The following is a 72089-nucleotide window of genomic DNA, read 5'->3' as shown; positions in this document are numbered from 1 at the left end:
AGTATCTTTTGAGTTCCTCAAAAGAGCCTTTACAACAGCTCCGAGCCTTCTCGAGCCTAACCCTAAGAAGCCATTTTTTGTGGAAGCTGACTCCTCCGACCAAGCAATTGGTGGTGTATTGTCTCAGAGGCACAAGGAAAGAGGTCAAATTCACCCAGTGGCATTTCGATTCAGGAAATGAACTCCTCCTGAAATAAATTATCCAATTACTGACAAAGAGCTATTGGTAGTGAAGGATGCCTTTCAGGAATGGTGGCATTATTTATTAGGGGCTCGTCCGGTAGTCACTGTGTTCACTGTTCATAAAAATCTTCAGTTTTTAAAGTCTGCTAAGACATTAACTCCAAGCCAATTGAGATGGTCCTTGTACTTTGCAGATTTTAATTTTACCATTACCTATCGACCTGGTTCTGCCAATGGTAAGGCAGATGCGTTATCAAGAACAAATAATATACCTGGAGCCGGATAAGCTGAAAAGATTCCAATTATTCCAGCAGAAAAGTTTGTTTGTACCTTACAATTTTCCGAAATACAAAGGAAGGTTTGAGAATCCATGTCTTACCAAGAAACTTCAGATTGGGCCAACAAAAAAGAAGGAAGAAGGGTTTTAGAGAATCTTCCTTTTGTTGAAAATGCTTTATATTTGCCAACTCATGAGTTGCAAGAACTAGCGCTACAAGCGTGTCATGATGACCCTTTAGCTGTCCATAAAGGAATTTTGAAGACTACCGAAATAATTAAGAGGTATTTCTGGTTGCCTGCCATGATCCCTCAAATAAGTCAATACTTTCAAACCTGTGATACATGCATTCTGTGAAAGACAACACGGTTAGCTCCTGAAGGTGAGCTTCAGTCTCTTCCCATTGCCCAATATCCCTGGCACACCATTACTATGGATTTGATTTTAGATTTACCTTCAAGTCAAGGTTTTGACAAAATCCTAGTTTTTGTAGATGCCTTTTCTAAAATTAGTCATTTCATTCATTTGAAGAAGGTTCCTCGAGCCTCTCGGTTAGCACAGTTATTTTCACAGCACATAGTGAGAGCTCATTGCATTCCGGTGGTTGTAATCTCAGATCGAGGTCCTCAATTTGTTTACCAATTCTGGAGGGCCTTTATGAAACAACTTGGAATAGACTCACGTTATTCTACCAGTTATCATCCGGAAACGGATGGACAGACAGAAAGAGTTAACCAGGAGATAGAGCAGTACATACGCTTATATCTCCTAGACCAAGATAATGGTTGGACAGATTTCATTTGGACAGAAGAATTTGCGTACAACAATGCTATTCACGCTTCCAATGGTTATTCTGTCTATTTGAACTCAGGTAGGCACCCAAACATCATCTTAGGAAGGTTGGGAGGCTCGGTCCCAGCTGCAAATGAATTCAGTAAGAAAATTCAAAAGACCTACCAATCCGCTAGAGAACACTTGACCAAGGCGAAGGTCTCTCACAAGAAACATGCTGGCAAAAAGAGGAGAGACAACTCTGGTTATTGCAAGGGTGAGAAGGTCTGGCAGGGACATTTACATTTAGGAGGGAACAACAAATTCTAGCCTAGATATGTAGGACCCTTTAAAATAAAGAAAACTGTAAATCCAGTAACAGTCAAACTCGCCTTGCCCCCTCAGATTAAGGTTCATCCAATATTCCATGTCTCGCTACTTAAAAGAAGGCCTCCTAATGTTAGGACAACCACCCCTCCAGATCCTATCCAAGTAGATTCACATTTAGAATATGAAGTGGATAGAATTTTAGATTCAAAGTTTAAAAAAGGAACATTATATTACCTCATTGATTGGAAAGGTCCTGGGAAGCCTTTCAAAATGTGCATGCTCCAAGGTTGATAAAGCAATTTTACGACACTTTCCCCAACAAACCTTCTGTGGGAGGGAGTTCTATGGAGGCCAGGAAAACTATTGCCAGCATTGTTAAGTTCTTCCCTCAGCAAAAACGATTCCCCTTTTCCTTGTACCCACTTTGGTTGCAGCGGCCTCCTCACTCCTAGTGGCTCTTGCGGAGGCTGTTCTTTGAACTAGCTTCTTCAGGTTTAACTGCCACTCAAGATCCTTGTGAGGTCAGTGCTCTAGTGGTCTAACTTAGTCTTGTGCTGAACTTCCCTCCAGCTGTTTTTCTCTGGGAGCTCTGCTCTGTCATCCTAAGGAAAATGAGCAGTGTTCATGAGGCGCTTTGTTTCATAGAGAATTCTTCGAGTTTTGAATAATTAATTCTTTTTTCTTGTTATGGTGTGCACACCAGCTACTTTTTCCCTTTTGAAGAAGCTGACATTTTTCCTTCTTCCAACAACTGACTATCGGCTTTCGGAGGAGAATTTATTTTGGCTTAACAGAACTTCACGCAACTGCAGTAAGGAATCCTTTTGTATGATTTCCAGACTTGCCAATATATATATGGACTATATATTTAAGAGCTCTTTGCCTTGCGGAGTTGTCAGTCTTAGAGACAAACCTCAGTCCTCAGACTAATTCCTAGAGACTGAGTTTTCGTTTCCTGTAAAATACAGTAGTTTGTATATTTGTATATTTGTGGACTTTTGAACTGTTCTCCAGAGAACCTTGGAAACCTGACTCCTGGAGAAAAGAAGATATTAAGTTAACATTGTTCTCTTGGAGAGAGGCTAGTCTCTCAAAAGATCCAGGTTAGATGAACGATGATAGAATTGGGTGAATGTGAATGGCTGAACAGTTGAATGCACAGTAGGAATGTACTTATCTATGCTCTTATCACCCAACTGCAGGTCCTTCCTTTAAAGAAATCCCAATAAGAGGAAAGTTGCAGGTTTTCAGAGACACACACTGAATATTCTATCTTCAAGTGGGAAACACAGGCTGGAACTGGATCTGGAGGCGGTCTCTCTTTTTCTATTCCCATTCCCCTTTCTCTCTAACAGATGCAGGGTTCAGATATTCAGATAAAGTCTGAGCACGCATCTGTTGGAGGGAGTTGGGTAAAAGGCATCTGCTCCTGTGGAGGTTTGATTTAATGGGTAATCTTCTGACAACCCCAGGGTGGTGTCCGGAGCTCCCCTGGGTTCTGCCATATCGAGTCCAAGGTTGGCAGGGAACTCTGGGAGCATCTGAATGGCAAGGCCAGGCAGGTAACGCAAGAAGCACCCTCTGATAGGTAGTTACCTGGTTAGGTGACCAAGCCCCATCTTTGGGCTATATAGGGTCTTCTTTGGGGTGGGTCCTCAGGTTCGGCTTGCAAGATTCCAGCAGGACTCCTCAGCAACCTCTGCTTCGACTTCTGGAACAGTGACTGGACCCTCCAGGAACCTACAAGCTGCAGATCCTCAAGGAAGACTCTTCTGCAACATTGTATCCAGAATTCCTGCCAGCTTGGCAACATTTCCCCGGCTGTGCATCCTCAGAAGACTGCAACTCTTCAGCCAGCACAAGAAGAAGAAGGAATCTCCCTTGGGGTGAAGACCTCACTCCCCTGTAACAACAGGTACCTGGCTGCAATGACGACCGGCTGCGTGGATATCCCCTCATCGTGAATGGAGTGGGTCCTGAATCACGGGTGGTGGTCTGGAGAGTCTCCCTTGGTCCTTTCTACCAGCTGTTGCCTTTTGCTGGTGGTAAGTCCTTTCCACTACATGCAAGACAGTACCCCCATGCACCGTGTCCTTTGCAGCTGCCAAGGCTTGTTTGCTTCTCCTCCAAGGGGAGCTTCAGGCAACGTGTCGCTCCAGCCCCTAGCACTCCCTCCTGCAACTCTTGGGCCTCTGCATGGTCAACTGGTGACGTGGGAGCAACTTCTGTGGTGCTGTGTAGTCTGCTTCAGCTACTTCTGTGTCCCTGTCCTGTGGGACACCTGTAGTTGCTGCTTCTTCTCCTGTGGGCCTTCTGTGACGCGGAGGGTCCCCTGTGACTCTCCCTCCTGGGTAGAGTCCTCCTGGACCTTGCTGGTCCCCAGAAGCACCTCTTTTCCTCCAACCGCAATTTATTGCCTTTGCCAAGGCTTGTTGGTGAGAATCCTTCACCGACACCCATCTGCAACCTAGCTTCCACCGTGGGACACCTTTGGCATGCATCAGGAACTCTTCTCCAGCTTCTTTACTACAGTCCTGACCTGTCTTCCTTCTTCGTCGACCAACTCCAAAAGGCACCTCTGGGTGGATAGTATCTCCTAGTCCCCATGGACTCCACAGACACTTCTGGACTTGACCCCTCCCTTCACAGGTCTCCAGCTTTGGTATTCCAATGTTGATTTCTTGCAGGCTGTTCTGGGTGTCTTGTTTTTCCTATTTTCAACCTTTAGGGTGGTTTTGGGGAAATCCACTGTTTTACTCTGGCATTCCTGGTCGCTGGGGGGGGGGGAGGGGGGGGGCGGGTACTACATTACTTACCTGTGTGGTTTCCTAGTACTCCCAGCTCCTCTCTACACAATTTACTTACTAAGTGGGGGCCCTGTGATCGCATTCCACTTTCTTAGTATATTGTTTGGGCACCCCCTAGGGTCACTATTGATTATTAGTATTTTACACTGTTTTGTAACCATTTTATGCCTCATACTGTTTATCGGTGTATAAATATAGTGTATTTACTTACCTTCAATTGGAGGGTTGCCTCTCTACTATTTCCTGATACTGTGTTCCAAAAATAAAGTACCTTTATTTTTGTACAACCAAGTGGTTTCTTTCTTGTAAGTACTGTGTGACTGTAGTGGTATTGCATGAGCTTTGCATGTCTTCTAGATTAGCCTTGGCTGCTCATCCACAGCTACCTCTAGAGAGCCTGGCTTCTGGACACTGCCTACACTTCACTGAGAGGGGATACCTGGTATAAGGTGTAAGTACCCACCACACACCAGGCAAGCTTCCTACACATGTTAACCACCTAAAACTCTACAATGATAGGGTAGGCATAACCATTCTGATAGTTACTGTAGTTACTGATGAGGATCAGGAAGCAGTGCGTGAACCTCTCCCTGACCTCCTCTCAACTTACCCTAAGGATGAGTCAGTGGATGGAGTTGTCTATTCAGACACCCCCTTTGCCCAACAGCAAGCTGACTGCAGGCAAGTCCTACAGCAGTATGTTGAGCTCTTCTCTTTGACCCCTGGTCAGACACACCTGTGTACCCATGATGTGAACACAGGAGACAGTTTACTTGTCAAAAATTTTTTTATAGACAATGTGACCAAGTCAAGGAGAGCATCAAAGTGGAAGACCACAAGATTCTGGAGTTAGGGGCAATAGAGATCTCCGACAGTTCCTCGGCTAGCCCAGAAGTCTTAGTCCCCAAACCTCATACCAAAGATGGCAAGAGGGACATGCGGCTCTGTGTGGACTATAGAGTGCTCAACGCTGGCAACAAGACAGATGCACACCTTATACCCAGAGCAGATGAATTAATTGACAAATTAAGTGCAGCCAAATGTCTAAGTACCTTCGACTTAACTGCAAGGTACTGGCAAATTAGGATGGCACTTGGAGCAAAAGAAAAGACAGCATTATCTACACCTGATGGGCATTATCAGTTTACTGTTATGCCCTTTGACTTAAAGAATGTCCCTGTCACCTTCCACCTTCCAAAGGTGAATCAAGTCCTTGCTGGCTTGGAGTCCTTTAGTGCAGCATATCTAGATGATATTGCTGTCTTTAGCTGCAGCTGGCAGGATCACCTGATCCATCTGGGGAAGGTATTCCAGGCCTTGCAAACAGCAGGCCTCTCTATTAAGGCATGCAAGTGCCAAATAGGGCAGGGCACAGTTGTATTCTTGGGCAACCTTATAGGTGTCAGACTGCCACTTTCAGACAAGTTTCTGACCACACGGGGTGAGAGCCTTTGTGCTCTCGGTGGTCAGAAACAAAGCCTGTCCTGGGTGGAGGTGCTTCACACCTCCCCCCAGCAGAAACTGTAACACCTGGGGTGAGCCTCAAAGGCTTAAGGCTCCGATTACAGTGCCCTAGGGCACTCCATCTATTGGAGTTGCCTGCCCCCAGACAAAGCCCCACTTTTGGCGGCAAGTCTGGTGCGAAAATTAGTGAATACAGGGAGGAGTGCCATCCCCCTCCCCCAGCTAGGACCACCCCTAAGGTGTCCAGAGCGGAGGTGATCCCCTCCATGCAGAATCCTCCATCTTGGTTTGGAGGACAGGGACCAATAGGGTGAGGTTTGTGCCCCCCTCCCCAAAGAGAGTGGGCACAGAAAGGGTGTAGCCACCCTCAGGGACAGAAGCCGTTGGCTACTGCCCTCTGACCCCTGCAACGCCGCTATATCTTGGATTTATGTGCTTCCCTAAACCCAGCTCACCAGATTCCTGGTGACCTGCCAAGAAGAAGGACTTTATAGCTGAAACTCCCAGCAGAGAAGAAGGAAAATGACAACTGAAATAGCCCCAGCCCTACCGACCTGTCTCCTGCTTCAAAGAACCTGCAAAAGAACAGCAACGCATCCAGCAGGACCAGCGACCTCTGCCGAGCTCCAGAGGACTACCCTGCACTCAAAAGGACCAAGAACTCCTGTGGACAGCAGCCCTGTCCAAGAGAAAACAACAACTAAGGATCCAACCTCACTCCGAATGCATGAGTCCTAACCACTCTGCACCTGATGTCCGAGTGGCCCAGCCAGCTAGAGAGGATCCCCAGGCGATTCAGAGCAAGTGCCCACCATGGGTTGACCTTTCCATCCCTCTAGGCCGACGCCTGCAGAGGGAATCCTGAGGAGCCCTCTGACCACAAAGCTCTGGACGAAGATATCTGACGCCTAAAGGCACAATGCACCCACAGCCCCCAGGCCTTTGAGAACCCAACCTCCGGTGCAGCATCGTTCAGCAGGAGGCCCTCCTCCCTGTCCAGCTTGTGGTTTGCCCGAGACGACCCCCTAGACTTCGCCTGCAGCTTCTGATTGACCCCTGGGGTCCCCTCATAAGGAGACCAGACACCTTATTTGCACCCTGAACCCGGCCGCCCCAGTGCCGCTGACGGTGTATGTTTGGTGCCTTTTTGTGCCCCCGTGCTCCTCTAAACCCATCAAGTCTGCCCTCCGGAGTCGCAGGTACTTACCTGCCTGCAGATCTGAATCAGAGTGCCCCCAGTCTCCATAGGAGCCCACGTTAATGTTGCCTACACTTGACCTCTGCATCCGGCTGGCCCCATGTTGCTGATGGTGGGTGTTTGGGGTTAACTTGAACCCCAACCTGTGGACTTCCTAACCCCCGGAGAATGGAACTGTAAGTGTTGTACTTTCCTGTAAAATGATCTAATTTTTCTTCCCCTAGGAACTGTTTCTGAAAATTGCACTGTCAAGTTTTAAAACAGATTATTGCCAATATTTCAAAAACTATATAACATATAAATTTCAAACAAAGTACTGTGGATACATGTGTGAAATACGAATCTATTGAAGTACTACCTGCAACTTGAATCTGGTGGTTCTAAAAATAAATTAAGAAAATATATTTTTGCTATTTAAAAAACATTGGTCTAGAGTTAAGTAATTTAGTGTGTGCTTCTTCTATTGTCTGTGTGTGTACAACAAATGCTTTGCACTACCCTCTGATAAGCCTAACTTCTCGGACACACTACCACAAAAGAGAGCATTAGTATTATCTACTTTAGCCTCTTTTAATGCTCTGGGGAACCCCTGGACTCTGTGGACACTATGGGGGTCATTCTGACTTTGACGGGCGGCGGGGGCCGCCCGCCAAAGTCCCGCCGGCAGAATACCGCTGCGCGGTCAAAAGACCGCCGCGGTAATTCTGAGTTTCCCGCTGGGCTGGCGGGCGACCGCCAGAAGGCCGCCCGCCAGCCCAGCGGGAAACCCCCTTCCATGAGGATGCCGGCTCCGAATGGAGCCGGCGGAGTGGAAGGGGTGCGACGGGTGCAGTTGCACCCGTCGCGATTTTCAGTGTCTGCTTGGCAGACACTGAAAATCTTGGTGGGGCCCTGTTAGGGGGCCCCTGCAGTGCCCATGCCATTGGCATGGGCACTGCAGGGGCCCCCAGGGGCTCCACGACACCCGTTACCGCCAGCCAGGTTCTGGCGGTCAAAACCGCCAGGACCAGGCTGGCGGTAAGGGGGTCGGAATCCCCATCAGCGCCGCCATGGAGGATTCCCTTGGGCAGCGGGAAACCAGCGTGACACCGCCGGTTTCCCATTTCTGACCGCGGCTGTACCACCGCGGTCAGAATGCCCATGGGAGCACCGCCAGCCTGTTGGCGGTGCTCCCGCGGTCGTTGCCCCTGGCGGTCCATGACCGCCAGGGTCAGAATGACCCCCTATATCTCACTTTGATATAGTATATACAGAGCCAGCTTCCTACAGGTGTTCAAAAGGTGGGGCTGGAGAGAGGACCCTGGGTTTTTGGGTTTAGAGGTATGTGAACTTTGGGTGCGTCCTGTAAGGAGATAGAGGATCCAATTGAGGGGGTTGCTCCGGATTCAGAGGTGGTGGAGTCTGGTGATGAGGATGTGGTGGGAAACGATGTTGAAAGCTGCTGAGAGGTCAAGGAGGATTTGGGTTACCTTTACTTCAGGGTCGAGGAGGACTCTGATGTCGTCTGTTGCAGCAATCAGGGCAGTCTCTGTGCCATGGTTGGCTTGGAAACCTGCTTGGGAAGCAGCCAGTAGACTATGTTGTGTAGGTGTTCAGAGATCTGTTAGTTGATGGATCTTTCTTGGACTTTGGTGGGGGAATGGTAGCAGTAAGATTGGTTAGTAATTTTTGAGTTTGCTGGGGTCGACAAACAGTTTTTCTTCAGGAGCGGTTTTATCTCTGTATATTTCCATACATCTGGAATGGTGGCCGTCGTGATGGGGTGAGAGGGCACTACTGATCTCTCTCTGTCCAAGATTGAAGATGTAATGGGGGCACAGCTCCTTGGGTGATCCGGAGTGGGTTGCGCTCATATAGGCTGATGTTTCCCGAGTTTTCTGCTTCTAGTCTGTGATCAGGTAGCTGTCAGTAGTGTCTGCTGGAGTTTGAAGGTGGTCGAGGTTGGGGGGGGGGGGTGGGCAGGGGAGCTGCTGTAGATGTGAGCTATTTTGTCAAGGAAGTAGTCTGCCAGGGAGTTGCAGAGGTCTTGATAGGGTTGAATTGTGTTCTCTGTGGTTGCCGGGCAAGAGAACTCTCACAATGATGAAAAGTTCTTTGGAGCGGTTGGTGCTCTTCTTGATGAGGGTGTCCCTTTTTGCTTCCCTGAGGTGGCAATGGTAGTTGCTGAGGGCCATTTTGAAGGTGGTGCAGTCTGATGGATTCTTGCTAGTATATCATTATCTTTCTAGTTGTTTGCATTCTCTCGTAAGTGGGTGGAGTGCTGGTGTGAACCAGCTGGTGGGGTTTCAGGTGATTCTTGTGTTGGAGTTTTTGGTGGGGACAGTTTCGTCGGTGCAGTTGTGGATTTAGTAATGGAAGTTGCTGGCGTCTTGTTCGGTGTGGTGTGTGGGTTGGGTCTATTGGTGTTGAGGGCAAATGTCCATTGGGTCTCTGATTCTTTACCTAGTTGCGGTGAGTGAGGGTGAGCATTGTGGAGGTGGGTTCAGGAGTACTCACTATCGTGAAGTGTACAATGTGGTGGTCGGCTCCGTAGTGTGAGAGAATTTAATCCTGTCACTGGAGATGAAGATGGGGTTCAGAGTTTGATTTGCGTGGGGCTGGTGACCAGTTACTGGAGTCTGATGTTATTGAGATTATCTAGGAGGTTGGTGGAATTTCTGTTGTCTGGGTTGTCGAGGTGGAAATTGAGGTCTCCCAGGAGGATGTAGTGCCTGAAGTCGATGGCCGGGGGGGGTGAAATTGATGATTGTCTTGCAGAAGGCGGGGCAGAGTGTTTGTAGGCGAGGGTTCCTATGATGGTGGTTTTGGCGTCGGTTCGGATTTGGAAATTAAGGTGTTCCATGATGGGGGACGGATCGTCCTCCATGGTGGTGCATCAGAGGTTTTCCTTCTAGATGATGGGGATAACTACTCTGTGTTTGTTGTGTCGGTCTCTGTGGATACGTTTGTAGCCTGTGTGGGGCTGTGCAGGTGATGTCCGGAACTGATGCAGAGATGAGCCAAGTTTCTGTGATGACCATCAGGTCAGGTTGGAGTGTGGTTAAGGTGTCCCAGACTTCCGTCATGTTTTCAAAGGGATCTTAAATTGAAAAGGCGGCAGTGAAACTGTTGTTTCGCAAGGGGTGGTCAGCGGTGTAGTCTCAGTGTTGCAGGCCAAGTGGCATTCGAGGCAGCTGCAGCAATTGTCTCAAATCTTAGAGGCCAGGTCCTGCAGTTTGGAGGCTGTGTAACTGTAGGTGGTGGGAGAGCCAGGGTTCCTGGCACTGGGTGCCGACGGGTGCAGACATCCATGTCATGAAAAGAAAACAAAATAATGACCTACACACCCTGGGATAAAGATGCTTCAGTGTGGGTGGCATTTGTTTTTCTGTGTCAGAAAAACGAAAACGTGCATTAGCTATTCGTAGTCTGTCTTAACTGAACTGATGGTAAGCATAAAGCTTTACCTTGGTACAACAATCCAACTATTCAGTCAGATGAGCTGTCCCACTTACACAGTTCACTGTTTCTCAGGTAAGAGGTGGAGCCAGTAGCACATTACTGCTTCTAGCACAGTGAGAAAGCATGCTGGTTCTTCCCTTCTGCACGAGAGGTACTCAGAGAAGGGACATAACCTCTAAGACACTCTACGGAGGAGCCCCCATTGACAGAGCCCCTCTCAACTACCTAGGGCTGCCCCACCTTTAATGCTGGCATGTCCCACTGCACTGGCCCTCCCCAGAGTTAACCCCGTGGGCGAGGAGATGAGAGCAACACTCTTGCTGGGCTTGTTTCCTTGGAGCACTAGCTCTCCCATGGGAACCCTTTCATAAACCACTTGGAGCAGTAATTGTTTTATTGTGCCTGACCTCTGGGCAGCTTCTGCACTCCCCAGGTCGCAGTGTCTTCCTCCCCCCTCAGCTATTTAGAAGGCAAATGTGGGTCAGCCAAGTATCTAGACTACCGCCTTTGCCAGGGTACTGTCAACCAGAACTGATCCACAGATGCCCAAAGGAGTTCTCTCCTTCAGGGTCCCCAGCACACCTACTTCTTATGTCCAGAGAGTGAGGAGACAAAGGCCACTGGTCCTGTAGAATCCCAGAACATTCAAGCCTCGAGTACTACCCAAGCAAGGGTTCATCCACAGTTTATTCTCTCTCCCGTTTAGTTCCTGCTTTCCTTTGCATCTCTGCCTAATACAAAGATGGCACATCACCCCTGCCAAAGGTTGGTTCACCCACTTGCACAGCATTCTGGGCATTTTCAAAATGGCAGAATCAAGCAGCTGTTTACCGAAGCACTTCTTGGGCTCCTTATCTCAACAGATAAAGCAAAGCTAGTTGTTTCACTACAAGAAACAGTTGGTATGACAAGTGCCAGCAGCGTGCCCTCTGTCCCTCTGAAAAGGGTATAACCAGGGTTCCTGCCACCAGCAGGAGGCCAGTTCCACTTCAATAGTTCCATTTGTCTTGGAGTGGCTTGGATTCACAAGCTGGCCAGTAGAGTAATCAACTTGGCTCAGTAGTGAATGAGTAACTATATTCCTCTCAACCACTGACCAAAACACTTCAGCGACAGACCCCGGAGGTGGGACTTCATCCCCCAAGGTAGAGCTCGCACTTGCCGCAGGCATACTGTGTTGGAGGCAGAGTGACCCGGAGGCGGAAGCAGCAGAACTCAAGCAGCAGCAGAGGTGGAAGCGGCAGAGCAGTGAGCGTAGAAGTGCTCGGCACTGTGTTCACTCGTGACCCCCTCCATCCCCTCCCGTCAGCTCCCACTCCCACTGTACCACTGAATGAAGATGTGGGGAAGCAGAGCGGCGAATCAGTGCAGCGAGCAAGCAGAAAGGAGGGGAGTGCACCACTCCAAGCTGTGTACCCCTCGCCACCCCCAGCTCCAACTCCAACCATACCACTGAGAAAAGAGGTGAGGAAGCAGAGCTGTAAAGCGGTGCAAAGAGCGAGCGGAAAGGAGAGGAGCACCCGCTCCCACCGTACCACCAGGAGAAGAGGTGGGAATTAAAAATCTGGCCAGCGGGCCCCCAACCGGAGTGCTGAGCGGGGTGTTGCCTTTGCCCTGACTTAGTTGTCAGGCCCCGAGGGAGGCCCCCAGAGGTCGGCCCCCTCAACGATCCAGGGCACAGCTAGGGGGAGCAGCTAGTGAAGTGGAGCAAGTAAAGCAGCTATGGAAGCCAGTAGAGCAGCTGCTCAGAGGGGCCAGGTCAGAAGCTGATCGGACACCTGGAACCTTGGAGCCCAGTGCAGAGATACAACACCTTAAGGCACCAAACAGGCATTGAATAACACTGAATAGCGCCAAATGCTGTCAGCTGGAGTAGAACTACAGACATAAGCATAAGATATACAACACATCACAGCATCACTATATAAGGACCTGAACCGGGTTTATAGTGATCACCTACACTCAACTTTCCACCTGAAACTGTTTATCTGGCTTGATCAGAACAGGAGAATGAGGTCAGGTACAGTAAGTAACAACATGCCCAACCTAATCAAGAGGAAGAGAGAGCAGACCCCAGATCGGGCCACCACAAAAGGAGGGCAAGCAGCACTTCGGAGCCCAGCCCCTCCCAACCCCAAGCCCCCCCACCCCACGCCCCCCACCCCTACCCCCCCAGTCTGGGGCACATTGAACACAAGCTGTAGGAGCCCAGTATCGCAAATAAATAGTTTGGAAGTGTTGAAAAGAGAGATAGACCAGCCAACAGTTGAGATCTTCCCAGAGGAGGAAGTAAAGCATCCAGTCCAGTCAGAAGCCACAAGATAACGGATCATTATTCTGCCTTAAGAAATGGATCCATGCATTGGCGAAAGTAAGAGGGACCCCCTGGACACAAATCAACAAATTACAGCTACAGCAATCAAGGGGGCCCAGAAAGAAGAAGGAGGCGAGAAATGAGCCGCGGCCACTTCCTTTACCTCCAACAATAGTGACTGCAGCAAAACAAATCATGAATGGCAGCGTTGTGGCTGTGGCCCATGTGGAAAAAAGTCTGAGAGTAGGAGCCAGTGAAATCTCCAACCAAGCAAAGACTGTGAGAAACAACTGCTTAGATTTAGACCCTGAAGATCCTTATTCCACTTCAAGCCTAGCTAACCTATCCATTCCTGATTCGTAGATGGTAGCAACCGTTGAGATCTTGGAGCAAGAGACACAGCAACACTATTCCCTGACCCAAAACCTGAATTTCTATTCATTCCCGGCTCAGTATCACTTGAGTAAAATGGATATCCAGGTAGATCTGTTAAATACACTGGCGGTGTTCGTTTCTGGAATAGATGGTAAATTGGAAGAACTAAACGCCCTGATAACTAGAGCCCAAATCAGTCAACAGAGCGACTTTACCATCTCTAAATGCAAGGTGTTAGATAGATTATCGCAATTGCTGACAATCTTGGAGGGAATACTAAAAGAAGTCCGACCTGCCCAGAAAGAGGGGCGTACATATGGCAACCTGCAAATTGACATGTTGGCATCTGCTCCCGCCACAGAGAAAGCAGAGGGCAGTCCCTCCATCCTTCAGACAGCATTACCACGGACCCCGGCGGACAGAAGGGACCCCACAGAAAATAACGCCATGGCTCATTCCAGCACAAGGCCTTGCAAGCCGAAGTGTACCCATTATTCATAGATAATACCGGAAAAATGGAGAACCCTATGAACTTAAAAAAGCAACAAGAGAGAAAAAGCGAGCAAGAGAGGACAGGAAGCTTGTACGATCCTGCCACCAAAAAATCTCAAAGGCCACAGTGTCCGTTGAATCAAGTAAGGGAGATAAGGTCACAAGGGGAATGCACAAATTGGACAGTACCCCAATCCAATTTCAATGCAGTAGCAGTAACAAAAGTTCCCAAATTAGGAGGCACGCCCATGACACCTGTAACACAGTTAGAGCATCAATCACCTGTACTGGCTAATCGTCCCCTGGAGGAAAGTGGAAGGGCCCGCCTGTTAACACTGAATAACACAAGTAGAGGGAAAATTGATCATGCCGCGCAGCAGTTACACCTGGCAAGTCAATTAAATACAGATAGCCAGGAACAGGTTCCATCACCTGCTTTGGATCCCGGAATTCGTCTCAAGGTCCCCTTCAAACATATTCAATCATTCTACTGTCCTAAGACTTATAAAAGCACTCCCAGACCTTAAACATGTAATCTCAGAAGACATTGCTGGTACTAAGTTTATTCAAGCAAGAGGTAATCAGCACATAGATCTAACGCTGCTTATCTCCTCAACTCCTGACCTCTATAAGCAAATTCTGGAAAGGAGGGAGGTCCTGAGAGCGTGGGGCATTGAGGTGGTCACGTATCTAGGGGACAGATATCGATCTCCATTATTGGAGGCCCACCGGGCCAACAAGACTATAGGCACGTGGTCAGTTTTACAGTGAGTGGAGGACCCACTCAATGCCAGTAGAGATGGGGAGGGAATGTCCAGTAAAAGACCCAAAGCGCAGTCCCCGTTAAAAGTTCAGATATGGAGGGACGATGGGCGAAATAAACTGGTAACGAGACAGGACCCCCTGCCTAATTGGAGTTGGCTGCCTCTAGCATTATCCTCAGGAAAGGTCTGTAATAGTTGAACACCAAGCAAACATCCCTCGCAAGGTGCAGTGACCATATGTACATGGAATATAGGAAGCCTGAAAGCAAAAGTGGAAGATCCAGCAATAATTCAATTTTTGGCCTCATATGACGTTATAACGATACAGGAATCATGGGCCCAAGTGTCCATACCTCTAATCAGCTACACAGAATTTATCAAACCAGCAGTGAAAACCCGCAGGTCTGGAAGGGGAAAGGGGAGCTTAGTAACATATGTCAGCACAAGGATCCTTGCTGAATTATCTGAACCCAATGGGGGCAACCGACAGTTTCAACTGGTTAGATTAGATGGTTGGGAAGCAACAACACATTTCCCATTGATAATAATCAACATATATATTAACCCAAAAAAGAAATCAGCCAAAGCCAACAACCACAGTGAATATAAGGAAAGATAAGATCGGAAGAAAGTAATAAAGATGAGTGAGTCTGTTGGTTTATTCACACTAAATGGACGGAGCTGGGCCACCTGTATGGACCAGATCGTCACGAAAACAGGTATCCTATTTAGATACCACACTGGTTAATCCGTCATTATATAAATTTGTGGCTGAGTTTAGGATTTTGGATCGTGTGGAAAGTGACCATAAACCACAAGCAATCAAGATTCAAACAATGGCACGTAAGCCGGAGAAAGTGGCATGTCTCAAAGGGGTGATTGGCATTGAAAATCTTAAAAGATTGAAATGGTCATCTAACTTCATTAAAAGTCAAGCGGAGACGGCGTTGTCCAGACTTGAATCCTCGATTACGTATCCTTCTAATTTGACAAGGGCCTGGGAGGTCTTTGTCAAGGATCTTATAAGCCATGCCCCCCAGGAAAAAAAAAAAAAGGAGCTCAATTGATGTATCGCAATGGCATCTACCTGCCAAGAACAATTCATATAAGAAAAGCAGTGGTAGGTAGTTTACTGAGCTAACTGCGTAAGCACCCTGAGGATAAATCACTACTAAGCATCCTTCAAGAGCAAAGGAGGCACTTGAAAAGGGAAACATGGTCCTTTAAAAAGAAACGCCAGCAGGAAACTATATGGGCCAAGCTACATTATGCGTCAAAACAATCAGACTCAAAACGATTCTGGAAATTGATTAACTCTATTGAAAAGGGGCCAAAAGCGGCCCATAATGACAATATAACAGAGGGATCCTGGGTTGACTACCGTAAGTCTTATTTTGGGGAAGTGACTATCAAAGGAGTTGCGCAGGCCCAGCAGGAGACGGTTATTCGGGCCCCCGACGTCTCGACCACCTTGATGTTTAGTTCATCCGATATAAGAAGGATCATCGGGAACTCACGAACTGACTGCTCCTGGGCCTTACGGTCTGCCGCAAGCACTATTTAAACAGGCAACACAAAGATGGGCAGATTTCTTGGCTGCAATGTACAATCATGTTTTAGCAACAGGAACTAATCCGGCAAGTTGGAAGGGCTCAATAATCCACCCTATACATAAGGGAGGGAAGGTCGCATCACCAACCAATTACAGACTGATTACCCTCTTAGATGTGGATCTTAAGTATTGCTCTGCATGTTTGCTGCAGCATTTATAATCGTGGGTCATAGACAACAACATATTGCCCATGAACCAGAGCGGATTCGTTAAGAACCAGGGTACCATAACAAATCTTTTGGTTTTGGGATTGATCATTAATAGAGCAAAAGGAAGGAGCATTCCGACACACCTGTGCTTTGTTGATTTTAAAGACGCATTCGAATGCGTACCCTGCTGCAAATTGTGGGAAAAATGAGGGCTGCCTTCAGCTATATTAAATGCTATTAGGCTGCAAGGCTGCGTCCTGGCACCAATCATCTTTAATCTTTGTATAGCAGACATCTCTGTGATGTTAAATAACCAGTCTGTCCACTCACCTACTCTTGGTGGGCATCAATTACCCAACATTATATATGCAGGTGATATGTTACTATTTAGCAACACCAGAACTGGCATGCAAAAAAAATTGACAACCTAGGGGGATATGCAAGGGCTAACGAATTAGAATTAAATCAAAGTAAAACAAAAATGTTAGTCCTCAACCAGAGATCCCTTAATCAACACAAATAATATATGAATGAAAAGATCAAAGAGGAAGCAGCCACTTATTGGTATTTAAGTGTTCTGATAGATGTAAGGGGGTATATATGTGTCCCACAGAGAAGCAATAAAAAGCAAGGCACAAGCGCTCATCTAGGCCTTTAAAACCCTAGCAAATAACACTCGGGGTAATACAATGAAACCATTGACAGCTGTACTAAGAGCAAAACTGCTTCCAACACTCGCATATGGAACTGAAATAATGCAGGGGATAGAAGCAGCCCTCCTAGATAAAAACTCCTGGTAAGGGCTTACAAGCGGCTATCCCAGTTACCCAGATCGGCATGACCGCCCCAGGTGAGACTGGAGTTTATGCTTGTAAAGCAGACATTAGCCCGCCCGCGGCTATCATCAAATTCTGTTATAAAATGTCTTGCGCTCCAAAAGGAACGTTGGGCAACTTAGTATGGCAAGAAGACAATTTCAAAAGGGGCAACAACAGCTATAAAAAGTTTTTAGAAACAAGCATAAACCGTTTGGGCTTAGCAGACGCGTGGGACTAAACACTCCCTAGCCCAGCTTTTAAGAAAATAGTAAATAAAGCTAGCAAACTTTGTAGTTGGCTAGAAGACAGGGAGGAACTGGCTAAAAAGGTCCTACGGTTGGCTGGTCCTTAATTCTTACAAAACATCCTTTGAATCCCCACTGCTGGCTGCTCCTATTCATAGAAAATCAAACAACACTTTTTAAGGCTAAGACTGGGCGACCTGCCAAGGGTAGACCCTATACCAAAATGGAAGTTCGCATCACATAGGCACAACTTAGAATGCCGCCTATGTCATCTCACTGTAGAGACTTTGGGGCGCATGCCAAGTAATGTAATATTGAACATCAGGCTGGTCCAATTTCTGGAAATGTTTATGTCCCTAATCACCCTTCCAGAATCTATACGAGGATAGGCGCTTTCCATAAACCCCTATAAACCTCAGTAAATTTGAGTAATATCAGGGGAGCAAATATATATACTGTCATGGCGCGACAATTTTTCATTTTTTACATGTCCTTAATGAGATTTATTGGAGTGAAAGGGGTTGTTAAGTTTATTGCACTGATTATGAGCTTTTTTAAATCTAACCGCATTTAATAAGGACTTGTAAAGGACTTGTAAGACGTAACAATGATGGATTATATCGGTAATTTCAGTAAATTTGGACAACAACAGGAGAGCGAATATATATACTATTATGGAGTCAATAATCCTTCATCTTTATTGCACTGGCCATGAGCTTTTATCTTACTGTATTTATTAAGGTTTTATATGATGTAATGATGATGGATTATTTTATGGTTTTTATTAACTAATAAAATCATTTTGCTGGTATTGGTATATTCCTCTCAATGACACTACTTGCAGTGTCATAATATTTGCTACTGACCCTGGCTTGGCTGGAGGTCTCAGACAGGGAAAGAACCATCTTGTATATCACCCACTGTCATAAATCTGCTGCATTAACTACATGCCTAATGGTTGTTCACCTGTGGTAGACTGCCTTAGAGCCTTCTACAAAGAACATACCTTCCTCACCTCACACATGCTCGCTTATCCTTGCTCTCCACAAGGTCCCTTCGAGAACTCAGCCCAGCAGGCATAGCTGTTCAAACTCACTCTCATTTAGAGCAGGCAAAGGAAAATCCAGCAGCATATATACAAGCCCTGTGCACTGTTGGAGCATCATTTTTTTTTTTTATGTTCCAGTTGCGCAGAGTGCAGAACCATATCTATGAGGCCATATGTAGCCACTATGCGTGGCTTTTCAGGGCCTCATAGATATGGAGTAAGGCAAGGCAACTGCGTTGCCTCATTGAGTCGGGTGAAGGGGGGCATTGGGTCCCAACTAAAAGCCATGGATTTTGGCACTGCCACACATTTACTAAATGACAAACCTGGGACAGCTCCAAAACCTTACGCTTCTCCACAGCAGGTGTAATGAGGAGAATTTTTTTTATATCTTCTTGTTTTTCCTCCTTTCAAGTGTGCTGCATTCTGCAGCACACATTGGAAGATGGAAACCTCTCTTCAGATTGCTTTTGTTCAGGAAAGTGTTCCTTCCTGCACAAAACAATCTTGCATGCAACACAGGCACTCTTGCACCATGGTGAAAGGGTGTCTGCATTGGCCCAAGGCACCAAATTGTGCACCAGCACGGGGTGAAAGGAGAGGAATGCACCATATTTCAAGACTACAGTGCATTCCTGCCCTTCTAAATTGGTCAAGGGCAGCGCAGAAAAAAGATTTGCGAGACTGCCCTATGCTAATCTGTTGTTAATATGCCCCCTAGTATATACAAAAGAGCTTAAAATCTTTTGAAATAAAGTGACATTATTTAGTTATTTACTTTGACAAATGCAAAAGACAGTAAAGCACCAAAGAAATTCTAGTCTAAAAGAAAAGGGATATTTCTTTTTGGATGCCTAATAAAATTGCATGTGCTACACAGGCCATAGTCAGTTTGTTCAAGATCACATGCGGAGTCAGAACAGTAGTCCTACATGGCAAGTCAAAGGTTAGGATGTAAAAAGCAGTTTCTCTCAACCCCAGCCGTAGCCTATTTTTAAAAGATCTGCAAGCTGAATTAATAGAAGCTTGAATGAGACTCAATTACTGGGATTCACACACGTCAGAGATCCAAATACAAAAAAGGTTTAAAATCAGAGGTGGTTTAAGCTTGTCAGAATTCACTTCCTTACACAGGCAAATTTATCCTCATTCAGTGAGCCCCCAATTGATGGAAAAGAGGCAGGCGCTTGTTTGTCTTCTGTTGTTGAACCTTTAGTGAGCCTGTTTGTCACAGTATGAAGAAGAAAAGAAAAAAAAAGACAGCCACCAGTGGTATACATTAAGATTCTTGGGGCTGACCTCAACCCAAAGGGAAGGGCTCTGAAGTGAGATTCTGATGAATGGGAATAAGGTGTTCCCTTTCGTAAGGCATAGATGACTTACTGAAGTGACTTTTCTTCAGGATCGTTGCCAAAATCAAGAGCTACTGTAGGCGAGGCCTTTTGGCTTTCCAGTGCTGCTTGTTGAAGCAATGGCTACCAACCAGATATATCTCAAGTTTACAAAGCTGTATCTGGGGCTAAGAAAGGCAGTTGCTGAAAAAAGCAGAAACAGAAAGGCATTGTTATTGAGCAAATTAGAGAATGCCACTAAAACTGTGGAAGGGTTTGTCTTCTCTGGTCTGACATAGAAAGGGAGATTAGCTTGCATTGATGGCATAGGTAGGGTGCAGCGCCAAAATACAATAAACATAAAACTTAAGCTGAGTTCCACCTGCCTTTGCCAGGTGGGCTCAAAATCCAATTTTGAATCCCTGCCTATGCCTATACAATCACTGCTTGCAGATAAGATTAAGCATCAGAATGCCTATCCTGACCAACACTTTTGACCCAACACTGCAGCAGTGGCTGCAGTATGTTTAAGAGGCCTCTATCATAAAACACATACAATTATCATATAAACCTTTATCGGAATTAAACTTGCCATTAGAGTGTAATGCCTAAAACGGCATAACAAAAATATAATTTGGGACGGATTGGAGGGTAAAAGGAAAGAGTGAGTCAGGGGTAAAGATGGAGAGGACAAGTGGCGTAGTAAGTGTGTCATGGGCCCTGGAGTAAGAAAGGAAAATGGTTGACTGCAATTTCGATAGGAAAATACAGTAGTGCCCTGGTGTCACTACACCTCCTGCTCCATTGATAACTAGGCCTCAGGAGAGAAAGCTGATGGGTCAGAAAAAGAGAAGCGAAAGGAATACAACAGACAAAAGGAAGAACGAGAAGGTTGCAAAAAAGAGAAAGAAAGAAAGGGAAAATGGAAATTAATAGAGTAAATGTGTGAGAAAAAAAGGGACGGGCTAGCGAACGGAAAATAGAGGAAAACATAATGAAAGGAGTGTGAAAAGAAAGAGAAAAATGAACATTAGAGAATAAATAGATGGTAAGAGAAAAAAGCAGCGAAAGAACCAAGGCAGGTATGTACTGACACATTTCCCACAGACACAGATTTGGAAAACCACTTTGACACTTCAGGTCCTGGCAAGTAACTTGTGGCTTCCACATACAGACGGGAAAAAGAGGGATTTATAGTAAAACGTGACTTGACAGAAAGATAAGAAAAACACCAGAGAAAGGAAGAAAGGTCTACAAAAATAAAATAAAATAAAAAGTGAAAGGACGCATACTGAGTCAAAGGAAAGAGCAAATAAAAAACAAAGAATTAAGGGAAGAGAATAAAGTGAAAGAATGAATGCCTGATGGAAGAGGAACGAAACAAGGAAAGAAATAACCAAGTTTTTGCGAGTTTGAAGGAGGAGGTAGGAAGAGGGAAATTTAAAAAATGGACAGGAGTAGAAAAGTTGGGGGGAGAAATAAAACATTGGGAGTAGAGTAAAAGAAAGAACGGAGTGAGACAGGTGAAAAAGACCCTACCAGACAAAGATGGCAGCTAAGAATAGATTTATTTGGTTCCCCCACCTCCTCAAACAGAGTGTGGAACAGCAGGGGATTCATTAGCAGAGTTGTATGTGAACCCCAATACAGCAATATTGGGGAGCTTCAGATCAGGATAGGGGGTTATGGACAGAGCTGTGCCCCGGCCCAGTGCTGGAATAACAGAAAGGCAGCGGGGTCAGGAATGAGAAACAGAGTGCTGTATAATTCCTGGTATGGGAAAATTGGGACGCCGCAGGTTGGGGTTGAGGTGCACTGACAGTTGTATGTGGGCTGCAGTACTGGAATAGTGATGGGCACACAAGGTCAGAAGTGAGGTATGTTAATGAAGATATGTGTGGAACCTAGTGTTGGTGTGCCAGTGTTGCCACCTGGTAGACTGGAGATTCCCTGGTGAAGCTGTGAGTGGGGCCCAGTGTGGGAGTGGCATTGGCTCTGAACCACAGAAGCGAGGAGTCCAGAAGGGCCTGTGTGTGTGAGCCTTAGTACTGAGAAGAAATGTGCACTGAATATTAGAATTGATGGATTCTGTTGGAGAGGTGGTGGTTCCCATCAACAGCAGCGTTGGATGTTAGACTTGAGGTGTACTGGCTGAGCTGTGCTTTACTCTTTTGGGTCCAGTATTGGCTTGGCAATGGGACTGAATATAAGAATTGAGCTGTTGTAATGGAACTGTATCGGAGTGGGGTCCCAGTATAGGAAAGGAAGTGACATCACTGGGGTAGAACCGAGATGCACTGATGGAGCTGTGCCTGAGGTCCCAGTACTGGAGCAGCAGAGTTTACAGACTGCAAAACTGAGGTGCTCTTGCAGACAGCGTGTGTGGGTTTACTGGCATGGCTGAGGGCTTGGAGTGTGTGAACCAAGGTGCACAGATGGAGCTGCAAGTGGGATACCAGTATGGAGCAAAAGTGGGCACTTTCTCTAAGGATTGCGGATCCCTGGGTGCCTAGGCTGGGTGCCTAGGCTATAAACAATTACAAGCAATCCTCCGCCTTTGCTCTCAGCACACAGGTAGGCACACTTGGTAAAGAAAATCCAAGCCAATAAAGGGTGGGAGCCAGGCAGCTGAGAGGGTGCAGAGAGCCCACAAGAACAAATTTGACCAAGATAACAGGCTAATTTATAGCCTTGTTTACAGCTAAGCTCAGAGGCAGAATGCTCTGCAAATGAAAAGGGAAGCTTCCCTGGACAGGAGCAGGAAACAAAGTAAACATAAAGGTCCCCTACAGGCCAGATAAACATAAAAAGTAGGACCCTGCTCCCACACAGAAGGAGGAAGGATAAAGAGGCATGACTGACCACTAGCAAGCGAAGATTTCTTTAAATTCAAGTGAAACTAACAAATGAAATAGCTGCAAGCCCATTGAAGAAGTATACACTCAAACTAAAAAGACAAGCATTGGCTTCTGGACCTACTGGCTGTGCAGCACTGCATTGGTATGTTATCTTTGCTGTGTAGTGTCAGACCAATTTGGGGAGGGGTGGGGACAGGCATATTGGCACAGCTGCTGCCAAACATTTCTTGAGGACTGCTCCTGAATCACATGTGTGCTTATGAAAGGACTCAGGTGCTTTATTTACTCTTCAGAGATTGCAGAGTAAATAAATAACTAGCAACAAAGTATTTTTTTCATGACGGGGGCAAGAAAAGGGCAGCATGGGTGGCAGAGAAACAGGTGGGACAGTGAATGAGAAGGGAGTGGGCACCAAAGAAAAAAAAAAAGCGCTCCCTAAAAGTGTACTGTGAAAGCATATAACCAAGCCAACAGGATGGTAAAGAAAATGTGCTCCAGGGGTGGGACAAACAAGAGGAAACCAAACAACTGCAAAAAAAAAAAAAAAAAAAAGTGACAAGAGCCAACCAACGCTAAACAATGGCAGGATCAAAACTGTCCTTGTTACACACACCTTTTTGCAACTAGACAGCTTTCAATGTTGGTTAGGCATGACCTAAGGAGCAGGCAGTATCAGGAAGACAAATACATTTTAAAACAAAATGTGCTGTTTTGAGTTCAAATGAACCAAGATAAATGTCTGATTCGACCCAAAATGTAATCCATTGCGTCATTTTAAGTCCTCGGATGTGTCCTTTTCAGTACATATTCTAATCTGAGAGGGAAAGGTAGAATACGTTTGGATGAAGACTCTTGAGTTGTGAATTTGACAAACTACCCTTTTCAAGGTTAATGCAGATAATATATCTGGGCTTGGTGGGTGCAAAATAACCCAGTCTTACTTGCATCAGCTTTTGGAGCAGATGCCACCTGATTTGGATTGATTCATTAGTTACTTCTTGAAGAGGAAGCCCAGCGACCAAACAGAAGGATAAATTACTTACCTGTAATCCTAGTTCATAATCCATAAGCATTGACTAGTCCAACCCACTTGCAGGGACCCAGAAGCAACTATCTCAGCTACAGAAGATTAGTTAAGAACTGTCTCTTTTTCACATGGCAACTATACTAACCACACCTTAGAGTACTAGAACAGTATACTCACACATGTCAAACAATGCTTCTCAAGGTACGGATATGAGTTGTCATTTGTCATTGTACATTGAACTATTCTTCCTGATATAAGCAGATACATTTATATTGGGTAAATATATATCACACCACAAGAAACGTGTACATTAGACCATGCTATAAATGCTGCTTCTGTGTACATATAGGTACATACACATCTGTTTGAGGCATGTAGTGCTGCCGATTCACATGCTATGCATATCCATTCCGACATCTAGTGTTGGGCTCGGAGTGTTACAAGTTTTTTTTTTCCGAAGAAGTCTTTTCGGAGTCACGGGATCGAATGACTCCTCCTCTCGGTTCCATTGCGCATGGGCATCGACTCCATTGTTAGATTGTTTTCCCGCAGAAGGTGAAGAAAGGAGTGATAGAGCATATAAGAGAAAAGAGATGTCCATGCAAATGTAAATGTATATACATATGTTCAAATGTTATTAAATCAAATGATTACAGGCTTCTGGGGAGGAGGGAGGGTGCATGTGAATCAGATGTACACTGGGTAAGTGACATTTTGCGTTCAATGGCAAGTGTAGCTGCAGATACACATGCTGTGCATAGACTACAAAGCAGTTAGTCCTCCCAAAAAGCGGTGGCTAGCCTGTAGGAGTTGAAGTTGTTTGAAATAATGTTCTTAGGACAGCTTGTCCTACAGTGGCTTGTTGTAGTGAGAAAACATCAACACAGTGGTGTTTAGTAAATGTATGAGGGGTTGACCATGTAGCTACTTTACATATATCAACCATTGGTATGTTTCCTAAAAAAGCCACTGTTGCACCCTTATTTCTTGTAGAATGTGCTTTAGGAGTGATTAAAAGTTGTCTTTTGCTTTGACATAACGTGGCCTAGCAGTTCGGGCTGGACTGTTCCCATGGGGAACAGGGTCAAGACTGATTTGCATATGGCTGGGTCCAAACTGGAATGGCATGGGCAGCAAAAAAACGATGGATTTAGGCTCAGATCACTGTACTAGGGGTGAATGTTTGACAATGTTCAGCATTCCGTCCATCACTTGTTGTTTTTGCTTTGTCGCCCTAAGTGGGAAAGGTATGCCCAGACGTGGGTCCCGTGCTTCCCATACTACTGGATTCAAGCTAGCCTGGCTGATGAGGGGTGAAACCCCAAAACCGGTCCCAGGATGCTTGTTTCCAGTCCAGGGAAGACCTGGCTTAGCAGTTTGGGCTGGACTGTTCCCATGGGGAACAGGGTCCAGACTGATTTGCATATGGCTGGGTCCAAACAGGAATGGCATGGGCAGCAAAACAACGATGGATTTAGGCCCAGATCACTGTACTAGGGGTGAATGTTTGACAATTTTCAGCATTCCGTCCATCACTTGTTGTTTTTGCTTTGTCACCCTAAATGGGAAGGGTATGCCCAGACGTGGGTCCTGTGCTTCCCATGCCACTGGATTCAAGCTAGCCTGGCTGATGAGGGGTGAAACCCTGAAATCGGTCCCAGGATACTTGTTTCCAGTCCAGGGAAGACCTGGCCTAGCAGTTCGGGCTGGACTGTTCCCATGGGGAACAGGGTCAAGACTGATTTGCATATGGCTGGGTCCAAACTGGAATGGCATGGGCAGCAAAAAAATGATGGATTTAGGCCCAGATCACTGTACTGGGGGTGAATGTTTGACAATGTCCAGCATTCCGTCCATCACTTGTTGTTATAACATGTTTGTATACATCTAACAATCCATCTTGCTAAACCTTGTTTTGATATAGGATTGCCTGTATGTTGTTGTTGGAAAGCAACATAAAATTATTTTGTTTTCCTAAACTGTTTAGTTCTGCCTATGTAGTACATAAGAGCTCTTTTGAGATCCAGGGTATGAAGAGCTCTTTCTGCCACAGAATCTGGCTGTGGAAAAAAGACTGGGAATTCTACTGTTTGACTGATGTGAAAAGGAGATACTACTTGCGGTAGAAATTTTGGATTTGTTCTTAGTACAACCTTATGTTTGTGCACTTGGAAAAAAGGTTCTTCAAGAGTGAATGTTTGCATTTCACTAACTCTTCTTAATAGCCACAAGGAAGGCAACCTTCCATGTTAGAAATTGAATTTGGCAAGAGTGTATGGGTTCAAAAGGTGGTCCCATAAGTCTTGTAAGTACAATATTTAAATTCCATGATGGAACTGGTGGTGTTCTGGGTGAATGATGCGTTTTAATCCTTCCATGAAGGCTTTAATAACAGGAACTCTGAATAAAGAAGTATGTTGAATAGTTTGTAAGTATGCAGATATTGCAGTAAGATGTATTTTTATGGAGGAAAAAGCCAAATTAGATTTTTGTAAATGAAGTAAGTAATATACAATATCTTGTATAGATGCTGTAAGTGGATCTATGGTTTTAGATTGACAATAGTAGACAAATCTTTTCCACTTGTTTGCGTAGCACTGTCTTGTAGTGGGTTTTCGTGCTTGTTTAATGACTTCCATACATTCAGATGGAAGTTTTAAGTATCCAAATCTATGACTTTAGGAGCCACAGCGCTAGATTGAGAGCATTGGGGTTTGGATGCCTGATTTGACCTTTGTTTTGTGTTAACAAATCTGGTCTGTTTGGGAGTTTGGAGTGAGGTACTACATATAGGTCTAGAAGTGTTGTGTACCAAGGCTGACGTGCCCATGTTGGAGCTATGAGTATCATGTTGAGTGATGTTTGACACAACTTGTTGACCAGAAATGGAAGGATTGGGAGAGGGGGAAAAGCGTAAGCAAATATCCCTGACCAATTGATCCATAGAACATTGCCCCTGGATAAGGGATGTGGGTGTCTGGATGCAAAGTTTTGGCATTTTGTGTTTTCGTTAGTTGTGAATAGATCTATGTCTGGTGTTCCCCACCTTTGAAAGTACTTTTGAATCTCCCATTCGTGTGTTTGTTTGTGATTTCTGCTGAGGACATCTGCCAACTGATTGTCTATCCCTGGAATGTACTGTGCTATTAAGTGAATTTGATTGTGAATTGCCCATTTCCAAATTAGGCTAGAAGAGACAGTTGAGATGAATGTGTCCCTCCCTGTTTTTTTTAGATAATACATGGTTGTCATGTTGCCTGTCTTTACAAGAACATTCTGTTTGAGAAGAGGTTGAAAAGCTTTTAGGGCAAGGAATACAGCTAATAATTCTAAGTGGTTTATGCGTAGCTGTTTTTGTTTGGTATCCCATTGCCCTTGAATGATGTGATTGTTTAGGTGAGCTCCCCAACCAATCACTGATGCATCTGTTGTGATCATGGTCTGAGGCACAGGGTCTTGAAATGACCGCCCCTTCATTAAATTGCTGCTATTTCACCATTGAAAGGACATATGTGTTTGGCAGTCCATCAACACTAGATCTTGAAGCTGACCGTTTGCCTGTGACCATTGTTGTGCAAGGCACTGTTGTAAAGGCCTCATGTTTAATCTTGCATGTGGGACTCTTGCTATGCAAGATGCCATCATTCCTATGATCTTCATGATAAATCTTACAGTGTATTGTTGATTTTGCTATATAAGTGGAATTAGATTTTGGAAAGCTTGTATCCTTTGTGTATTTGGATATGCTAGAGCTAGTTGAGTATTTAGGATAGCACCTAAATACGGTTGTACTTGTGCTGGTTGAAGGTGTGACTTTTGGTAGTTTATAGACAATCCTAGTGTGTGCAGAGTTTCTTTCACGTAACGTGTATGTTTTTGGCATTGTGTATGATTGTTTGATTTCATTAGCCAATCGTCTAGATATGGAAAGACATAGATGTGTTGTCTTCTTAAGTTTGCTGCTACTACCGCTAGACACTTTGTGAACATCCTTGGAGGTGTTGTTATGCCGAAAGGTAACACTTTGAACTGGTAGTGTTTTCCTTGTATGACAAACCTGAGGTATTTTCTGTGAGCTGGGTGGATGGGTATGTGGAAATACACATCTTTGAGGTCTAGGGCCATCATAAAATCTTGTTTTTGTAGCAGTGGAACAATATCTTCTTTTTTTAAATATCTTTTATTAACTTTTTGAGCAAAAATTTTGAAATACACACATCTACTGTGTAGAACAACCCACACCCTTCTCCCTCCCCTCCTCCCATTTCCTTCCCAGCATACAAAATATAATTTCTCAATTGTCATTGCACTTCCGTATATAAAAACTGATCCTTCCTTCACAGTTTATTATATATTTACATTTATGTGGTAGAGGCTTCGTCCAAGTCCGATTCTGATGTTACTCGTGAGCTGTCTGAGATTGTATCATCTGGGTGTTTGAGGCAATCTAATATTGTGTCCCATTGTCGTGCCGTGTCTTTTGACCCTCTTCCCAGTGCTGACATAATATATTTCCCTCTGCCTCAGCCCATATTATCAATGCATTTAGCAATGCATTCTGCCATATTTGAATTTGAGGGCCCCCAGCATCCTTCCAATGGATCGTAATTTCTCTCTTGGCCAAAATCAATGCCAGGTCAATATATTTATTCGTTGTCTTTTTAGCGGGGGCGAAGAAAATCTCCTAACAGTGCTGTCAAGGGAGACAGTCTCAGTCTCCTATCTGTAACCTCTTCCCACTAAGGCACTATTTGCGGAGAATTCCATAACATGTGCTCTAACCATGCCTCCGGTTCTGGTCATCTGTAATATTATATGAAACTAATCTCTTAATCCCTGTTAGAGCCCGCCCGCCCACCACATGCCGCAGACCTGCCATTGGAATTTCCAGAGCATATGGGATTGCCATACCGGAGCTCCAAAGACCACGCTCCCAGCACACCCGCACAGCGTGCCACTCTGGCGGTAGTCGCCGCTCCTCCCTCTTGGTACCAGCAACATGCTCAGGAGGGTGTGATATAGTCTGCCCAGATCATACTGCGTATTCTGGTCCACTGAGTCTTCACTTAAAGATCTTGCTAACCAATGCATCTGGCCAGCCCAGTAGTAAATCTCCATGTCTGAAGCCACCAACCCCCCCTCCAAGGTGGGTCTCTAAAGAGTGCTCAATGCCAGTCTGTGTCTACTTGATCCCCGGACAAAACTGGATAGCATGGAGTTAATGTTACTGAATACTGATTTCGGGACAACCAGTGGAAGAGTAGAGAAATAGTACAATAATCTTGGCAGCATTATCATTTTTAGGAATGCCATTCTCCCCATAACTGCTAGTGGGAGCGCCCCCAAAACTGCATATCAGTTCTCAATCTCCTTATTGCTCTGTGTACGTTCCCCTCTAGTAAGTCTACTGCTTAATGGTATATGTTAACTCCTAGGTAACGGAATGTAGTGGGGGGAGCCCTCGTGTATCAATAATCCTCGGGACCCCCTCCGTTAAGGGAAAGATGGAAGATTTCTGCCAATTTATCTGTAAACCTCTTTCTCCTCCAAAGCATTCCAACATGGCCATAGCTCCCAGCAAGCCCGTTTCCGTGTCCCCCCAGGAAGATCAGCATGTTGTATGCATATAGTGCAATATAATGCACCTGCGGTCCCACTTGAAGCCCCTAAAAAATAGATGCCTGATGTAGCCATTCTGGCAAGCGGTCCCACTGCTATCGCAAACAGCAGGGGTGACAGGGGACAACCCTGCCTGGTGCCCCTGCCAATTTGGTATGGATCAGATATAGTCTTGCCCATACGTACTCGGGCTGTGGGATTTGTATAGAGCAGCTGCGTCCATCAGACAAAATCGAGCCCAAGGCCGAGTCTCAACATTACCTTTTCCAAATAATCCCACCTAAGGCTATCAAAAGCCTTCTCAATATCCACAGAAATAATCGCCGCCCGTTGCAAGGTTGGAGACTCAGAGTTCAGTATGGAGACCAGCCGTCTTATGTTCTGTGCAGTGCTACGTTGGGGGGGCAAACCCAGATTGATCCCTATGAATCAATGTTGTCATATAGGGCAGCAGGCGGGCAGCTAGTATTCTATTAAGTATCATATAGTCCAAGTTGAGCATGGACAGGGGACTGTATGAGCGCACATCCCTTGCCTGTTCGTCCGGCTTTAGAAGTGGTATCATGATAGCTTCATTTGTGGACTGAGGTACAGCTCCCCTCTCCCTTGCCTCAATGTATAGGTTACACAAGTGTGGGGCCAGTTTTTCCAGGTATACACTATAAAACTCCACAGGAAGTCCATCAGCCCCCGGGACCTTTCCTCTAGCCATACTTTGGACTGCAGCTTTAATATCTGCTATCGAGATTGGCTCAGCGAGGGCATGTCTGTACTCCTCCCCCAGATGTGGGAGATCAAGTTCATCCAAGCCCTCCAATTAGGTGGAGCTCACAGCCTCAACAGGTGGGGCATATAGTTGGGAATAGTAGCTAGCAAACCGTGTGTTTATTGCACTCTGCCCATAGAGACGACAACCAGCCGCATCTTCAATTTCTGTTATCACTGTCTGCTGTCTCGGCGGAGCTGCAAGCCACGCCAGGAGTGAGCCTGCTTTATCTCCCTCTGCGTGTTGCCTAGCCCAGTATTTTCTGTAATCAAACCGGTTCAACTTTTCAGTTGCCGCTGCAATTTTTTCTTTGAGAGTAGCAAGACAAGTGGCCAGTTCTAGGTTATTCGGTCTCTGGCATTCAGTGTCTCCAAGGGATTCCTCATGTTTTTGGATTTCTAATTCTAAGGTCCTTCGAACTCTTACACTCTCTGTTATGCATATTCCTCTGATGACTATTTTAAATGTCTCCCATTCTATCGCCCTAGTTGACGCTGTTCCTGTATTAAAGGCAGAAAAATCCCCAATTGCCATTGATAGCAAGTGTTTAAATGCCTCGTTCTCGAGGGTCTCTGCTCTGAGACGCCAGGTTGGGATGGTAGGTTTTTCCCTGCACCAGGCCAGTGACAGCAGCAGGGGATTATGATCTGAAAAAGTGCGGCACAGGTATTCTGCTGTTTCCACTATGCTTTGTATCTCAGGGGAGGCAAAGAATGTGTTCAGATGAACATGCAAGTCAGGTAATGTAGAATGAAAAGAATAGTCTTGGGCCCTAGGGTGGATATGCCTCCAGCAATCACCAAAACCCCATTGATCCTGCCATTCAGAGAACGGTCTAGCTACTGTTGTGGTTTGGCAACGAGGTAGGGGTGGGTGTGACCTGTCCAATGCAGGGTCTGCAATACAGTTAAAGTCTCCTCCTATCAAGGTAGCTTGTGTAAAATAGGGACCCAATACCCTCGAAAGTGTAGTAAGAAAAGCTCCCTGTTCCTGGTTTGGCACGTATACTCCCCCTATTGTGATATCTCTACCTTCTAGTCTCCCAACTATTAAGACATATCACCCCTCCTTATCTATAACTTCCTGTATTTTTTGGAAAGGCACTCTGGGACGTACCCATATTAAGACTCCTCTTGCAAATGCTGAGTAAGTTGTCTCGAAAACCTGGCCATGCCGTCTCTTCGCGAGAGCTCTGACTTCCTGCTCCAATAGTTGCGTTTCCTGCAATATGGCTATGTGGACTCCCCGTCTCCTAAGCTGATTGTATACTTTGTACTTTTTACCCATGCTTTTCAGGCCCCGGACATTCCAGGTAGCAATTTTATAGTTCAAGGGGGAACCCATAAAGTACAAGTGTAGAAAGCCAGATTGTGTTTGTTCCTCCCCGATAGCCAGGGGCTTACCACCAACCATGTTTCCTTAATGGGAAGTGTAGCTATTGCCATTGTACTGGGTATGAATCTCTTATAACACACATAACCAAAACCCCAATACCCCCCCTCCCTTTCCCCAGGACCGGTAACTAAATCTATCTCCGTCCAAACTTTTAAAACTGTAACTAACATCATTTAGGTAGCACGGCACACCAGAAACCGAGAGCTCGCTTCTCGGCGTGTTCCCAAGGCCCAGTCAGATTATGTCATATATCAACAATCTTGTTGCACAATTGCCCCTGTATCTGTCTTTGTTGATTATGTTGCGCAATCAGGAAACAGAACCCCATTCACCTATGGAAGCTACTCCAGAAGAGTCCACATCCTCCCCTTCCTATGACCCATGCGTCTCCTATGGAGCATCAAACCTCCTAGTTTAACAAAAGCTGTCACTGCGCGACTGCATGGTCATTCTCCGCTAATCACAGATACCCAAATACAAGGTGTTCAAATAAGGTCCTCTGATGATCTCAGGGTTACTTTGGGCATGCTGACGTATGTGTCTAGAGATGAAACAGAAATACTACCAGAATTGGAGTCATGATCCGAAAGGACCTCGGAGGACTGAGTCAAAACAAAGTTCCCCCCACTCATAACTGCTGTAGTATCCACTGCCTCTTGCATTTCCTGTAATGCTTGATGTCGTGAAAGAGCTACGTCTGTTCCTCGCTTGTTGGATCCGGTACGCCTTCTGTTGGTTGTGCGGGGGTTCCTCGCTGTGGATCAGATGTTGGTGGGTCCAGAGTCTCCAACCAATCCCATACTAGTTGGGGCGAGGTAAAGAAGTGGGTCTTATCACCATATGATACTCTCAGTTTAGCCGGGAAGAGCATAGCTTATTGAATTCCATGGTCTCGGAGCCGCCACTTGGAATCTTTGAAGGAGGCCCTCTGCTTTTGTGTTTCCCTGGTAAATTCAGGGAAAATCATTATCCGTTGGTTGTCTAGCATTATTTTCCCCTTTAGTCGTGCCTGTGTTAGGATAAAATCTCTTGTCTTTAAAATGGAGCAGTTTGGCAACAATCGGGCAAGGTCCAGCTCCCGGGGGAAAGGTCTGGTTGGCACCCTATGAGCTCTTTCGATGGCAAAGAAGGGGGATAAGCCCTCTGGCGCCACAACTTCCTTTATCCAATTCTCCAGGAAAATTTCCGTGCTTGCTGCTCTCAACTCCACCTTTTCGGGTAGAGCCACTAGACGGATATTGCTTCTACGAGCATGATTTTCAGCGTCCTCTGCCCTTGTTTCCATCAATTTTACTTGAGAAGTAAGCCCAATCAGGTCTGTAGAGATGGCTTTTTGGACTGGGGTCAGTTGTTCCAGGGCCCTTTCATTGGAAACCACTCTGTCCGTTAACCTGCAATGGTCATCTCTCAGCAACGAGAGATCTACCGTTAGAGTGTCTATTTTCTGTTCAAGGGCCTCACAAGAGTCCTAGATCGCCTGAAATATCGTGTCCAGTGTGGTCTCTGAGGTTGGTGCATCGACGTTTGCTCCAGTGGTAGAGGTTTGTTCAAGCGGTTTAGCAGCACCCAGACCGTCCGGTTCCTGGCCCTCCCTTCTCTTCGGCTTACCCATCATGCCAGGCCCAGTCTCCTACTTCGATGAGAATCAAGCACCGTCAGCAGCAACAAGTCACCAGGCTTTGTTTAAGCCAGGAAAAACATCAGCCAGTACCAGTTTCCTCTCCTGTGAGTTTCCGGTAACACTGGGGGGGAAGGGGGGTCCGTTCCTGTGATTCAAGTCTCTTTTGCTTAGTCTTGGCACCCGTCGTCGGGGAGTAATGCTGCTCTGCAGCTTCACCGAGATACGTGCCCGCACTTCACTTCGCAGGATGGAAACACCAATGGTTGTTATGCTACTGACCTCAGGACTTCTGATCGCCAGGATAGTCGTGTCCTCAATATCACCCCTCTGCACCTAACAATGCGCCACGGGGCAATTGCACCACTGTGGTAACACGCGCTCCGTCCAATACATTCAGTGCAGCGGGTAGGGCAAAAGGGGGGGGGGGGCACCACCGCGGGTCCTCGCCTCCTTCACCGATCTGCTGGAGCCGGCTCCCGGTAATAAAGCGAGCCCCTCACCCCCAACGGTGCAAACGCCGTCTCTCACTATCTCTGCGAGGGGGGGCCTGGTCATGGGTTTCTTCCTCAGCCTTTCTCAAGCGCGAGTCGTCTCCGGCGCCATCAGGAGGGGGTGCATCTCCTGAAGACTGGCTATTTGCTCTTTTCGTGCTGCACTAACCACCACTTAATCTGGAGGCACCTGATGAGTAATATAATCTGGGTCAGAGGGTGCAGGCTTATATTTCTTTTCTATTCTAGATGTGATGATTCTGGATTTCACAGGCTCATTAAAAAATAGGTCTGCGTGTGGGAGGCATTTGTACCTAGAATGTGTTGAAGATAATGTATTAAACAAAACATCCTATTCCAGTGGTTCAGTGTGCATTGTTACCCCATGATAAGCTGCAGCCCTGGCTATGACCTGGTTGTATACTGTGGTATCCTCAGGTAAAGATGGTTTGGATGAGTAGGTATCTGGGATGGGATCAGGATCATAAAGGTCCTGTGGATCTACTATGTCTTCTTGCGGATAAAATAGTGTGTTGGAGAAGGCATTGGTGTAGGGCTGGTGTGAGGAGAGACAGATAGCTGTGGAGAATGAGGAGGAGACAACTGAGGAGGTACTGGCTTCTCTTTTTGATGTTGCACTTTTGCTGGTGGCTGTGCAGTGTCCAGTTCTTCTTGGAATGCCAGCTTTCTTTTTGTTTTTAGAGGAGGTGCTGTAATAATTCTCCGTCTCTTTATGGATGTGTATTCGAGATTGTGTCTTATCTATAACTTGTAGAATGGGCTCAATATCCGACTCTTCCTCTGAGGTTTTATGGCTTTCTCTTAATTTCTTGTAAAGTCCTTGCTCCTCTGTATACAATGTCTTTTTCGGTTCCGAAGTCTGTTGTTTTTTCAGTACCGAAAATGTTGTGGAAGTCTAGACTCCAAAGCTGCCTTTCGAATTTTCGACTCCAAAACTTGGCGTTTCCTGCTAGAGTCTGAAATGGAGCCCTTTATAATTTTACTCAACTCCAAAGTAGGCCTTTTTTGGCGCCGAACCCGGAGGTCGGTCGCCAACAGTCTTTTTTCGGGCCGAACCGGCAGTGATGTACCTAAGGCCTTAGGATGTTTCTTGTGTGGTGGTGCATGGGCAGACGTACTCACATGCTGGCCAGCTGTGATGGGTTGGTCGTCTTCGGATTCCTGTTCGGAGTCTGTGTCTCGGATACAGACTGCTGTTTGCACATGCACTTCTTCGGTGACGTTGAGATGTTTACTGCTCTTCGGCGCCATTTCAAGTCTTCATGCTCTTCGATCTCTAAGAGTCGTTTTTGATCGAGACGATCGACAGGTCTCACAGTTTTCCTCCTTATGGTCTGGTGAAAGGCACAAGTTGCAAACCAAATGCTGGTCTGTATATGGGTACTTGGCGTGGCACCGAGGGCAGAATCGGAATGGAGTCCGATCCAGACTCTCCATGCGGTAGGCCCAAATAGGCCCTAGTTGGGCGTGCTCGCCCCGAAGGGCGAACAAAGTGATTTTCCAGAGGTACTACCGGTTCAATGCTAGATGGAGAACGTGATCGAGACAATACTGATGAAAGGGAAGGTTTTCGAAAGTTTTCCGAATCGAAATCTCAGAGCGAGGGGAAACACGTCAGAACCCGACGGCGGACAGAAAACAATCTAACAATGGAGTCTATGCCCTTGCGCAATGGAACCGAGAGGAGGAGTCACTCGATCCTGTGACTCCGAAAAGACTTCTTCAAAGAAAAGCAACTTGTAACACTCAGAGCCAAACACTAGATGTCAGAATGGATATGCATAGCATGTGTATCTGCAGCTACACATGCCATTGAACATACATATATATATATATATATATATATATATATATAGAGAGTGAGTAAAGAAGATGCCAGTTTGTTATACATATTTACATAATGACGTACCACAATGGCTACAGGCTTCCGGGGAGGAGGGAGGGCGCATGTGAATCTGCAGCACTACATGCCACGAACAGATGTACACTGTGTTAGTGAGATTTTCCATTCAATGGCATGTGTAGCTGCAGATACACATACTTTGCATAGACTGAAAAGCAGTCCCCTCCTAAAATAAGCTGTCTGAAATAGTGTTTTAAGCACTGCTTGACCTACATTTGCTTGTTGGCAGGATAGCACATCCACACAGTAATATTTAGTAAATGTGTGTGGTGTGGACCAGGTGACTGCTTTGCATATGTCTGCCATTGGTATATTTCATAAGAATGCCATTGAAGCTCCTTTCTTTCTAGTAGAGTGTGCTTTAGGAGATAGTAATAGTTGCCTTTTGGCTTTAAGATAGCAAGTTTGAATACACGTATCTATCCATCTGTCTAATCCTTGTTTGGAAATAGGGTTATCTTTATGAGGTTTTTGAAAAGCCACAAAGAAGTTGTTTAGATTTTCTAAAATCTTTTTTTCTATCTATATAATACATAAGAGCTCTTTTGAGATCAAGATTGTGGAGAGCTCTTTTAGCAACTGAATCTGGCTGTGGAAAGAAGACTGGCAATTCCACTGACTGATTGATGTGAAATGGTGAAACCACGTTGGGTAGAAATTTTGGATTTGTCCAAGTACTATTTTGTGCTTGTGAATTTGGAAGAAGGGTTCTTCTAAAGTGAATGCTTGAATTTCACTTACTCTCCTTAAGGAAGTAAGTGCTACCAGAAAAGCAACTTTCCATGAGAGAAAAGGAAGAGCACAAGAATGCATGGGTTCAAATGGTTGAACCATAAGCCTTGTGAGCATAATGTTAAGATTCCAGGCAGGAGCTGGTGGGGCTCTAGGTGGAATAACTCTTTTAAGGCCTTCCATAAAAGCTTTTATGACAGGAATTCTAAATAGAGAGGTATGCTGTCTGTTTTGGAGGTAGGCTGATATTGCTATCAAATGAATTTTAATAGATGAATATGAAAGATTTGCCTTTTGTAAGTGAAACAAATAGCATTCAATATACTGTGCGAATGGTTTAAACGGATCAATGTTTTTGGGTTGACAATAATATACAAAATGTTTTCATTTAGCTGTATAGCACTGCCTAGTTGTAGGTTTATGTGCTTCCCTTAGGATGTCCATACTTTCTGATGGAAGCTGTAAATATCGAAACTCTGATCTCAGGAGCCAAATCGCCAGGTTGAGTATACGGGGATTGGGATGCTTAATTTGACCTTTGTTTTGAGTCAACAGGTCTGGTCTGTTTGGGAGCTTGTGATATGGTACTAATAGATCCAACAGTGGTGTGTACCAGTGCTGACGTGCCCATGTGGGAGCTATGAGTATCATAGTGAGGGAAGTGTGACGGATCTTGTTGACCAGCAATGGAATTAGTGGGAGAAGGAAAAGCGTAAGCAAATATCCCTGACCAACTGATCAATAGAGCATTGCCCTTGGATCAAGGGTGTGGGTAGCTGGATGCAAAGTTAGGGCATTTTGCGTTTTCGCTTGTTGCAAAGAGGTTGAAGTTTGTTGTTCCCCGACATGTGAAAGTACTGTTGAATTACTTGTGGGTGAATCTCACATTTGTGTATTTGCTGCTGCATCCTGCTTAAGAGGTCCGCTAGTTGGTTGGGTAATCCTGGGATATACTCTGCTAATAGTTGAATATGATTGTGAATTGCAAACTTCTAAATTGTCTGTGCTAAGAGGGGCAATAGAGATGAGTGTGACCCCCTCCTCCCCCCAGTTTCTGCACATAATACATTAACACATTCTTGTCTTTCCTTATTAACACTGTCTTGTGTGTGTGATCTGCGGCTGGAATGCTTTGAGTGCTAAGAACACTGCCAGCAATTCCAAGTGGTTTATGTGGTAAGTTTGCTGGATTGAGTCCCATTCTCCCTATATTGTAAGATTGTTGAGATGGGCTCCCCAACCTGTCATTGATCCATCTGTGGTGATTATGGTCTGTAGCACAGGGTTCTGAAATGGCTGCCTTTTTGATAAGTTGGTATAATTCCACCATTGCAGAGTTGTAAGTTTGGCGGTCCAACAACACTAGATCGTGAAATTGACCCTGTGCCTGAGATCATTGTTGTGAAAGACACTGTTGCAGGGGTCTCATGTTTAGACGTGCATTGGGCACTATTGATATGCAGGATGCCATCATTCCCAACAGTTTCATAATAAACCTTACTGTGTACGTTTGTATTGTAGCTGAGATATGAGACTGTGGAACGCTTGAATCCTTTGTGAGTTTGAGTAGACTAATGCTGACTGAGTGTTCAGAATTGCTCCCAGATATGGTTGTATTTGCGCTGGTTGAAGGTGAGACTTCTGGTAATTGATTGTGAACCCAAAAGTGTGTAGGTTATTGTGTATTGTTGACAGGTTGGAATGGTGCTTGCTTTTATGAGCCAGTCATCCAGATAAGGAAAGACATGTATATACTGTCTTCTGAGGTGTGCTGCAACCACTGCTAGGCATGTGGTAAATATCCTTGGTGCTGTTACTCCAAAGGGTAGCACTTTGAATTGGTAGTGCTTTCCTGCTATCATAAACCTCAAGTATCTGCAGTGTGCTGGATGTATGGAAATATGGAAGTAAGCATCTTTTAGATCTAATGCTGACATATAGTCTTGTTTTTGTAACAAAGGGATAACTTCCTCAAGAGTGACCATGTGGAAATGCTCTCAGAACATACTGATTGAGAGGTCTGCGATAGAGGATTGGTATGAGAGTGCCATCCTTTTTTAGTATGAGGAAGTATAGAGAATATACTCCTGTTCGTTGTTGAGTGATAGGTACTACCTCTATTGCACCTTGGAGTAGAAGTGATTCTACCTCTTGTTTTAGTAGAACAATGTGTTCCGCAGAAGGCCTGTGTGAACAAGGGGGAATATTTTGTGGAGATGAGTTCTAGGCAATAACCATTGTGGATAATTGACAGTACCCATTGATCTGATGTAATTTTGTGCCAATGATGGTAGAAATGTTGCAGTCTTCATCCCACAGGAGACGTGCGCTATGTGGGGATACAGAGAAAGTCATTGCTTTGACGAGGTGGAGGCACCCTTTGTGGCAGTGGATTTGCCCCTAGATCTGAGGTTGTGTCCTCTATAGGATCCTCTGAAAGATCCACTAGAATAATACAGTTGTCCCTGTTTTTGTTGGGACGTAGAGGCTTCTGATGTTTGGGGTTTAAAATCGTCCACTGAATTGGGGCTTGCGAAAAGTACTCCTTAAAGGTGTTGTGTAAAGGGCACCCATGGCCTTTGCTGTTTGAGTCCTTTTTTAGTTTTTCGACGCTAGTATCCACCTCTGGTCCAAATAACTGCAGTTTGTTAAACAGAATATTAAGGACCACTTATATCTAGGGTTGAATTCTGAGGACCGCAACCAAGCATGCCTTCTGATCATAACGCTAGTGTGTATACCCCTAGCTGCGGTGTCTGCTGCATCTAGGGCGGATCTAAATTTGATTGTTGGCAATAGCTTGTCCTTCTGCCACTACCTGCTGTGCCCTTTTTTGGTGGTCCATAGGAAGATTTTGGAGGAACTCCTGCATTTCGTCCCAATGGGACCTGTCAAACCTGTCTAAAAAGATTGGGAGTTGGCAATTCTCCACTGATTAGCGGCTGAGTTGCCACTCTTGCCTGCTGCATCGAATTTGCGGCTTTGCCAGGGGGTGGAGCATCCTCTGTGGACTGGCAGTTTGCCCTCTTTCTAGCTGCACTGACAAAAATGGAATCAGGTGGTAGTTGTGTTATGAAGAGAGGATCTGAGTGGATGACCCTGTGTGAGTACTCTAGCCTTTGCTGGTTCTTTCGAAATATATTCAGCATGTTTTAGCATGCCTGGTAGCATTCGCAAACATTGGTATTATTTATGTGTAGAGGATAGGGTGTTGAATAGAAAGTCCTCCTCTATGGGTTCAGAGTGTAGCTGCACATTATAGTATGTGGCTACTCTAGCAATCACCTGATTAAAGGTCGTGGTGTCTTCTGGTGGAGATGGCCTAGTGGGATATAGATCAGGGTCATTAGATGTGATAGGGTCAGAATCATATATATCCCATGGGTCTACATTGTAAGTATTGTCCCACATATGAAGAGACAGGAGATTGCATAGAATACCGTGAAGGTGGTGGTGAAGTGGGAAGCACACAAGAGTGCGTGGAGAAGACTGTTGTACTGTCATTGGTATCTCCTTGTGCTTAAATATTTTCGCAGATGATGGCCCAGGATCCAAACTTTCCTGGAAAGACAGCTTCCTCTTTGTTATGGAAGGAGGACAGGCAATCTTCCCAGTGTCTTTTGAATCTGTATTTTCCGTTGTTTATGGTCCATCACTTCAAGAATGGGCATATTCAGAACCCAACTGTAATGTCCCTGTAACTTTTTTTTTTTATATAAAAAAATATATATATAAAGGGACGTTACAGTTGGGTTCTGAATTTATTAGCGCAAAACCATAGAAGTTCAGTAGTTAATTATTTCTGATAACTGCCTCGCACCCCTACCATGCAGTTCTCTTCAATAAGTTGATATTTTTAATGATAAAGTTGTCATGAGTGCTGTAATACCTGGGGTAACTAGCAGTGCTTGGCGAGTATGCAGGTTATAGTTACTTGAAATAACTGAACTATACAGCTGAATTTCTATGGTTTGTGCAAGTCAATTCAGCACCCAATTATAACATACCTGTAACCTTTGATTTTTTTGTCAGCTATTTTTTTTTTTTGTTTAAACAAAAAGTAATTTTAATTACTAAACTTTTAATCCGACCACTGACACGCAGTGCCAAAGGCTTTGCTTCGGAGGTTACGCAGGGTCTTGCCTGTGGCCAACCCCCCTATAACCGGCCAACCCCCCTATAACCACCCAACCCCATGCCATACATGCCAGGGGTTGGCCGCAAGGCTTGGCCCATCTCCATAACTACCCACAGCCTTTGTCCCTGCACGCCAGGTTATGGCAGCAGGGCTACATATAGAAATGTATTTTCCCTTTAAATATCTCAAACTACTGAACGGATTTACACCAAATTTAAAAAAAACAAAAAAAATGAACAGACCAAAAGCCATCTTTTTTTGCCAAATTTGGTGTAATTCTGTTCAATAGTTTAGGGTGTGGGGGTTTAAAGACCCTATGAGAATTAACATGGGAAACACTTTTACGCAACCCCCCCCCCCCCCCCCAAAACATATAAAACACTTTCACGCAACTCCCAGTCCCGCTTGACATATCATCCTGAATCTTTCCATTCACAAGACCAGAGGACACTTTTTGGGAGGGAAAGTTGTGAAGGTTCGTTAAACGTTGCCAATAAAGCAGATACAGCACAATCAAAAAACACTTTTGATGGAAACTAGGTCATAACTGGCGACTCTACATAGTACCTATTATATTATATACATATATGTAGCCTATACAGCGGGTTAAAAAAACTTTGAAGGATGTTTTTCAAGACAATTCATGTTAATAATAATAAAAAAAATTTAAAAAGAAATTAACCTTAGGAAGCCTTCTACAAATTCTTATTGGAAAGAAAGAGGAATGAGGCATTATTAACCAACTGACTGCCATTAAAAAGAGTAAACCGAAAACTAGCATGGAGACTTTCAGAACCTCACAGTACTCCTGTATCTCATCATGCTCAACATGTGATAGGTCATTATTACAAGAGGGTGGTGGGGGAATTGAAATCTGGTATATAGGGCCTGTTGAACACTGCATTAGCTCCCATCTTATCAGGTGGGTAGGTTGCTTATGATTAATGGAAAAGTACCAGGATTACAGGTATCCTTCTCTCCCAGTGGATCCTCATCAGGAGTCATAGCTTTAACATTTAACCAAGGATTCCCTTAAAGAAGACTACCCTACTTGCTTTAGCATCTGAAGCCATGCAGTAATGCCTAGTAATGGCATAAGCAGATTTCCAAGTAGCGGCTTTACAAATTCCAGAAGCCGGTAGATTTCTCAATAGAGCAGCAGTAGCAGCTTTCCCCCTTGTAGAGTGCTCTAGGTCTAGCTAAACTAAACCTGTTCTCACCGGACCATATTTAACTAACAGGTGATCCGATTTCCTGATACTTTAACGTTTTCTTGTCCAGAGTTGAGGTGACCTTTCAGCCGGAGTTGAGCGGTGCGGTAAGGAAGTAGATAGAGCACTATTCTGACTGATGTGAAACTCATGCCACCTTTGGGAGAGAACTGGGATTAGTGCTCATCACCACTTTAGTGGAGTGAAACAGGGTACCCTCAAACTTGGGGCTTGAATTTCACTGGAGTGATGACCACCAGGAAAGCTGCTTTCTAGACGAGATGCTGCAAAGAGGAATTATGTATTTGGTTAAAACAGAGGGCCCATCAATTTGGAAAGAACAATATTAAGTTCCCATGGGAAAAAGTCATTCCTAAATGGAGGGAACACTTTTAGGTCCTTCCAAGAAAATCCTTCACCACTGGAATCCTGTAAAATGTTTTAGTGATATTTCCTCTGTAATAATTAAATCAGGGCTTCTGTTTTTATCAAAGTGTAGGGCATACAGAATGACTACATTTTCTTGGCAGGAAATAGGATTGTGGTTATTTTGTGTACACCCTAGATAAAACCTCTTCCACTTAAATGCATGAGATCTTCTAGTGAAAGGTTTCTTAACCACGCTGAGAATGACCATACACTCCTTGGAAAATACAAATTGCCCACATTGGAGGAATTCAGTAAAGTTCAGGGTTGAGAGGTTGGGATGCAGTATCTGTCTCCCGAACTTCAAAAGGAGATCCCCTGTCAGGACAGCAGCCTCTTGTGGGGCCTCGGATAGATGAAGGTCTAAACCACCATTGGCGAAGCCACTCTAGGGCCTTTGACCCCTGTAGAGATGCTACCTGCAGGGCAGATAAATGTTTAACCTGCAGAAGAGTGCAACCTTTCAGAGTGGTGGATGAGTCACACCTCCAAAGGATACTCTTGCGGACTGTGTATCCTGTGTGACCCCCACTCCCAAGTAGTGCTAGTTTTTGTACAGGGTAAACTAGATTTTTGGAAATGTATTGGAATATCCAGACTTGTTTTGACACCGTTGTGAGAATGCTCCATCCTCTGGCTGATAAAAAGCTCCTCTCACAGTCATCCAGGTCAGGATACAGAAACTATTTGTGTATCCTTAAGGTTACAGCCATACATTCAGAAAGAGTTAGTGGGGCTGATATAAAGCTGAATGGGAAAACTTTGTACTAGTGCAGATATCCCACGGTAAAAACTGAGAAATTTCCAATGTTTTACACCAATCAGAATGTGGAAATAGGCAACTTGAACACCTAGCACACATCCAATGCCCTTGATGCAACTGTAGGTACATTTGGAGCAGAGTCAGCATTCTGAACTTCTTGCAGCATATGTACTCAGAGGTCCAAGATGGATCTGAATTCTTTCTTCGTCCTTTCTTTTTCACTAGAAAGTAACTGGAATAAATTGCCCACTTCCTTTGATGACACATGACCTCCTCTATGGCCTCTTTTTGCATTAAGGTGTTGATGTCCGGTTGCAAGAGGTCTAGCTAGTACTGGGATGTTTCTGCTAGCAGAACAGTTAGAGGAGGGTGAGTAGTTGAAGCAAAGAAAGTAATTATTCTGTACATTTAAGACCCATGCAGCTGCCACTATGACTGAATCCAAAGGAGGATCAGCTCTGAGCAACAGTGGGTCCTGATCAGGAGCCTTGTATTTATTCCTAGAAGGGGTGGATCTCAGAGATGCTGGGGTTAACAATAGCTGCACTACAGGGTTTAGTAGTCCATGCAATTGTGGTTGATGCGCCTTTCTGTGATGTAGGGTTTCAAAGATCAGGAAGAAGTTGTTGCATCACAAACTGACCACAGACAGATTGCAATGTCCCATCACCCAACACAATACCCTTTATACAACACATATACACATATCCCCCACAACTACAACAGTAAAACACCTGCATTCTCACAACGAACACTACTCTGTCCACTAACACAACCTGCCATCACCCACACAACACAAAACTACAGTATACATTTCTCTCAGTCTCAGCCTTCCAGATACACACTCTCTGCTCTTACTAACCAACAACACTATCCGCTGTTTGCCCCACAAAGACCACCTGTCATTATAACAATGCCCAAACCCTGCCTTCAAACACTACATCTACAAACACTCTTCCCCTCTCTTCACCAATAACACACAACCATACAATCCTCACATTTCACTCCACCACACATATTACCTCTTCCAATCATCGCAACTAATACTAACTCCCCTGGCACACATCCATCACCTCTTACACACCTCGTACATTCATCTCCAAAACACATCAACACTCAAATTCCACTCACCAGCACTAACTCACATGCAAATCCCTCACCAAAAACAACTACACCAATATCCCCTCTCACTATTCCACAAAAACAATACCGACCACAAACATCAGCACATCAAATCTACACAAACTTACATTACACTTATCATCATGCCCACTCCCACCCTTAGGACTACACAAAGAATACAAATTCCATCCTATCTCCACCCCTAATTTCTCACTCTTCACAAACACCTACCACAAGCACCCCAACCCAGCAACTTTCATTCACTCGCCTCTCCTCCATTACACAATTTAGAGCCTTACATCATGATCCACATGCTCCTCCACCACCCCTAACCCATACTCCATCCACACTAAACAAACGCAAACAAAATAAAATAAAAAACATGCCACTCATATCAACCTCGCATCCCCTTGTCTATTACATAATAAAACTACCCTACAAAAAACAGTACACTCCTCTCATGGCTCCCTCAGCCACCAAGTCCACCACCCACACACACAGACCAAACAAAATGCCTCCTTAACCTGCTGGAAGAGGAACACTATATTGAAAAGCAAGACTATTGTTATCCTCAAACAGTTATCACAACTATCAACACTCCTGCTCCAAGCTCACATTATACTACTTACCCTTCTCCTAAACAAAACAACACTGCCACTAACACACGTTTTATAAACTGCCAGCTCATAAATGCTCGATCACTCTCAAAAAAGAGAGGCGGTGGACTAGCTATTATATTCAAACAGGCATTGAACCTCAGTAAAACAGACAACATCTCCATACAAGGTTGTCAAGCCCTCCTTACCAGATGCCACCCTACTCCAACTTCCTCCTCCTTTACAGTCCTCCACCTAACAACTCCATATTCCCAGATGCTTTTCTAGACACAGTCTCAAACCTTATTACACTATACTCCAACCTATGCATTCTTGGGGATTTAAACATTTGGTTTGACAAACCCAATATGCCCCATCCAAAAGCTATCACCACTTGCCTAGTCGCACTGAACCTACATCAGATTGTACACAATCCCACACACATCGCTGGTCACATCCTAGATGTCATTTTTGCTAAGCCTGAACTTGTTACTATTCATAGCATCACGCCAATCACTTGGTCAGAACACCATTTGATAACTTTCCGACATACAACTCCACAAATCAACACACCCCACAACTACTTACATACATACACCTATTGACCATGGAGCAAACTCAATTTGGATGACTTAGAAACACAACTATCAGCCAACACAGATCTAGAACCAATTATTTCTGTGTCAGAACTTTATGAGTGGCTACAGGAAGCTTTTGATATCCTAATACCACTCAGAAAAACTAAACACAACAAAAGAAAACCAACACCTTGGAGAAACACAGAACTTAAAAAGATAAAGCAACAAGTCAGAAAGTTGCAGCGGACTTGGCTCAAAACAAACAACGGTCAAGACAAACTGCAGCTACACAAACTTAACAGGATATACAAATCATCAAAAAAGCTATATAAAAAAAAAAAAAGGTACTACTCGAACAGAATTCAAAATGCTCAATCTACAACCAAGGAATTTTATAAAATTCTCAATGAATTTCGAAAACCTACATGCATGGAAGGAAGTCATTCCACTAAAGATTTTGCAAACAAATTGGCAACTCACTACACAACCAAGGCACATTGGACTCCTATTTAACCCCTTTGCTGCCAGGCCTTTTCCCCCTCCTGTGCCAGGCCTTTTTTTTGCCTATTTGGGGCAGTTCGCGCTTAGGCCCTCATAACTTTTTGTCCACATAAGCTAGCCAAGCCAAATTTGCGTCCTTTTTTCCCAATATCCTAGGGATTCTAGAGGTACCCAGACTTTGTGGGTTCCCCTGAAGGAGGCCAAGAAATTAGCCAAAATACAGTGAAAAATGTGTTTTTTGTTTTTTTAAAAATGGGAGAAAGTGGCTACAGAAGAAGGCTTGTGGTTTTTCCCCCTGAAAATGGCATCATGCTAAACTCACCAGCTTCCCAGCTTTCAGGAACAGGCAGACTTGAATCAGAAAACCCAATTTTTCAACACAAATTTGGCATTTTACCTGTTTGACAAGTATATTTTACCCATTGTTCTAATTATGTATTATATGTGCATGTGTGTGTGTATGTGTTGTTTCTGTGCTTGGCATGTTCGTGGGTCATTGCATGGCTTCTGGGTGGGTTGTTATACAAGATATCCAGGAATTCCTTCTCTCATCTTTTCACACTTATCTACCCATCATCATAGGTCATGTCTCTATCAAACTATCCTCCATTCTCACTCTTACTCATCCCAAATCCTTTCTTCTTTCATCTCCTAATTAACTCTGCCTAAGCTCTTGCCTCCGCTTCCACATCTAACTCACCAAACCTCACTCTACTACTGTGACCTTCCACACAACCCTACTAAATTCTCCCGCATTTCTCTCACCCTGCTAATATGCTCTCCCTAACCCTTCCACATACTCTTCCCTCCTCCATCCCCCTTTACTCATCCCAAGCCTTTGGATTGAGTAAATTAAGGAAATATTCCCAATTAATACTTCTGGATTTCTTTCCTCCTCCACCCCTCCATTACTCCAGTCAATCTAACTAACAAACTCTCATATCTGCAGCTCAAATTAACTCATAAGAATACTAAAACTGTACTCATTATCTCGCGATACTAATCCATCACTAATTCTTGTTGGGTTCCAGAGTACAGTGCTACTCACCAAAAAGTGCTTTGACGAAGTTTTTACTATCTTTCCGTCCCGAAACCCGGAGCGAAAAGGAACACGTCCGAACCCGAGGGCGGAAAAAAAAACAATCTAAGATGGAGCCGACGCCCATGCGCAATGGAAGCAAAGAGGAGGAGTCCCTCGGTCTCGTGACTCGAAAGACTTCTTCGAAGAAAAACAACTTTTAACACTCCGACCCAACACCAGATGGCGGACTGTGCACAACATGTAATCTGCAGCAACAGATGCCATCGAACATACAATGTCACACCACTCTCTAATCAAGACATCGTTGAATGCCAACAGATAATCCACTGGTGACACTTGCCTGGGGCGTATCCAGCAGTGTAGAATAAAAGGCTCTCATGGAAGACAGAGGTGGTGTGGACTAAAATGTTTTTGCCTTCTAGACGTTGTTAGTGATACAGAATGGTGGCAAATAGGACTCCTTGTTCTGAGGCATGGTTGCGAACTCCTAGGTGTGCAGTTCTTGCAATTGTAAGAGGCACAGATGAAGTATCAGGAGAGAAACTTGGAGCAGAAGTTCTTAGGAGAGAGTGTACAAGACCTGGAAGGAGAGTATGCTCAAGTATCCTCAGAGTGAGAAAAAGAAAGCACTGGCAACAAACTTTCCAACCACCTTCCAGAAACAGACAGGTAATTTTGACCTAGAAAGTGATGGGTCTAGATTCAACCAAGTTCACGGATATGATTTAGACCTTTGGGTGATGTATGATGAGGCGTTTCCACAACATGTGTCAGTAAAGATATGCATTTTCTTCAATGTTGTGCATTTTTTATTTATTTATTTCTACATGCCTCAATGGCTTTGCCATCAATATTTTGCAGGTGGTCCGACAGTGACATGTGTCTCGAAGCCATGCCACAAGTCTTCAACACCAATGAATGTTGAACTGACTGCAAAGGCTGACTCAGCGTCAAGGAGTGTCTTGATGTCGACTGATGGGGTCTCTTTGCCAGTGATGTGACTCGAGGTTGAGCACTGGGTGTGTTCTAATGTCAAACGATGAGCTGATCCCCTCTTCAACACCATCTTTGACATTGACAGCATACATACCAGTATCTTCCTCAACCAGGTTCTTGTTTTCAGGTGTTCATAAGATGGGGTTCTTAATAGAAGTGAGGAATGCTCTTTGGAGGAAGACTGGTATTCCACAGCCTCTTGTGGATGATCCGCATTCCTGGAGTCCAGGAAACCTGATCTTCTCCCTGCCCTGGAGTACAACTAGACAGTTTCTGGCAGTGATGATAGGTGTCAGAATGGTGGGGGTCTGGCAGGTAGACAATACAGACTTTTTGTGAAAGCTTCTTTTTGGTCAGAAAAGAAAAAAAAAAGACGGGGCTCAGTGCCCCAACATCAGGAGCAGGCACACTGAACTGACTTCACCTGCAAGGCATGATGGATACAGGCTCTCACCAGCACAGTGCCAATTTTACATTTACTCTTTTTAAAGGTTAAGAATGTCTTGTATGTTTCTTTGCAATAAAGGTTTGTTTAAGACTTCCTATGGTCAGGTTTTTTTTCTTTTTAAGAAACATGAACTGTTGGATTCTATACTTTAAAAAGAAAAAATAAATGCAATCTGGCCATTTTTTACCCTCCAAAGGCTGCACATTGATTATGTTTATATATGGAAAATACCACTTACCCAGTGTACATCTGTCTGGGGCATGTAGTGCTGCATATTCACATGCTGTGCATAGTTGTCCACCATCTAGTGTTAGGCTCAGAGTGTTACAAGTTTTTCTTCGAAGAAGTCTTAAGTCACAAGAGTGTGACTCCCCTTCGATGATAGTGAGGAGGGAGTCACTCGATCCAGTGACTCCGAAAATACTTCTAAGAAAAACGTGCAACACTCAGTCCCAAACACTAGATGGGGGAATAATGCATAGCGTACTTGGAAAAATTATCCCTCTAGAGCAGATGTCTTCAAACTGGGGGCACATATTTTAAGCAGAATGATTTTTTTATTTTTCAACGGGGGGGGGGGTGGGGGGCATTAAAAAGTTTGGAGACCACTGCTCTAGAGTGAATGCTTGCATTTCAATCACTCTGCTTAATGAAGTAATTGCTACCAAGAAAGCACATTTTCATGTGGGAAATTAAATCACAATGCATGGGCTCGAATGGTGGCCCCATTAATCTTTTGAGTACAATATTAAGATTCCATCCTGTTTCTCCAGATAATACATTGAGCTGGATGTACGGGAACATGGAAGTCATGTAATCTTATTTTTATAGTAGGAGAATTATGTCCACGTGAAAATGATCTGACAGGATATATAGATTTAGAAGTCGGAGGTCTAAAATGCGTCTGAGTACCATAATTTTTTGGTATCAGGAAATAAAAGTGAATATACTACCGTTGTGATAATGGAACTGTTTCTATTGCTCTTTTAAATAATAGAGATTGTACCTCTTGTTTTAACAGAACAATGTGTTCTGGAGAGTGTGAGAGCGAGGGGGAATGTTCGGTGGAGTAGAAATGAGTTCTAGGCAGTAACCATTGCGGATAATTGAAAGAACCCACTGATCTGTGGTGATGTTTTGCCAGTGAGTGGAACTGGTGCAGTCTTCCTCCCACAGGAGACATGTGGGATTATGGGATGTTGAGGAAGTCCTTGTTTTGGGGGAGTGGTGAGATTGAGGTATTACATTTTCCTCTGGATCTAGTGTGTTGGCCCCTGTAAGAGCCTCTAAATGATCCTCTTGGATCTTTGCTGCGTTTTTTTAGGTTGTGGGTGGAAGCCTCTGTAGTTTGGGGTTTGTAACCTCCCCTAAACTGCTGTCTGCGAAAGGAACCCCACGAAGGTGCAGTATATAGGGCTCCCATGGCTTTAGCAGTGTCAGAATCTTGAGTCCTGAACTTCAGGTCCAAAAAGGTGTTCCTTATTGAAAGGCATGTTGAGCACTAAATGCTGTATTTGAGGTTTAAACCCAGAGGATCTTAGCCATGCATGTCTACGAATTATTATGCTAGTGTTGATAATTCCAGCTGCAGTATCAGCTGCGTTGAGGGCAGATCTAACTTGATTAGTGATCACTTGACCCGCTTCAACACTTTGCTGTGCTCTTTTCTAATGCTCTTTGGGTAAATATTGCAAAAACTCTTGCATTCCATCCCAGTGTGCCCTGTCATAACTTGCTAACAGGGCTTGGGAATTGGCAATACACCATTGGTTAGCTGCTTGTGTAGCTACCCTTTAACCGCAGCATCAAACTTTCTTTGCCCGGGTGGGTGTTATTGGGTGGTGGTGGTGTGGTGGTGGAACGTCGGCTCGGAGGTGGAGCTTTTAATGTGTTTGCTAGACTCCAACCCAGAAACAGACATGGCCTGCTGATGGGGTTACTTGGTCTTTTTCAGCACTGAAAAAGAGGGTTGTCGCCAACAAATTCCTTTAGGATGGAACCATGGCTTTCTGGCAGTGGTGCACCCAAGGCCTTAGTAGGCTTCTTGGAAGTGGGTGTAAGGGCAGGTGTACTCACATGCTGAGCTGCAGTGAGTGGTTGTCTGTCTTCATCTGAATCTGCTTTGAAGATAGTGCCCTGAATCGAAACAGCCATCTGTGCCTGCTCGACCTCTAAGGTGTTGGGGGAATTCTGTATACTGCAACACTATTTTGAGTCTTCTTGCCCTCCGGGCACGCAGTCTTTTTACCTAAACCACAGACAGGCTTCACCGAAAGGGCGCTCTCTTGTTCCTGACTGTACTATCCCATCGATTGCAGATCAAAACGCTATTGATACAATACCGACGTTAGTATAAAGTCAATAAAGTTTCCGAATCGAAAGTGAGTGAGGAAACTCATCCGAACCAGACAGCAGAAAGAAAACAATCTAGCAAAGGAATCTATGCCCATGCGCACTATCGAGAGGAGGCTTGAGAGAAAATACTTATTTTAAGAAAAACTTGTAACACTCAAGAGCCCAACACTAGAAGGCAGATGACTGCACAGCATGTGTATCTGCAGCTACACCTGCCATCGGATATATATGCACACATATTTTCATGGAAATGACAAACCACAGAAATTCTGCAGAAGTGATTTCAAACTTGTGTCCTAAAGCAACGACAACCTGCAGTTACCAATAATTTTATTCCAAATGTTGCAGTGATTATTTGAAAGATGCCATAGAAGATGACTGATGGAATTTATGGGGCAGTTACTGCATGGCGAGGGCCCAAGTTATAGTTACTTGAGCTAGCCATAACTATCTGAATTTCAATGGTTTTATGCATTTGAAATGTGAGCCTACCTATAGCATCCCCATCCTTGTTTAAGTGAATTTCATAAGTTTCCTAACTATGATTCTCTCTCCCCCCACCCCTAAAATGCTAAATTACTTTATATTAATCCAACCTTAGGCATGCACAAAATGTTAGGGTTTACTTTACAGAAAGGCTTCTTTGTAGGCCAATTTGTACTTTAAGGGGAGCTGTGTGCCTCCCACTTTTACCTGGGCAGATATCAATTTTGGGAACATTCCCCTCGGCCCGGCCTCTAGTGCCTGAATGCCCTGCCCACACTTGTGGGCAGAACTTTTAAATGCTTACAACTATTGATGAGGACCCCTTGGAAAGGAACCAGGCCGATAAGGTATTGGTGACTGTTCATCAAGCTTCACTGGACAACAGAGAAACCCAGCCAGAGCAAGACTTTAGGCTTTGCAACTTTAAGCAACGCTCCAACCCTTCACACTCAGTGCATTTTAAAGATTATTATTACGGTTTGAGTAGCAATAATCAATGAAAATTAATTCGAAGCTAGTCAAGCTATACCACCACCATTCATGTAGACTACTTACTAAATGTGAGCAGCGACCATTCTGGTTTACATGCAACAGAAACTTGGAAAAGGGTGAAAATCCCAAAACTATGTGATAAAATTTTTATTGGGAATAATGCCTAAACTGCTTGTTAATTAGTAGGCATGTACTTCAACATTAAAGAACCAACATGATTTTTAAAAAAAACTCGATAAATGGGTCACATTTTCATTATTACAACCAGGGTGTTGTAAGCTACAAGCACACAAGGTATACAACCATTTTGGGATAAATACACATCTATGGTTATAGATCCTATTAGAGAACTCAATTTACAACTGTCATTTAATAAGAAACAGGCAAGCAGCCTTTTCTTGTCAGAAAAAATACGCTTACAAATCGAAAAAGAAAAAAAAAGAAAAAACCTTCACAAGTTAGAACTGCCACAGTGCACACACATCGCAACCAAGTATATTATTTAGAGTGCCTTTCAACATACACACCACCCTCGCTCTTAGCCTGCATCAGTCTCAAGACTGAGCCATTTTATTCTTTAAAGTTGTCAAGACAAGTGCTAAAGAGGGGATGGTGTGTATTACGGTTAAAGTTCCTTTACAATGAGATTTTTTTTAAAGGGCCACTACACAATCTTCTACAATATGGTGGCTAGCATACTTTGTGACAGTGGCTCCCACCGTTTGTTCTTCGAACTAGATGGGTGTGCTAAATCTCTTAATAAAAAGACACAAGATACAAAGCAACATTTTTTACTTGTAGTAAAAAAATTACATTTTATACAGATAAAATGTAGAACCCTGAAATACTGACATTCTCTTCCGTGCACAACGTTGAGGTTCTCTTACAAGTTACTTTAAAACGGCAATTAAAAAAAACAAAAAAAAAAATGTACAAAAAAAAAACTCAACTCTGAAGCATCAAAAAAAAAGGAACCCGCAGGCACTTCCTCATGGAATGTTCTTTAAAAATGACTACTAAAGAAAAGTCAAGTCGTTTTCTTGTGAAGGATTGTGACATAGTAATCAGTTCATTTTATGTGGGCATTTAATAATATCCTTGGTGGTATTGCTGACTCCATGGCTTCTGACCCCAGAAATTCTGTATGGAAGAAAGGAAATAATCAGGTTTCTTTTGTTAGCCAATAACCAAAGCATGTAAAAGTTTAACAGCAGAGTCTTCACCTCGTATCAAGCTCAAACCCTAGTAGCGCAAAATTAAATCTTGGCTGAGAATTTCACGTAATTATCAATACAGTTGTTCGTTGGTGGCTGAGAATGTCCTTGAGTGTTAATGTTCTATACGGCACGAGTGTGCAGACAGTTGGAAATAGTATTTAATGAGACAAAAAAATAATAATAATAATAAACAACTTACACCCTGCTGCTGCCACTGGCTGTAGCCCTGAGATGGATTTTTGTAACCACGGTTATTTCCTCTCCCTCTGAAGTTCTGAAATGAATAAACAAATGTATCAGTGTGAATGTCAGCTGTAAACCTGTTACATAAATATTTTAACACACCCTTCTCCCTATTAAATACGGAGTATCAGGGCCACTTGCTGGACTCCACCCAGTCTAACTGGATCAGCGGTTTGTAAGGATGACAAAAGCAGCACATTCAATATCATGTAATATACCAATATCACCCATAACTGTATCCTAGTGTACCCCGTTCATAACCTAGCGACAAATGGGGCAATGATTCTGGCCAGGTATGTATGAAGTAAAGTTCAGTCAGCACAACTGTTTGTGTAGTCTTCAACCTCCAGGTTGATAATTTCTTTATGTACTATAAAAAGGGAACAGGACAATTTGTCAGTCAGTTACCTGGTTATAGTTCCCTCTGCTGGGTATTCCTCCCCCTCCTCGGCTGTAGTTTCCTCGACCAGAATATCCTCCGCCTCCACCTCCACCTCCACCTCTGCTAGGGTACACGGGTCCGCGGGGGTATGGATACCCAATAGATCCACCACCGCCACCTCGCTGTGGCAGATTTCCTCGCCGGTTATATCCGCCACCGCGGTTACCTGGGACTGATTAATGTAGAATTCGGTCAGCATTGCAGAAAGTAAACTATTCAATCTAAACAATCTCTTAACGTCTATGCAAGTAAAATAGGTTGCCTCTAACAAAAGTAGTAACCTGCTGAAGCATAAATATGCATAAACTACCAGACATGGGAAAATATGTACGAAGAGCTGCCACATGTATAGATAGTCAGAATCTGCACCATGACTTTTTGGGATACATGCCCTATAATCTACCGTTAAACAGCTGTATATCACACCCAGATTACGTATTCTCATGGCTCCTAACATAAGGAGCTCTTCCTCTGCGCCCCAACATATTAACGTGTTGCTTCCATTGGGTCTTCTAACTTTGATATCTACATGCTCCGAATAAAAAACGCTAGATCCGTGACAATTTCTGGTAAAAAGTTGCATTCACAAACCTCCAACACCTTCTATAAACATCCAATACCAATTTAGAATTGTAAAACTACTCCCCACTTGTAAATTAACACTAAACTACTTACCACCACCTCTAAAGTTGCCACGCATATTATACATTCCTCCACCGCCTCGTCCTCTGTGACCTTGGCCGCCATGACTAGGCCCACCTCCACCTCTGTTAAACTGAGATTTGCCGCCTTTGTTCTTGTTAGTTTTCTTGTTGCCAGTGTTTTGCTTTTTCTCTGGCGGAAGAGACTTCTTACTTTCTTCCTTATATTCTTCCAAGAGTTTTTGTGCATCTTCCTTTGGCAATTCAACATATATTACTTCATCAAAGCAATCACCAACTTCAGGGAGAGTAAAATTCCCTAACAGAATGAAGGACAGTAATATGGTTAGCTTTTTAGGATACCTCCACCACCCCAGTGACTATAGAAGTCAAATTGCTAGCTACGGCACTGCTACCTTTCTAGCATGTACAAATTACCCTAGAAGTAAAACTTCTTTTAGGCACGATTATAAACCATTGAAACTGCTCAGTGGGACTGCCACATGCGTGCTTACAACAGCTGATATTGCTGGACCCCAAGTTTCGGGACCTACTGGCAAAGTTTTATGTGGCACCTTACACTTCAGTGTATGAGCCAGGTTTAGCAGAATGGTTTGTACTTTAGTACAATTATGCACACCTTTCATTTTAAGAACGGCATGTTCAGGAAGATCTTTCCCCTCCACCTCTGCCTTCTTCTGCGTTCTCTGCTTATATTCTTCATCTGTTGGGCAAACAACAACTGCTTTGCGTTTGAAGCCTGCAAAGAGGCACATTTTTCTCCTTTGAGCAGCTGCTGACACATTTGTCTGGGGAGGAAAAGAAAGCTTTCTGCTTAGCCAGTGACAACAACTTAACACAACTTGCAAGACTTTCATAAACCTATTGCGGCCTTAACTTACAGACCACTTAAAGATATACTAGATACTATTAATGTGTCCAACGCAACTTGCTTAGGCTTAAATCTAAAATTGCCTTTTCTGGCTATACGAGTAGAATTACAATGTAGTGTTTGCATTAAACATGTACGTTTATTTTGTTTTTTTATTAATACCTGATCTAGAATGAAGTTCCGCTTCTTACGTGCTGCAATCTCAATGAATTTGCCAAGACACTGCGGGGCCCTTTGCAATAATGTATTCAGTTTCCCGGTGTCGGACATTTGTTTTTTGAATCCAGAAACCTGTAAAATAGCATTTTTTTAATAAAAAAACCCACATTATACAGTGTTACAAAAAGGTATCTGGTCAGCGCGCACACACACACACACACACACACACTAGCAGTAGTAGCTCCTCCGTAAATCATTACTGGTTGGTGGCACAGTTCATACTCCAGTGTTCTAAAGATAGATATATATATAGATAGATAGATATATATAGATATAGATATATATATATATAGATATATATACGCATGATCTCGATAAGCAGAAAAAGGTCAAAATTCGTATTTGGTGTTTGAAGCCTTACCATCATTTTATCCATAATGGTATTTGTCCCAAGGATGTTGTATTTTCCCGGATTCTCTGCTGCATGCTTCGAGACCCATGTAGTTTTTCCTGCTCCAGGTAATCCAACCAGCATAATCACCTATCAAAAGAAAATGGTACAATTTCACACAAGGGACATTCAACACGAATCTTATAATAGGTGCAATAATTTAGGTTGCGATGCCCCTTTAGACGACCTTTGAAGGTCCAGTGGTATTTAAAGTTTAAGTTGGCCGGTGTAAGCACATCAATTAGGGGCCAATAACTAGACCTCGTTGGGCAGCCAAGCCATTTAACACCATGTTGCTCTTTTCAATGTATATTGGACTACTCGATAAGCATCCCCTTAACTATTTCTATATATAAATCCCCCGTAATCCTATTAAATATGCACTATCCTTTGAGTAGCTCTCCAGTCTGAACGGACTTTCGTGAGCATTAAAATGGCACAAAAGGTAACTAACCCCTTTGTCCATAGTGCAGGCATACAATCAATGACATCTCGTAACATGATGGCTTTAAGAGGTAGATTTTTTTGTTTCGTTTCAGAGTACCAACTCGAGTGTGTAACCTAATGTACATATTAAGTTGACCAAGTAGGGGCCAGACCATTTCAGCGTTGTACACCAAAATAGAAAGAGGTGGTCAGCGGTCAGAGACCAAAATGAACTGCTGCATCCACATCTGACAAGACAAAACAATTTAGTACCATTTAAGGCCTGGGCGTAACGACGGCTCAGGTACCACCACACCCTTCCCTTCCTGCAAACGTGCTTACTAATTCATTTTCACATTACTGTGTCACATAAAAACGTGTTCAAAATGTGACCACACCCTCTTGTCAATACCACAGTAGACTACGTGGCCTGAAGATTACCTGACCATACCACCGCCCTAGGATGTTTTTTTTTTTTTTTTTTTAATGACAGCGCTCCATTCATTTACATGGCTCTGCAGTCGCATGTAAATGAAGATAGCCTTGAGGAGCAAAAGAAGCCTTTTTAGGCTGTATTCATTAACATGCCGCAGCTGAAGTTTATATAAAGCGTTAGGACGGTACTGCTGAGTCGCAGGGGTCTGGATCAATCTATGTGAAGTCAGGGCACATAGTCCACCCCCCCCCACCCCCCCGCCCCAGAGAACCGCATACAAGAGCGTGTACACTTCAGATGAAAAATAAGCGCAGGTTAAACTAAAAGGAAACTATACTATTTTACTTCATGAAACTACTGTCGGTTATTAATGTAATCACTGCAGATGTCTGGGTGGCACAGTTCCATCTTGATTGGATCAGTGAAGAATAGCGTCTTCTTCATAGTTCTATAAGAATTCAGGCTCTATATAAAGTGAATATTTTTGTATGTCTTTGCACTCCTTGTAATGACATTACCCCATAACCATAGTATTCGTCACCATGAAGATAAGTGACTCCATTATTGGTAACCACTGCACACATTTACATTTGTTTCCGGGAGTGGGCACCTTGGTAAAAAGGCATATTTCCTTCTTAATTCTCTATCTGCTTCCCAGCACAGGAACATTTCTATTGCTTTAATTAGGTCCCAGATCACCAATGTTGGACACGAAAAAGAGCCCAAGCAACAGTGAGAGGGGCTAAACGTTCTCTCTCTTTTCATAGTGACAAAGTGCACTTTAGGCATATGACCCAGGAGTAGTGTCCCGATTGTGTGCGCAGAGTATAAAAACACTGTGCTGTAGGTGCTACAGCTGCATTCAGGTGCATACTCGCTGTGCCAATGTTACTTTGAGCCTCGGAACCCTTGCTAAAGGTCACACGCTAGTTTCCAAATGGAGGTCAGGCATGGTGGGGGAAGAAGTGAAAAGATGTAGCCCGTTTCTCAGGGCTACAACAATTGTTAGTGCAGCAGGCGGGGTTGCACTGGGGACCCACAGCATCTTAATTGTACTGTTTTTGGTCAGTGTTTGAATACTTGCTCCCCCCCTCCCCAACAACCAAGTCCCACATTTAGTCGACGATTAAGAGATACAGAAAGCCACCTCTTGAAAGATCTCTTGATCCCAGCCCGAACGATCGTCTGCCACCTTCCCACTCCCTGAATCCTTGCCATAGTTTCAGAAGGGACCCAAACTTCAAAACATTTTGCTTAGAGGGATCCGGGTAAAAAAATTCTGAAAACCTCTTGACTAATCAGTGCCGCTTTACTACTCTTGCTTCTGGTAGGTTTGAGACCCTTCCATTCATGCAGCTACATTAAACTGATGTTTCTGCCCCACAATCGATAGCCCTTAAAGCACACTGAAACCAGCAGGTAAAACTGATGAACCACTATCTTGTCCATATTGTTTTAATCAACAATTAACTGCGCTCAAGTGAAAGGAGATCATTCCGATTGAAAGACATCAATTCATACAGGTTGAAGAATCGAGCATAGACACGCTTTTACTTACGATGTCTACATAAAGTGGCTGAATACATATTTTCTCTATTTCCTCCCAATATAATCCACAGATTGCTTTAAATTACTTTTCACCCATCACATCGGGGTGCTACATTAGTCTACCCTACGATTTCTAGAGTCTAATCTAGAAGACCGGGTAGCAAATGCACGTTCCATTCTTACCCAGTGCCGGACCAGGTTGGTCCTCAGTTTGTGGTTAGAAAGCAACTTAAAATTAAAGATCGGATAGACCAGTCCGGTTAACTTGGATCAAACGCATCTATTGGCTGTCTACGCTGCTAATTCATGGTCAAGCCTTCGAGTCTAAGTGACAAGTCATGAGTTGCCCAGGCTGTAACAACAGGACAGACAGCGAATCTCTACGGGTACCATTGCTAGCCAAGTCTCAAGTGCAGACAGTAACTAAAGACTTAGCCTTCTACTACCATCCCACATACATCTCTATAAAGAAAGGGGGGGGGGGGGGGGGGGGGGGGGGAGAAAAGCTCGGGAGAGCAAAAGCTCACCAGCACTGTCGTGGATTTTGCAGCCAGATACACTGTGCCTTTCTTTGCTAGCAGACAAAGACAGACGTCACAGCTCCGGTTTGTGTCAATTCTCAGCTTAAACTAACCACCCAGTTCTACAGAGCAAAACTCCCAGGGCAATGACAACACTTCACACCCATCCCCCCCCCCCCCCCCCCCCATTCAAACTTCAAACTGGCTCTGCCATCAATAAAAAGGGAATTACAGCAGGCGCCTGCATAACCTTGCAGAAATGCTGGAAAACAACCAGGGTACCTTAAAGCATGGAAAGAACCAATAATTAATCACCAAGGTTGGTTTCTACGTCAGTTAACTCAACTATATTAGTATGAATTAAGATGTGGTAAATAATCCTTACCTCACAATCTTTCTTACTGTCTGGTCCAATAGGTCCTCGAGTGCGCTCTTCCAATGGAACATCCTGGATGAACGTGTATCCTTCAAGTATGGGGAAGTATGGTTCAGCCTTTTGTCCAAAGTTGAACTCAATTGCGCAGTTGTGGCAAAGAACATGAGGGAAGAGAGGCTCTTGTATGACATCCTTGTCAATTTTAAACGCTACACCCAGATCCTTACCATTTCTGGTGTAGGAAAGCTCAATGCCGTCATCGCCATCAAAATTCTGCAAAACAAAGTTGATTTGCATGCTTAGACAATAGGTGGTATATTCATTAATAGACCACTTAGTAACTGAAAAAAATCGTGTCGGTATCAATTTGGAAACAATCGATTGCGGTCCACCTTGATGGTGTAAACTGAAGTATAATGCCCAAAAATGCTCAAAGATGAGTAGAAGCAACTTAACTGGAAGAGCTACAACGGAAAAACTGAGTCAGAAGGTAACTTACAACAAAGCATCCAATCACGTCATTTTCATCGTACTTCTCGCCATAGTCCTCGGTGGTGCAATTGATGTTTTTTAGGCCTTTCATGGAGTAGCCATAAGAATTTTCTTCCTCACCTGCACACGATGAAAGGTCACAACAGTGTCAACTCCTAGCTTTTTTGAGTGTTAATTCTCAAAGGTGGAATAATGAGGTAGTCCGACATAAATAGGTTACATGGGAGGCGTTTATAAAATCTGATAAGCTAATAGGCACCTACAAATACTTAAGCACTTCATTATCCCCCGATCAGGAAAATAATCAGCTGTATTTTAAATGGGAGGCGCAAAAGAAATCGAAATACCGCACCCTCCCCTTACAAAAGTAGGGTACAGCGCAGGTCACCCATCTTAAAATTGATTCCAAGTGCCCTCTAACCCGAAATAAACCCTCCCCGCCCCTCAATGCTGGAAGCAAGTGCCGCTATGTCGGCTCCCAAACCAACCACGCCTTTACTACAAAAATAGTCGGTTATCCCTTAACTCTCATGCATATAACAGATCTTAAAAAAATGCAGCAGAACCATACGTCTGGGAAGACTACTCAGCGAAATTCGATCATTGCATTGAAATAAATCAAGATTAACTTACCCAGAAGCATTCCACATTTGTTTAATGACCAGCCAACACGCACTTCGTGTATATCTATGTCTTTAGTATACAAGTGTTTAACTGGGATCTTCTCAGTCACCTGGTTCAAAAAAATATGAGTCAAGCCAGCTTTAGTGCAGAACCTTGGTTAAGCTGAACATTACCCATCATGCCAGAAGTTTAGTGAATGGCAGATAGTCCCTCAACAGGACGGGAGTGATACGCATTACCAACGATCAGTACCACCCTCGAAACTAAACAAGTACATGTATGATGGCCACCAATCATGCTGCCGGTTATTCGCGGCAATAGCCAGATGGGGCGGTGGAAGCTCGAAAATGCTTGACAGTAAAGGTCAAATTGCCGGACAATCAGCGCAACAAGCACGAATGGGCTTTTAAGGATATGCAGAAACGTGCATGATAGCGAACCATAGATCTGATTAATGCTATTAAGTCAAATCCTCTGGCATGATGGTGCAAAGCGACTTAAATAATCACATGTGTAGGTCACACTTGGCAAATTCAAACATCGCTACCCCACTTTCCTTAGCACAAATACTTACCATTTATAGATCCGAAAGTAAGACCCAAAAAACCACGCCTATGTCCTCAGAATGGCGGGAAACAGGGTAATGGCAGTGGCAGAACTACAAGGTGTATTTTTATATTTGTCGAGTCCCTATTCCATGACCTCTGTTCCCAAAACACTAGGCAATTTTACGTACCTTAAATGACAAGTATTTCAAGTGCAGTAGCGGCACTGAGTGATCGCGTTATGTCCCAAGCCCCAAAAAAGTAGGACAAAAACTCGTTGTAACTGCTCCACTATGTGTTGTGCGTTGCTCCGAAATCCATGAAAAAAATGCTTCTACAATAATGCAGCAGACTACATCGATCACTAATTCAGTCGCTGCGTAGAGCACAACGAGTTAAATATCAGGCCCACCCAATAAATAAATAAAACTAACCTTCATCTCAAAGCAGACTTTGCCTTTAGAAACTCCATAGGAAGCCCTCCCTCCAGCCCAAAGGAAGGCAAAGCTTTCCATGGTCAGAGAAGAAGCACTTAAGCGATCTCTTGAGATTTTGAAGTGAAGATCACTGTTATCTGTCAAGACAATAAACATGACAGATTATTTGGTCTTAAACCATTCAGATGCCTGGATTATAGTTTACAGAAAGCATCATCAGTATTTGCAAAATTCACATGTTACAAGCATATGTCCTAATAGACTACTGCACAAACTAAGCATATTACAGCCAGCAGTCAACAGGGGCTGGAACAACCTGATGTTACGCCAACTATGGAATAGAGGTAAGTTAACACAATATTCGTTTGGTATTCATTGCAACGTTGCTTCTTTGACATTATTGCAAGCGATGTAAAACTTGCAATACAATTCGGCAAAGTCAGTACATTAAATCTTAAGTGCATTTGATTAAGTAATTTTAAACTGAGCGTGTTGGCATTTTGGAAAACGCCTCAATGCAATTAATGGCACACAATGCAATGTGGATGTTAAAGAATGTACAAAGCAAAGTCTGAAATGGGTTGGCAAGTCCCAAGTCCGGTGTATCCGAGTTTACCATCATATATTGTGTTATGAAAAGGCACTTAGTGCGGTTCCACGCGCCCAAGCGAACCAAACTATGTCACCCAAAACAGGTTCCTAGGTGCAACAACGTTTCAGTTGGAACCAACACCATACTGAATAAATGCACGCATCAGTTTGAATCGTCAATGTACTTCGATATTCAGGTCGTGTTTAATAGATTATAGCAACCATAAATGAACGACAAAGCATACGTAATCTACTGTGGACGTCAGCGTTGGAAAAGCCCATGCTTGGGAAAGGTCTTTTTTGTTTCTAAAGCTTTTTGGAATTGACAAAAGGAGCACCCTCCCTCCCCCTAATGAAGTGCATTTAAGTGTATTAAAATTGTGAAGTGCTTTGGGTTCCTACTCTCCATCCAGTAAGGGTCCATTCGTCGCTTTCGGTATCTAATAGACAAAAGGTTGTTCTAGATTGTATTACTTTTAACTTTAACATGGAAAATGTTAAATGCACGCAAATGGAGAGCACCCCGGAACCAAAAATATGCCTCCCATGTACCCCACAACACATAGCTTCGCCCCCCCCTCAAAAAAAAATGTTTGCCCCACAGTATATCCACATACGATACGCTTCTCGACAATGTATTTGCTGCTTTTTTGAGTAAGCGATAGAGGTCCTTTCATCCGATTACATCTCCCACACTTTCTGCACCCCTTGTCCTCACTAGTTCACGTAGTATTGACGAATTTACACACAAATAGTGGACACTCGACTCACGCCACAAGTCAAATGGGTTTCATATAATTCTGAACATGAAGCACTTATGGCAATATTAAAGGCCACCCTGGGTGTCTACAGTGCACTTGTCGCGCTTACGTGACAGGCAACATCGAGGAAGCGGGCTTGATAATGTCCTAAGTGTAATGCAAGGCCAATAAGCAGCAATAACCCAGCTTCAGGCGAATCTTGGCATGTGCATCAACCACTGACTGAATTCCAGGGATACACAAACGACGCTCATACTGCTCACTTCCACGGACAACGCGCGCCAAGTATGTAGCAGGGATACTCAAAGCGCTCCCCCTTCCGACCTTAACAAGCGCCCTCTGCTGTACTAGGCCGCTCTTTACTTGACTGAAAGCCAACATTCCCAAACCCGGTAAACAGGCAAGCAGTCATTTACATTTCAACTCAAGTAAAGGAAAATAATCAAAAGGTGCCCAACAGATCATATCACTGCATTTAGAAGCGTCTATCTGAACTGATGCTTTTAAACTGTATACATCACTCCAAGCCCTGACGCCATTACTTAGCCAGGAAAGTCAGTAGTCAAGCGCACAATTTTGGTGGCCTAGACTATAATGGGAACATTACAATGTATTTATTCAAACAGAGCACATCATAAATGCATGTACTACAAGGCGCTCTGGTAGATAAGAAAAATGAGACCTTGAAAGGAAACAATTGCCTAGGAAAACAACTGTCAAGTTGGGAAGCAGGGATTGATTCCATGTGTTCTGGTTTCACATTGCGCAATTCACATCACAAGTAAATGCTTTGCCTTTAGTCCTTGACACAAGAGGTTAGAATGTGGGTCACAGAGCTTTATGAGGATGCCGACCTCTCACGAAGGCACAGAAAAGTTACCATTCGGCTATCAATTTAATAAAGCAGGAGTGCCAACACAACAGCGCAGAACCACTTGTTTCAAGATGCATGAACAGACTATTGAGACTGGGTGTTCTCTGGGTTAGCCATGTTTTCCTTTCACATACATTTTCTACCTGAACATAAAGTGTTAGGCTAAGAGTACACACTTCGTCACCGGGGAGGCAAAGATTGAAAGATTCCATGAAGGTCATGAGTTATGTTTTTGGTTCTGACAGAGAAGACTCAAAGCATAAGGACATTTTGAGGCCCAAGATTCTACTTCACACCATTTTTAAAAAAGTTACTTTGAGCGGTAGAGGATACCAGTTTAGCCACAGCATTGCCAAATCTGACCCCTACAGAATACCAGAGAATGAAACCATCAACATACCTCCCTGACTCACACTGTCCACTACCTGTACCGCACACGGTTTATAGCGTTTAACGCTACCAATAAAGTCGACTTGTAAACAAGAACGAACTTACATGCATCGAGCGAAACTGCGGTGTCGTCTAGCTTTTCATCTTCCTCCTCAACTGGCGGCTGTGGCGACTTGGCTCTGAAGTGAAAATGCACGGTTTAACAAAAAAAAAACGCATTTAACTCAGTAAAGGTGCTTGTTGTCTTTATTTAAATCCATACCGACTATACTTGTTTTCTTCGATATATTCAAAGTATCCACGGCCATGATCTTCACGTGGCCTCTTGACACCCCTCTTCTTGTCGCCCGCCTTAGCGTCAGATTTAGAGTCACCTGCAAAAGAGTAGGCGATGAAGTTAAGGCATGGATGATTAGCCCATGAATTATGCCAAAATCAGATTGATTTGCAGAGTTGATAGGGACCGCGTTTTAATGAAGCATGAAAATGGGGGGGGGGGCTTCATAGTCAGTAACTAACATATTAGGGCTGTAGACTGGCTCTCTTAAATAAACCCCTAATATTGCGACTTTCCAGAGACGTAACAAACGAGACCATTTCTGTACTAGAAAATGTGTGACTGGTTAAGTAGTGCCTAACAAAAAGGATGAGTCATTGCCACTTTCATAATGTGGCCTACCACCATGTGCGACACACAATAGAGCGGGTACAAAGAGCCCGCGCTGCCCCGCCCTCTATGGCGGCCATTTTCTGCAGCGCCGGGCGTCCGGCTGCAAATGGAGGAGCTGACAGCTGCGCCCCCTCCCCCGCTACAGCATCATGTGGCCGCTACGGTGCCTTTCTAAGGCTCCTGTAGGACCGGACCATACCGCCATAGGAGCTCACCACCGGCTAATGCACAACACACGCCAATGTACTTACCAGCGGCTGCCTGCGCGGTACCCGCGGCCTTCTTGGGCGTCTCCTTCTTAGCTTCCTTCCCGGAGGAAGACCCGTTCTCTCCCTCCTCATCATCCTCGCCCACGGGGATGCCTTCGTCTTCCTCCTCTTCCTCGCCCTCCTGAAAGCCCTGATCATCACCGTTCTCGTCCTCACCGGAAGCCTGTGCCGCGGCGGCAGCCTCGCCTCCTTCCTCGGCCTCATCCTCTTCTTCTTCCTCCTCCTCCATCTCTTCTTCCTCCTCCTCCTCCTCTTCTTCTTCGTCCGCTTCGGGATCAGTGCTAGTGCTGGTCTTGGTCTCCGGCTTAGGCTCGCCAGACCCTCCACCGGCCTCCTCTTCGTCCAGAGCGGTTTGCAGGCGCTCCATAAGTTCAGCCTTCAATCCTTTGTCAGAGAGGTTACGCTTCTTGAGCTCATCCTTAAGTTCGGACACCTTCAGTTTCTTCACGCATATTGGGGAACTCATTGCACCGCTGATGTGCTGCCTTCTCAGGTGGCGGCGTGGAAGCCCAAGATGGCGCCACAAAGCTGGCAGGCGCGCTCACTCGGGGTTCGGAAGGTGTCGGGCACGACCGGAGCTACCAACGGTAGCCGACAAAAGTGGAAAAATCTTGAGGCCCCTGGTAAAAGAGAAGGGGTGCACGCGGACAATCGGGGGCCACCTGTGGTTGCAACAGCGCGACACCTCCGAATGCGTCCAGCCCTTCCTGTCTGCGCGCGATAAAGGGAAGATCTGTCTCGCGAGCACGCAAGGAATAAGGGTGAGAACTCCTAAAGGACGAAGTTGCACGTCACTGCGTCGCTACCACGTGACCCACGTCTTGCTCCCTCCTCCTTTGCCTTTTACTCATTAGAGTCGCGCTTCTTGGAGAAGGGACGTATTTGAGATATATGAGAAGGGACGTATATGAGAAGAGATATGAGAGGGTCTAAGAGTAAATAAATCAGTGGAGGCGAATTCCTACCCTCAGAAGAAGTGCTTCTCTCGTAACATATATGTGGTGTCAGTCGTTCTTCCAGTTAGTTGCTATGTGGGTTTTATGCTTTTTGTGTGTGGAGTTTTGCTCCCCTTCCTGTATTGGAACAACATATGTTGCATCACACACAGTCATTAAACTATCTCGTACACTCTTTTCTCCTGAATGTATAAGTAACTATATATTGCGATATGCCGTTTGTACATTTCGCATATGCTAGTAGAATTGATGGTTAAAGTGGAATATAGTCAGTACTATGGCTCATTCATCAATTCGTATTGCAAACATGGAACTCTCTGCACATCAATAGTAGGAAAATTTCAAAATTCCCTTTAACCAGTCATTTTCCTATTTTATCCAATCTACTTGTCCCGTATTTCTTGCACAGTACATCTGTAAAAGAACCAGTAACTTCAGACGGCACTGAAGCTTAAGTCCCCATTGTAGTTCTTTGTTGCTCCCAAGGGCATGCATCCATTTAGGAATTCGAGTGTGGTCCTATGACAAGTGAGTAAAAAAAAAAAGCGATTGTCTGTTAAAAATCAAATTCCACATTATATCCTGTTTCTATCTTTGAACTTGCAATTGGGGGGGATTTTCCAAAGTAGATAAACTCTTCATGCCCCTCCATCCCACTTGAGACAGGACCCCATGTTTAAGTTATATTTGTGATCCCTATGTGCACGAGGTGGATTTAAGTAGCAAGACACAAGTGTAACCCTATGGGACTATTGTCGGGTTCTAAAAAAATGGAGGCTCCTCTAAGCACCTCTACCAAAGTTTGTTTTGCTGCCTCATCTGGGGCAAAGTTATGGGTAGATACAGTTGCATGGCCCGTTTTCACTACAGGTCCATACACCAGGTCCCTAGAATTCACCCTTATTGTATGCCATTTCAGGTTGCAGGTACCTGTGTATGAGGGCACCCCTGCACTAGCATTTTCCTGGACTGTGAGTGCGAGGGGCACCATTTTATGCACGTACTGGACGTAGGTCACTACCTATGTTCAGCTACATAAAGGTGAATCCGAACCTTGGCATGTTTGGTATCAAACATGTCATAATCATACCCCAATACTGTTGCAAGTATTGAAAGTATGATTCCATGCACTCTGTGGCTCCTTAGAGGACCCCCAGGATTGCTACCATCAATCTTACCGGGTTTTCCGGGCAGCTCAGCTGCTGCCACCCCTTAGACAGGGTTCTGTCCTCCTGCTGCTTGATCGGATCAAGCTCTGGAAGGCAGAACAAAGGATTTCCTTTGGGAGAGGGAGGTAACACCCTCTCCCTTTGGAAATATGCGTGACTGGCTTAAGAGGGGTAGCCTCCCCAAGCCACTGGTTTGCTTTGAAGGGCATATTTGGTGCCCTCTGTGCATAAACCAGTCCACACCAGTTTGGGAACTCCTTGTCCCTGCTCTGGCGTGAAACTGGACAATGGAAAGGGGAGTGACCACTCCCCTGTCCATCACCACCCCAGAGGTGGTTCCCAGAACTCCTCCAGAGGGTCCCCGGGTTCTTTCATCTTGTTTCCAAGGTTGGCACTCTGGGAGCATATGAGTGGCCAGGCCAGCCAGGTGACATCAGAGCCCCTTCCTGATAGGTGTTTACCTGGTTTGGTGACAAATCCCCCTTTCAAGGCTATTTAGGGCCTCTCTCTTGGGTGGGTCTTCAGATTCGGCTTACAAAATTCCAGCAGGGCTCCTCTGCAACCTCCACTTCGACTTCTGGCCACTGGAACTACATCCTGGACCCTCCAAGAACCTAGAAACGCTGCTACAACGAAGAAGACTCTTTTGCAACTTTGTTTCCACGTCTCCTGCCAGCTTTGCAACATTTCCTTGTCTGTGCAGCCTCAGAAGACTACAACTCTTCAGCCTGCACCAAAAAAGAAGAAGGAATCTCCCTTGGAGTGAAGGAGTCACTCCTCTGTAACAGCAGGTACCTACAACAAGCAACAACAGGCTGTGTGGATCTCCACTCATCTTGAGCTGCGTGGACCCTGCATCACAGGTGGTGGTCCATGGTAGTCCTCTTCGTCCTCTCTGCTAGCTGTCCAACTTTGGTGTAGGTAATTGTTTGCTTTCCCACGCATGGCAGTACCCCGTGCACGGTGTCTCTTGCAGCTGCCAAGGTTTGTTTGCATTTCCTCCAAGGGCCCTTCAGGCAACGTGTAGCTCCAGCCCCCAGCACTCCATCCTGCAAATCACAGCCCTCTGCATGGCTCTTCTGCGGCATGGGATCCTTTTCTGTAGTGTTGCGTGGGCTCCTTCTGCAACTTCTGTGTCCCCATCCAGTGGGACTCCTGTGGGTGCGGCCTCTGCTTCTGTGGGCTCTCTGTGTCACTGAGGGCTCCCTCTGATTTCCCCTCCTGGGTTGAGTCCTCTTGGGCCTTACTGTTCCCCAGCAGCACCACTTTTCCACTTACTGCAAATTTGCCTTTGCCAAGGCTTGCTGCTGGAATTCATGCACCAACACCCATCTGCAATCTTCCTTCCAGCGTGGGACATCTTCTGCATCCCTCAGAAACTCTACTCCAGCTCCAGGGCTGCAGTGCTGACCTAACCTTCATCACTGTCGACCAACTCCTGCAAGTACAGCTGGGTGAGGAGTAGCTCCTACTCCTCCTGGACTCCACTGTGACTCTTGGACTTGGTCCCATCTCTCCACAGGTCTTCTCCAGGAATACACCGCTGGTTTCTTGCAGTCTTGTCTGGGTGTCTTATTTTCTTCTTTTCCTTACTTTTGGATGGTTTGTGGAAATTCCAGTGATTTGCTCCTGCTTTCCTGGTTGCTAGAGGGTACTGTGTTACCTCTGTGGTTTTCTAGTACTCCCAGTTCCTCTCTACACATTCCACTTACCTAGGTGGGGGTCCAGTGTTCGCATTCCATTTTTTTAGCATATGGTTTGGGCTCCCCCTAGGGTCACTATTGGTTATTGTTATCTGCACTGTTTTCTAACCTTTTCTGTGCCTATTTCTGTTTACTAGTATATATGATTAGTGTATTACCTCCTATTGGAGGGTTGCCTCTCTAGTATTAGTGGTATTGTGTGACTAAACATAAAGTACCTTTATTTTTGTACAACTGAGTGTTTTCTTTCATGTGTGTAAGTGTTGTGTGACTAAACATAAAGTACCTTTATTAAAGTACCTTTATTTTTGTACAACTGAGTGTTTTCTTTCGTGTGTGTAAGTACTGTGTGACTACAGTGGTTTTGCATGAGCTTTGAATGTCTCCTAGATAAGCCTTGGCTGCTCATCCACAGCTACCTCTAGAGAGCATGGTTTCTAGACACTGCTTACACTTCAGTAATAGGGGATACCTGGACCTGGTATAGGGTGTAAGAACCTTGGGTACCAACCACACACCAGGCTAGCTTCCTACAGTCATTGTATGCATTTTCTCACACTGGGTTGAAGCTTACCCGACCAGGAGAAATTATAGTCTCACAGTAGCAAAGCTGTTACTTAGGTAACTGATTCCACTGTTCGGATTCCTGACATCTCTAGAGTCAGACCGAGGAACTAATTTCAACAGTGAGGTTTTGAATTTATTGTGTGCAGCGTTACAAGTTGAGCATAAATTGCATTGCAGCTATAGGCCTGAGGCTTCTGTAGTTGTTGAACGGACTAATGGCACCCTAAAGTCCAGATTGGCAAAAATATGTGCATCCACCTCTTGTCTTGTTGACTACGCGCAGTGCATCTGACAGAAAGACTGGGTTGTTCCCTCATGAGATTATCATGTGGAGATCCATGAAATTGCCAGCAGTGCCTGAGAATGCGCTTGCGATCATTACAGTTGACTTGGTGATGGATTATTGCAAAGGACTAGTGGACGTGCTTCAATCTTTGTCTCATCAGGTGGCAAAAGCTACAGCACAGCAGAAGCTTTGCCATGACCTATGTCACAGCAACTTGGTCATGGTGAAAAAGCATGTAAGAAAAAGAGGCCCTCATCAAGTGCTTTTAGTAACCACTACAGCAGTAACGTGTATTGATCTCCCTAACTGGGTACACGCTTGACACTCTCGCAAATTTCTGGGTCGCCTACATGATACAGCACCTGTTCCAGACAGGTTGGTTACAGTGAGCGAGAGAGATCAGGTTAATCAAGCTGTTGGGGCTGGACAAGTGGCTAGTACACATGTACGGTCTGAGGAGGGTCTGAGTGAATCAACAACAGTGGATGTTACAGAAGGGTTGAGACAGAACCAGTTGACTCATGTGAGCTCAGATGTTGATGATGGACCAGTTACTGCAGATAAAAGAGCTGTACCATGAGACAATTGGCCTAAAGAGCACTCACTGCAAGCTAGGTGTACAAGTGCCTCCAACGTTTGCTGAAGAAAATGAAGAGTCAAGTCAAAGTGACAGTGATGCTGAGGGCCGAGTAAATCTGAGATCAAAAAGAAGAATACCAAGCCTAAAATAATCATCACCTGAATTGACATATTTTGCTCCAAATGATTGCGAGAAGGAGTTTGCAACCTTTTGCTTTAACAATTCAACTCCAGTTCAGTATCCTTGAGTTTGAAATTGCGGTGAAGCAGAACTTTTAAATCTCATTGTCGCTTGATGAACAAAGATACTACTTGTTGGAAGTGATTATTAGTGATTCCTAGCTGTGCCTTTATTAGAGGCATTTCAAATTTTACTAGATGATTTTGAAACATTTGCAAGTAGAGAAAACTATTGATGAACTTTCTAGAAAACCAAGGAACTTTTTGTGAATAATTTGTACTTTTAAAGAGACTATTTTTGATTTTTGATTTGCTCACAAATAAAAAAGGACTGACAAGAGACAGTGATACATTAAAACTGGTTTGCATTTTAATTTTTGATTTTGAATTTGAACTTTGGTCTGAAATGAGAGAACTCATAGAGTCGAATCGAAATAGAGGTAGTACATGCAAATGCATATATATAGGTTTAGTGGTAGTGACAGTTATTATGAGTATACTAATGCTCGCTAGTTTGAGTTTGCGCATAGCAAATGATTCAAAGAAGGTTACATCCACAAGTGCCCAGAGTTTAGCAAATCCCATTGCAGGTCAAAATTGGTTGTACAATTGGTAGAAATACTTACACACTGATGGTACTAGATGTGATTTATGTGCAATGTGTATTATAAGTTGTTATATGAGTATGTAGATTCCATGGAAGCTAGAGATTGCTACACATGCACACAGTTGCCTTCATCAGTAAGTGAGGGAATCACATATCATAGTTTACCACTTACCTATTGAATTTCCTGTAGTTTATTGCTACACTGTTGTATCAGCAAGAATATTATCAATACTTCTACTCAAATTATGACCTAGCCCTTAATTATGAGTTTGGCGGGTGGCAGAGGCCGCCCCCAAACTCTTTTGGGCTGGAAAAACAGTTTTCCGCCCGCTGACCCTATTACGAGTTTCCACTGGGCCACAATATTGACGTTGGCTCGTAATCGAGCCGGCGGCAATGTTGCTGTGCATTGGTGCGACAGCACCTGTCACGCTTTTCACTGCCCATAATTTGAGCAGTGAAAAGCACAACAAGGATGTCCATAGGGGCCCCTGCACCGCCCATGCCTAGTTCATGGGCAGTGCAGGGGCCCCCAACACCCCGTTTCTGCCAGCCTTTGTATAGTAGTTGGACTGGCATGCAAATGGTGGTGGAAACGCAGGTCGTAATCTGGATTCAGACCACAGCACCGCCATGCCGTCGGCTGGTGGAAAACTTGGGGTGCCGGCGGTCGGATCGTGACGGCTCCACGCGGTCATAATTTGGTGGTCAGACCGTCGCTGTCGGCGGCGGTCGGATCGCCACTGCAAGTCTGGCGGTCCATACACTGCCACACTCGTAATGAGGCCCCTAGTGTTTTCGATTGTCCCCACTATGAAACACTTGAGCAATATTTCAAAGATGAATACCGTTGACGCAGTGGGAGGTTTCTTTGAGCCTGCATTACATTTGGAACAGTATATGCCGACAAGAATAATTTGACCTGCATTCTTAGCTCAGTAGAGAAGGAGTGCATTGGACACTTTGAGAAGAGGCAAAGAAAAATGAGGGCTAAAATGGAGTCGTTTTTTTCAAATTTGGGGAAAAGATGACACTCATTCAATAGGTGGAAATCAAAGATTCCTGGCTTTAGATTAGCAACATGTAGGAAAGCTATGTGTATACTGTATAGATCTAGATCAAAGACTGACACATTTTGTAGGAACTAGTGAACGTAGACATCTGTTTTTGTTTAAGAGTGTTTGGACCTTTATGTTGAATGGACAAGACTCTACTATACCATTTGTTTATTTCATATATGGGAAGAATGCCTTTTACAAACTGCTTAAAGGCTGGTATAATGCATTTTACCTGGGAGCAGTTTTCCAAAGATATACCATTTTGACCATTTTAATGATTCAGTATGGTGTGAGAAATCAAACACCAGAGTCAAGAGAGGAGCAGGTGCTTCAGAGATTGTAGGGGATATTTTTGGTGCCATAATTCCATCAGTAGATTTGATTTTAAGTGATCTCAAGATTAGGAAGTTGTCAACAATAGTAGATAGGTTATATACAGACATTGCAGGTGCCTTATTGTTAATGGATATAGAAATGGTTGCTGGAAGATCAATGGTTTTGCAATATCGCCTTGTGTTAGACATTACTCTTACAAAGGAAGGCAGAGTTTGCAAAATGTTGCATGCTCAGCAGTATTGCACTTACATACCTAACAGTAGTAAAGAGATAATAAAATACATTGCAAACATGACTGACCTGAAACAGGACCTGAAAGAGTTAACAGCAACAGGTGCATGGGAAGCAATGGATAGTGGTTTTTCAGCTATTGGAAAGTGGTTTGGAAATCTAGGGAGAGAAATTGTGGGAACCGTTTTGAGACCCCTAGTCATTGT

At 44.4% G+C, this 72089-nt stretch overlaps 1 protein-coding gene across 1 annotated transcript; it reads right to left on the bottom strand.

Annotated features, from left to right (window-relative positions):
- Nucleotides 1-51338: 51338 nt before the first annotated feature.
- Nucleotides 51339-64991, bottom strand: HNRNPU (heterogeneous nuclear ribonucleoprotein U). Its single transcript, XM_069234451.1, has 14 exons — nucleotides 64194-64991; nucleotides 63535-63646; nucleotides 63378-63451; nucleotides 60654-60793; nucleotides 59684-59783; nucleotides 59058-59170; nucleotides 58568-58831; nucleotides 55222-55341; nucleotides 54804-54932; nucleotides 54390-54558; nucleotides 53784-54068; nucleotides 53075-53280; nucleotides 52623-52697; nucleotides 51339-52346 (listed from the first exon to the last, which is right to left on the bottom strand). Exons 1-14 carry the CDS (start codon nucleotides 64675-64677, stop codon nucleotides 52293-52295), a joined length of 2325 nt encoding a protein of 774 aa, XP_069090552.1. The 5' UTR covers nucleotides 64678-64991; the 3' UTR covers nucleotides 51339-52292.
- Nucleotides 64992-72089: the final 7098 nt, after the last annotated feature.

This window comes from Pleurodeles waltl, chromosome 5, assembly GCF_031143425.1.
Source record: "Pleurodeles waltl isolate 20211129_DDA chromosome 5, aPleWal1.hap1.20221129, whole genome shotgun sequence".
Lineage (NCBI taxonomy): Eukaryota > Metazoa > Chordata > Amphibia > Caudata > Salamandridae > Pleurodeles > Pleurodeles waltl.
Note: the sequence above shows the minus strand (reverse complement) of the source record. Positions and strands in the feature narration are given on the sequence as shown.

Excerpts from the sequence above, each read along its gene's own strand:
- HNRNPU (XM_069234451.1), bottom strand. The coding sequence starts at position 64,677 with ATGAGTTCCCCAATATGCGTGAAGAAACTGAAGGTGTCCGAACTTAAG. Across the intron at positions 54,559-54,803 it reads GGAACTTCATTCTAGATCAG|ACAAATGTGTCAGCAGCTGC; the intron begins GTATTAATAAAA and ends TTTCCTCCCCAG. Across the intron at positions 52,698-53,074 it reads GCAGAGGGAACTATAACCAG|AACTTCAGAGGGAGAGGAAA; the intron begins GTAACTGACTGA and ends TATTCATTTCAG.